Consider the following 72,089-nt stretch of genomic DNA (forward strand, 5'->3'; position numbering starts at 1 on the left):
GGGCAAGGACTTGGAGTGAGTGGTTCACTGGGGAGGTGGGAGCTCTCCCTTAGTGTTTTTTTTTTTGTGTGTGTGTGTGTGTGTCTGTGTGTGGCAGGTTGGGGAGGGAGTGGTGGAATGGAGGGCAAGGACTTGGAGTGAGTGGTTCACTGGGGAGGTGGGAGCTGTTCAGCCTATTGACTGTTGGGTGTGTGTGCCTCTAGGAATGAGGGCAGGGAAAGGCTAATTCATCACTACAGGCTTCCAGTTAGCAGAAAGACCTGTTCTATGGCTTTGAGAATTCAATTTTGCTTTGAACCCAAATCTTGTGAAACAGAGGCTGCTGAGGGAAAGCAACAAAAAACTGGGCTACTGGGAGCCTGGGCGTAAGACAGCTGTCCAGGAGCCCCAGACTTCCTTCGTGGAAGGATTCCCATCTGCTTGACTAAAAGCACAGCTTTTGGTTTCTGCTGTGCTGTGCTGTGCTTAGTTGCTCAATTGTGTTTGACTCTTTGCGACCCCATGGACTGTAGCCCACCAGGCTTCTCTGTCCATGGGCTTTCCCAGGCAAGAATATTGGGGTGTGTTGCCATGCCCTCCTCCAGGGGATCTTCCTGACCCAGGGATCAAACCCAGGTCTCCTGCATCCAGAAGGAGCTCTCCCTTAGTGTTTTTGTGTGTGTGTGTGTGTGTGTGTGTCCAGGCATCCAGAAGGAGCTCTCCCTTAGTGTTTTGTGTGTGTGTGTGTGTCCAGGCATCCAGAAGGATGCAGGCAGATTCTTTATTGTCTGAGTCACCAGGGAAGCCCCCATCTGCAGAATTTTGAATTTTAAGAGGGCCTTAAGTGCTTTAAAAATAGGATGTGTATGACATGTACTATGCTTCTGAGCAACTAGAGAGGGCCACAGTAGCACTGGGGTAAGAGGTCAAACACTGGAGGGCTAACCCCTCAGAGGAGTATGATAGTCCCCAAGGAATGTTATGCCTCATAGGAAGGTGCTCACAGCTGCCAGACTTGTGACAGGTTGACATGTGGCATGTGCAAAGAGAGCTCTGTGTAAGTTGCAGGGTTTGGGGGCCCTCAGGGATACAAAGAAGGTGTTTCAAAGGGCATTGGACAGACTGGGGAGCTGGCTGTGCAAATTTTTTTCTTGGAAACCCAGAATTTTCACTTCTATCAGTACCACCTGTTCTCAGGAGGCTTTACAAAGTTCAGAGCAGCAACGAAAGAACTAAAGTATTTAATTAGGCTCATAAAATATATAAGCCAATCCTTGGACCAGATCATCTGGATATTTCCATTAGAATGAATTTATTTGATCAAGGGAAATGCCCACCTCTTAGTTGCTCCAACAAAATGTTTTAGCTTTTTCCCTTCTACAGTCCATGGTCCAAAGTTAAAGATTTCTCAATTCAACAGCAGTGCAAACATTTTACATAGTTTTTATAAAGGAAATGCTGGGTTTTCAGATGCTGGCAGTGACTGTACTGAAGGTTAGGCATTCATGGGATCTATTTCATTCAAATAATTATTAGCTTTAATGCCCATTTTAAGGCTCTTATGCTTAATAAAAATGGCTACCATAAATAATTCACTACATGGCATTAATATAGCTATTGGCAATTATAATTTGAAATGCTGATACTCCACCCAGGAGCAGTTTATCGCATCGTTCCTACTATAAGCCTCCATGCCTCAGCTTTCTTCTTGGCCAGGGAGAACCAGACCGGTTCAGCCGGCTCCACTGGCTGTGGTAGCATGGCTGGAAGTGTAGCAGACCTGGTTTCTCTTTCCATCGAAGGTACTTGAAGTATCTTCTCATCTTCAAATCCAGCTGGAACCAAACCATAGCAAATAACACATAAGCAGTAAGAAGCCCTGAGATACTGAAGTATGTTTATGGGATGCAATAAACATTTCCCTCCTTTTAGGTTTCCTCTGGTTTCTAAAAGTCAGTGCTATAGGGTGGTATGTGAAAGGAGTAATGTCAATATGGCTAGAACCACAGAGGCCTGGACATTGGAAGGCCTCAGAATAAATACCTGCAGCTGTAACTGCCAATCTTTGAGTTGTTATTATTGGACTGTCTTACACTTTTGAACTGAGATCAGAGCGGAAACATGTTATATGGTATCCGTTCAGTTTTTAAAATTTCAAATAAGGTAATATTGTTTTTGTTTTGCAAATCCCTGATGTTGTATGAAATCACTGTTGATGACTCAGTAGGTCCACCCAGGAAAAGTCTATGCTAAATAACATTATATCAAGACTACCTCGCTATGCCTCAGTTCTACAAGTACCTCCTTCCCTCATCCTGCTTTACGGTTGATTGACTTAGTGGCTTAGAGTCAGCCAGTGGTTCTCAACTCTGGTCACATATTAGAACCATCTAGGGTCTCTTTAAAAATACAAATGCAAATGCTATTTCATGAACTAACTGAATTAGAATCTCCAACAGTGGATCCAAAACCATCTATAATTTTTTAAAAATCACATCAGGTGATTCTAATACGTAGTGAGAGTTGAAAACCACTTGATAGGAGTACTGTGCCCATGAGAAGCTATTTACTTGACCTACTGTGCTGCTATATCATGGCCAGACAGTGGATTCCTAAATTTCTAGTCTAATTTCTTCATGAGATGGACTAAGGAAGAGAACAAAGATGACTCAATATAAACCTATCCTCCCCTCTCCCTGCTCCTTCTAGAAAAAAAAAAAATCCCTCTGACACATAACTCTACTGATGAGACCCCATTCGATTTTATCACAGCACAGTGTTTTTCTCAGCTTTCAACATGCCCCACGTCTCGTATCCCTGCTCAGAATATGGAGGGGTTGAAACAAGCCTTTTAAATAGTTTTTTAAAATTCAATACTATTGGGCATCTATACCGGATTATTTTTCACAGTTTCACTGGGAATGTAGAGGGTGAGAAAGTACCACTTTGCTGTGAACTAGAAAGTGGCTTGGTATTCTCTCTTTTTGAATACCAGCCACAGGAAAGTTCTAGTGCATGATCACAATTTTGTTCCTATACAGATTCCTTGATGGGGTAAAAGACTGAAAGGCCCTCTGAAAGTTACACACTGGACTGACTTATATTAGTCATAATAGTTGGATTTTCCTAAAACAAGCTAATATCTGTATCTAATGGAAGTACCATGAGAGAATCACAAGCTGATTTGGGGGAAGAGACACGTATTGCCTGAGTTTGAAATAGGAAGTTTCACATTCTGTGAGAGCTCTTTTGGGAGTCGAGGGATAGGGTGTTTTTTTGTTTTTGTTTTTTACCTGTTTTGGTAGACTTTGGAGGCTTTGTCGGTGCCATCTTCTCTTGTCTCTTGACATCAGAAGTGAGAACCATTCTTGGTTGGCTTTCACTTACGAGGCCAGTTTTCTTTAATACAAAAATGAAAACAGAGTGATCTTATAAGTCCTGATATGAAAATAGCAAATTACTTACTCAGATCATAGGTGCACGTCCCGTCCTGGGTATTATAAGTTTAACATTAACCAAAAAGAAAGAGAGAGAGATAAGGAAGGAAAGAGCACAGAAAGCACCTAGGTTCAGAATTTAGGATCACAAAATCTAAGCTGGTTCAACTTTATCACCTTTCTGAGCTGGGAGAAAAGGTTATCTAATCATATAAACAGTGTAGTAAACAGGTTAACATGAGAATTACTTAGCCCGACTACAACCTTTTCTCCAGCAGTTTACCAGCACATAACAGAAAGCTAACCGAAATGTGGTGGTTGCAAACAAATCTTATCAATTAATTGGGTTCCATAGATTTCTACACAGCAAAACTTGTTTACATCTTGTGTTCATGCCTAGCATTAGAAAATCATATAACTATAGGTCTTTTCAAAATGGTACAGTTTAAGCTTTTCAAATTAACCTCACCACAACTGATCTAAATTAATTAGTTTACGTATCTTAGTATATTTCCCTCTGACAAAACTTTAACCAAGGTAGACTTTTCTACCTGTATGATCCTGCTCCCATAAAAATAATAATGATGAAATGAAAAGATCTTTAAAGCAAAAAGTGAAAACAGATTTTCACATGATCCTTCAACAAATTCTTTAAGCACTTAAAAGTATAGGAACTTAGACATCTCTTGTTATGTAAACTTCATTGAGTTTTCTTGAGGCAGTTTTATGCAGTGTTGACAAGAGGGGTCCTCATTCTAAAACTTCCAAAGACATTGCAAATGGGACATTAAAAGCAAGATGTCATCCTATCATGTTCTGATCCATTAGCCTAGTTTATCACATAATTTCACTTTTAATCTATAGGGAGGTGCCACACCAAACCAAATCAATATGTGGAAGCCTGAACACCAAACATTACCTTTATTTACATAAAGGTAAATCCTTATGTACTGATAATGGAAAGGTGCCCAGAAATAAAATGTTAAGTGAAAAAAAAATAGTTTAATTTCACTCATAGTTTCTTAAATGCATATACATATTTAGAGGCTAAAATATTTGTAAGAATATATTCAACTCACCCCAGTGGTGACCTTTGGGGTTTTCTTATATCTACTTATGCCTCAACCAATTTGGAGGAATCCTATTCTAGAATATTTAGAACAAGAGTTGATTTATAGAACCTTCTCTATGTATCGCTTTTCACAGATCCTTTAGGAACATAAAGTGGGGGCACCTTTCTATGAGTACAAACCAAGTCTTTCCCCTCAAAAGTCCCTTTGCCTTGATTAATGCACCCAAGGAGGTGGGGAACTGCATGTCTGGCAAAGTTCCTAATACAAGCTTAATCAATTGGCTCCAATCACCTTTTGGAGTGTTTTGGAGGCTGCTCGAGGTCCTACTCCATGTCTGGATTCTTTCATCTCAGCCTTGGCTGCAGCTCTACTCTTGGGTCTTGGTTCTTTGGGAGGAACGTTGGCCCGGAAGCTCCCCTGCTCCTGCTTTATTGCGGTTATCCAAGCTGGCTCTGAGGTGGCATACTCTGACCATCGACCAGGAGCTTTTCCTGAGAAAGGAGTGAAAGAAAGTAGAACTAAAGTGAAGCAGGCTGGGTCTTGAGACTGACTGGGACCTACCCGCAATAATGTCTCAAATGGGATCCTTGTTAACTGCCAAATGAAAATAAACAACAAATAGAGAAGGGCCCCATTCTTTAGTGCCTTCCCCACAACTTTGCAAGGCAGGAATACCTTGAGTAGTTAAGCTGCACTTCAAAGTTTGTCAACTGTCCTCTTACTGGTCCCTTTCCCTCCCTTGTCCATCTCTCTTTCTATCCCCAATTCAGGTAGGCCAATGGTTGCCAAATGGGCCAGAGAAGTTCCTAGGAGGCCAGATGATTAGGCCACTGATGTCATTTCTTTAATCCAAGGAAAATCTTATTGCATCTGTTACTTCATAGTCTCTAATGAAAGTGTGTGGTTATGGATATGGTTATAGGCATGTACAAGACTATGTGATGATAACTCTGAAGGTACAAAGGCTTCGAGAGAGATAAATGCTCAAAAAGTCACCTAGCTCTTGATTCTTAGACATTTCAGGTGAGTTAAGAAGCTGTGGAAGTACAAACATTTACAATAAATTAAGACTTCAAAAAAAAAAAAAAAGACTTCAAGCTGAGAGTCTGAATATAGTGCTCCAGTGAGTTGGCTTCAAAAATAAACATGGAGGACTTCCCTGGAGGTCCAGTGCTTAAGATTCTGTATTTCCACTACAGCAGGTTTGATCTCTGGTGAGGAAACTAAAATCCCACATGGTGAGTAGCAAAAAAAAAATTAAATAAAAAATAAAAAGCTATATGGTGTTGAAGGGAGCATAATACATGTAAAGATATTTTGAGAAAGGCATAAAATCCCATCTGCATGTATATGGGGTAAGGGGAGTGGGGAGATGGTTTCGAGTCCATTACAGAATGTGGACAAATGTCCAAAGGAGACCCCATTGGGAGAGAGAAGACTCCAAGTTAACCATCTCCAAATCTATTCATCTAGAATAGAGCATTATTCTGCCCCTAAATCCCCAAGCCAGCCCTATCAAAGCCACAAGGCAATGGGCAAGGCTAGAACACACTTCTTCCCATTAAAGATTTTGCTTTCTGGTTCTTCTTGCCTCTTGGTACCTGCTGCCCATCTGGGAAGATAAAGACTCACCTGGAATCCTGTAAGCAGGTTGCTTCTTGGCCATCCTTTCAGATTTGGGCCTCCTCTGTTGCTTCTCTGCAAAGTCAGATACTGTGAGGTTTTGCATGGTGTCCCAGGCCCCCTCGGAAGCCCTTCTGATTGGCTGGGCTGTACCTACAGAGGATGAAATTGAGCTTAAGGAGAGTGAAAAAAGCTTGGTAAAATCTTGTTTCTCATCCTTATACTTCTGTGAGGAAGAGGTTCTTCTCGGTCGGACTCCAAAAAGCTTTTCAACATCAGCCCCATTGTTGGATGAATCTGAATGGCTGTTATTTTGATCATCACTCTCAGGAACTTCCTCCTGAGAGGAACTGCTTCCAGAAGTGGGCGCTTGCAAGAAAGGAGCATTGGCCAGCATGAGCTTGGTAGGGCCAGTTGTGATGTTCTTAGTGATGTTCTTAGCTCTCTGAAGAGAGCTTTGGCTGAGTTTCTTGATTTTGCTCAGAGAAGCCAGGTCTCTGGGTAGAGACCAGCAGCTAGGTTCACTCTCCAAAGTGGTTCCTTCAGCAGCAGCCCTCATGGGACTTGGATAAACCTGTTGCTGATGTGCAGGAGCCTGAAAAACTTGTTTGGGAGGCAGATGCTGCTTAGAACTGCTCTGCTTCACAGGTACACTCACTGGGCCTGTTGAGAGCATCAGTGGCTGAAACTTAGCTCCATCTTTGACTTGGCTGGGGAGTTTGCCAGGCAGCCACTCTTCAGAAGTCTTCCATTCTTCAGGAGAGCTCTCAGAAGCTGAGGAGGTTTCTTGCTGGTACTTAGGCTTCCCCAGTGTCTGGGCAAGATGTCTGGGAGGCAGCTGCTCTTTAAAACTGCTCAGCTTCACAGGAGCACTCTCTGAATGGGAGAGGACTTCTTGCAGGCCGTTGGGCTTCCCCAAGCTTGGTAAAAGGCTTTTCATGGGCGCTTGCTTCAAAGAAACGGCTGCCTCAACATCGGTACTCTCCCAGCCTGAGGAAACTTGCTGCTTGACTTTCGGCTTCAATGATTTGGAAGGTAGATTTGAAGATGAAGGATCCATGTGAGTTCCCTCCTCTGTACCAGGCCTCTCTGAAAAGACATGCTGTACCATATACTTCACAAATGACTGAGAAGGACACTTGACAATCACTGATTTCTTAGGTATGACTTCTTTATCAGCCATGCTCTCTAGATGTGAGGACATCTCCAGAACTTTAGACTTTTTAAGCACTTGGGTGAGATTTATGGGAGGCAGCGGCCTTCCAGAAATGCCCACTCTGGCAGCAGCACTCTCAAAACCCAATGATATTTGCTGGACTTTCTGTCTCACAATGGAGTAGGGATGTTTGTCAGGCAGCAGCTCAATAGATGCATCCCCTTCAGTGTTGACACTGTCTGGACCTTCAGAGATTGCTTGTTTGACTTCTGCTCTCATCGAGGCCTGAGTAGTCCTTCTGGGAGGCAGCGGCTCCATGGTAATGCCCCACTTGAAGGCAGCGCTCTCTGGACCTTCAGAGGCTGGTTGCTCAAACATGGGGATCTCCCAGGACTGCTGGATGGTGGATCTGGGAGGCACAGGCACCCCCAGACCGCTCCACTCTGTGGGAGCACTCACAGACTCCAGTGGAATGATCTGTGGCTGGAATTTAGACTTCACCAAGGGCTGGGGAGGTGGCACCTCCACAAAGCTGCCTTCCCCAATAGCAGTGCTCTCCAAGGTTTTCTGGGTTCGAGGATTTGTCAAGGGCTGGGGAAAATATTTGGGGAGCAATTTCTCCATCAGACTGATCTTCTGAGCAACAGAACCCTCCAAACCTGCAAATACACTCTGTTCAGCTTCAGAATAAGTCACAGAGACTTGTTGCTGGGCTAGAGCTCTCATCAGGGGCTGAGAATGATGCTTGGCAAGCAGTGGCTTCATAGAAGTGCTCTTCTCAACCACAGTGCTTTTTGCACACATGGAGTCTTGGTACTCAATTGCTGGCCTCACCGTGGCCTGGTAAGGACATGGGAAAGTCAGCAAGTGTACAGGTGTGGTCTTCTCAACATCGGGGCTCCCTGGATGTGCAGAGCTTTCTTGCTGAGATGCTGGTTTCACTGAAGGGTGAGAAGGATGTCTCGGAGGCAGCACACCCGCAGAAGTCATCGTTTTAAGTGTCATCACTCCTGGATCCAAGGAGACTGGTGGCTCAACTTTTGGCCTCATCAGGCGCTTAGAAGTCACTCTGGGAGGCAGTGGCTCCATGGAAATGCCCCACTCCATGGCTGCACTCTCTGGGCCTGTGGAGGCGGGTTGCTCGAATTTAGGGCTCACCCAGGACTGGAAAGTGTCCCTGGGAGGCACCTGCCACTCAGAAGCACCCTGCACTTCAGGTATGGTCTTTGAAGCCAGGGAGACTTCTTTGGGGTCTTTAGGCTTTGCCACAGCCTGGGCAGAGGATCCCATGGCCTGGGCAGGGGGTCCGGGAGACCCCCTTTCCTTGGTGTCATTGGCACTGTTGTACTTCTCCACATAACTATTTGATCCCGTGGAGACTTTGTCTTCATGCTCCCCCACAGCCTGAGAAGCACATGTGGGAGTCGGCGGCTCATTAGAACCACTCATCTGTCCCAAGGAACCCAATTTTGTGAAGATTTCTTGGCCATCTTTGGACTTGCTCAGGAGCTGGAGAGAGGGTGTGGGAGCCTGGTGCTGCTCGAAATCACTGCCCTCTTTGGAAGTGCTCTTGGAATCAGAGAAGATATCTGTGGCTTTGGACTTCCCCGAGGACTGTGAAGAATGCCTAGGGGCCTGCTGCTGGTCGGGACTGCTCAGCTCCACAGCTGAACCTTTTGATTCTGGGAAGACTTCTTCATTCCTGTGTATCTTGGAAGGTTGGGAAGAATGTCCAGGAGCCAGCTCTTGCTCAGAATCACCGCCCTCCTCTGACATGCTCTTGGAATCTGAGATGATGACTGTAGCTTTTGACTTCCCGAAGGCCCATGAAAGGCTTCTAGGACGTGGTGTCCTAGCACAAAAAGCTCCCTCCACCAAGGCACTCAAGCTCCTGGAGATCCCTACTGTTAAGGCCTGCAGAACCCTTCTGGAAGGCTTTTCTTTGAGGGTCTCTTGAGCAGACATTTTAAACTGGGCACTTTTCACATCAAAGCCAGAAGCTTCTTCCTTTTCAGGCTGGCTCTGAGAAGGCTCCATAAACATCTGATCATCCACTGCCACCGAGAGAGGATCTTGGGGTGTAGATGGCCTTCCTGCCACATGTGATAGAGCAGCCCTGGCTTCTGGCTTGGCTCCAGAAGTCCCATTTTCATGGGATGTTGACAGAGCACCCACCACGGTCTCTTCCATGTCTTCAGGCTTGAGTTGTGATACTGACGCTTTTCTGGTTTCAGAATCTACATCAGCAATTCCCCTTCCTGGGTCATCTTTACCTGACAGCAGCTCCTGAGGAGTAGTGCTTTCTGTCTGTGGTGTTGTGAGCTGCTCCATGACTTGCTTCTCTAAGGACAGTTGCCAGAAATGGTAATCCCTTGTGTCCTTATCAGCAGGTGGGGACCCAGCTCCATCACTTAGGCCAAGCACTCCAGTGGATTGTTTAAAGCTTCTTCCTTTGGATCCACACTCGCTCATTCCTGAAGTACTTGAGCTTTTTTCTCCACGGCGTTTCATGTATGCTGCTGGAAACGGGTAACTCTGAGTCTCAGTAGCATCTGTGTTTATAGCCGGATCCATTGTCTTCTGTTTAGCAGTCTCAATCTTGTTGCTCTGTTCCTGGCTTGAGGCACCTGTACCAAACAGAAGGAATGGAAAAATGTGTTCTTTTGATTTTCTAAAATAAGAATACTCTGCCTTGTCCCAATGGGTACCTATTTGCTATTGAATTCCCTAGTGTGGAGAAGTAGCTACTCAGAAGATAGAGAACGACTAGGTCACTGTTAGCCTTCTGCATTTGGAAATTTTAAAATATAAGTGAAATTCAGTTTCATGAACTGATTCCAAGGTTGGCACATCACCATCATATCAATAGTCTGTTCCACCATTAGAAGTGAGAAACATCAAAAAGCAATTTTTGAACTTGTAACAATTACCTTTTAGGAAACTGACTGGGGCAGGGTGAAAGGAAATTTTACTTCCTCCTTAGTATTTATATTTTCTACTTAATTCTACTTAATTTTAACATGATATACAGGTATTTTTATTTTTTTAAGGTGTCAACAGGGGTTATCTGCAAGGTAGGATTATGCCTTCCCCACTTCTTCTGCTTTCAACTCTATTAAAATGATCTAACATAATATACATGCAAAGAAATTCTTGAAAAGCCTTAACATTTGCACTGATCCACAGACCTCAGGTCAAACACAAGGTTGATCTTCTCTTCCCTAGTAATATTACTATGTGTGTTCAGTCATGTCCTACTCTTTGCAACCCCATGGACTGTAGCCCTCCAGGCCCCTCTGTCCATGGGATTTCCCAGGCAAGAATATTGGAGTGGGTTGCTATACCCTCCTCCAGAGAATCCACGTCTCCTGCACTGGCAGGTGGGTTTTTTCAGTTCAGTTCAGTTCAGTCGCTCAGTCGTGTCTGGCTCTTTGCGACCCCATGGACTGCAGCATGCCAGGCCTCCCTGTCCATCACCAACTCCCGGAGTCCACTCAAACTCATGTCCATTGAGTCGGTGATGCCATCCAGCCATCTCATCCTCTGTCGTCCCCTTCACCTCCCGCCTTCAATCTTTCCCAGCATCAAGGTCTTTTCAAAAGAGTCAGCTCTTTGCATCAGGTGGCCAAAGTATTGTTTTTTTGCCACTCACTTTAATCCCTGGGTAAGAAGGCCTTGGCCACCTCCCCTCCCTCATCATCCACTGGTCTCTAGCTCCATCTAGTGGTTGCACATTTAGAATCTAGAACTGGGCACGGTTGGGGTTGGGGGGTGGAGGGTGCAGGGAGCTGCACTCCAAACCACTCCCATGACATGGAAAATCAATGTATCTGCCCTCCTGGACACCAAGTAAGTTTTATCCTCTGTGTAAAAGGGAGAGCTATTAAAAATAAATATGAAAAGAGGATAAAAAGAAAGTTAAAAGTCACTCACTTAATTTCTTTGTTGTTATATACAAAAGTGTTGTGGTTTTGTTACTCTTCGTGGGAAAATGTTTTTAGAGGTATCCTGACTTTGAACCCACATGTGAAACCCTTTATGGCAAAAATATGAAATAACTATTTGACTTAATTTGTGGAACAGGAATTTTGGTTTTCCAAGTGTTGCTGGAAATTAGATTGTCATCAGCTGGAGCCAATACACGTACACAAACACACAGAGTGATTTTTCACTCCAGTGGTATTTTTTGTTTGGGGGTTTGATAGGTGTTGGTTGCCAAGGGCATCTGCGGCTGTCTAAGCCCTCTTTGTCCATGGATAAGGGAACTGGTCTCACTGTTAACACGAGACCTTTTCTCTCTATTAGAAGAGAAAAGCAACTTTTTAAAAACAGGCTTTTTTTCCACCAATTCTGTTATTGTTGTCTGGTTCTGTTGCTGTGGGGGAAAGCTGAAGGGGAAATCACTGGCTGCCCTCAGATATCTGGGCTCACTGAAGAACTTGGCATGGACATTAGATGTGGAGAGGATTAAACAAACTGACAAACGAATATGCACAAAATGCCTCTCTGGTTGGAAATTCATTTAGGTAAAATAGGAATCCAGGTATGGCCTTTTACCTAACACAAGGGGCAACTATATTAAATGGGCAGTTCAAACGGAGAAACTTGGACCATATTAATATGCATCTTAAATTTTTAGCCCTCAGAAGATCAAGGATAGAGGCCTGGGCAATTCTCCATTACATAGTTCTTGTCACATAGCACTGTGCCATTAAGCTTGAGTATGTGTTTATGGGTGACGGCGAAGATATGCCAACCTGCGCTGTCTTTTTTCGGCTTCTTTTGGTCAGCTTCTTTTGGTTTGGTTGTGCTTTTCTCTTCAGAAGCCACTGGGAGGCTTGGCTCCTCCTGTTTTGGTTTCACCTAGAAGAGGGAAAGACTTTGAATCAGGCTGAAATGCTTTCCACCCACCCCTGCATGGTTGCCAAAGAAAAAAAGCATCAGGAAAAAAAAGTCCTTGCTATCCAAATGGCTGTGTTGGGAACATAACAATACCATTCACAATGGAAATTATTTCAGTAGTATCCATAACCTGGTGATCATTTTACCTACTGGCAGTACTTCATTTAGACTTGAAGTTTCTGGTCTCTGAGTGATATGCTGCAGGGAACTCTTGAAAACACCTCAGAAACCACTGACCCACACTGCAAGGCCATCAATCTGATGATGGGGCTGTGGGGCCTGATAACAATCATGATATACATCTAAAGGCAAACATACAGCTCTATGTTACCACTCAAAGTGCCTTGGTAAACAGACTCAGCTCACAATTATTTACTTTTGAATGGATCAAGTCAGATAGACCTGGGTTCAGATCTCTGCTCCATCATGTGCTCTCCATATGATCTTGGGCAAGTTACTTTCTATATCTCTGTCCACATCTATAAATTAAGAATAAGGGGAACCCTCCTGTGGGACTTGCAGACCTAAGAAATTCCAAAGCAGGGAGCCAGTAGCAGCAGCCTTTCTGTCATAAAGGATCCTGAACACTTTTATTTTCATTTATCCATGTGTCAGGGAGAGAGGCAAAAGGAAGAAGTAGATGCCCTGACCTTGTTAGAGAGTGCTACCCAGGCCTTACCTCAATTAGGCTATGCAGAAAGAAGGGTCTTGCTAAATCTTCCTTCATCAACATTCCCTATATGTCCCGGTTTGTGGTGAAGTGTCCAGGTGATCATGCATATACAGGACTTTATGTATATGGCCTAGTGATTGATCACCCTCTGCTTGACATTGAACCAAGGAGATTCTCTCAGTGCTACTAGAAGGCCTTCCTCCTAGGCCCACCATCCTGCCAGCTGTTCTTTGATCTTATACTTTATTTTCTTACTAAAGCAAAACTGCAATGTTTAAGCTAGGGGCAACATGATGGGGGTGAAAATAGAACTGAACCGGCCCCTCTGGGGCTGCATGAAAAAAAAAAAAGAACTGAACCGGAAGTCAGAAGATGGGGTTCCAGTCCTACTTCTGCCATTACCAGAGTGTATGACCTTGGACATCTATTTGTGCTTTAATGTCCTTCCTGGTAAAATGCCTGTAACTATTAAATCTTTTCATCTCCTCCATCTCTGATTTATAGCCCTTTACTTACCCCAGAGTTACTGAGGCTAAAGACTCAGCCAAGTGAATCTTCCAGCTAACTGACACATTCATTACCAAATTTTAAAAATTCTTTGTTGTTGTCATTCAGTAACTAAGTCATGTCCGACTCTTTGTGACCCCATGGACTGTAGCATGCCAGACCCCTCTGTCATTCACTATCTCCTAGAGTTTGCTCAAACTCATGTTTATTGAGTTGGTGATGCCATCCAACGATCTCATCCTCTGTCACCCCCTTCTCTTGCCCTCAGTCTTTCCCACCATCAGGGTCTTTTCCAATGAGTTGGCTCTTCACATCAGGTGGCCAAAGTATTGGAACTTCAGCTTCAGCATCAGCCTTTCCAATGAATAGTCAGAGTTGATTTCCTTTAGGATTGACTGGTTTGATCTCCTTGCTGTCCAAGAGACTCTCTAGAGTCTTCTCCAGCACATTTCAAAAGCATCAATTCTTTGGTGTTCAGCATTTTTTACGGTTCAACTCTCACATCCATACGTAACTACTGGAAAAAACCTTAGCTTTGACTATATGGACTTTTGTCAGCAAAGTGATGTCTCTGCTTTTTAATACATTGTCTAGGTTTGTCATAGCTTTTCTTCCAAGGAGCTTTCAATTTTAATTTCATGGCTGCAGTCACTCTCCACAGTGATTTTGGAGTCCAGGAAAATAAAATCTGCCACTGTTTCCATTTTTTCCCTATTATTTGCCATGAAGGGAAATGCTGATGGGACTGAATGACATGATCTTAGTTTTTTGAATGTTGAATTTTAAGCCAGCTTTTTCACTCCCCTCTTTCACCTTTGTCAAAGAGGCTGTTTAGTTCCTCTTTGCTTTCTGCCCTTAGCGGGTATCATCTACATATCTGAGGTTGTTGGTATTTCTCCCAGCAACCTTTTTTTTTTAATTTTATTTATCTTTTAATTGAAGGATAATTGCTTTACAGAATTGTGTTGGTTTCTGCCAAACATCAACATGAATCAGCCATAGATATGTATATCTCCCAGCAATCTTGATTCCAGCTTGTGACTCATCTAGCCCAGCATTTCACATGATGTACTCTGCATATAAGTTAAATAAGCAGGGTGACAATATACAGCCTTGACGTACTTCTTTCCCAATTTTGAACCAGTCCGTTGCTCCATGTCTGGTTCTAACTGTTGCTTCTTGACCTGCATACAGATTTCTCATGAGGCAGGTAAGGTGGTCTGGTATTCCCATCTCTTTAAGAATTTTCCACAGTTTGTTGTGATTTGCACAGTCAAAGGCTTTTGCAGTCAACAAAGCAGAAGTAGATGTTTTTCTGGAATTCCCTTGCTTTTTCAATGATCCAATGGATGTTAACAATTTGATCTCTAGTTACTCTGCCTTTTCTAAATCTAGTTTGTACATCTGGAAGTTCTTGATTTAATTCTTAGCTTTTAGTAAAAAAATGTTTTTCAAAGGAATTACTTCCCTATCTTCCTAAACACAGATCAGGGAATATAGTCCAACTTTTCTTGATGATTTGGATGAGTAGTGAACATGACCTATTACACTGGATGCTGATACAGTGTGGCCCTGATAGAGGTGGGAGAGGTTCTTGATCCCTATACTAAAGGACCCCAGATAGTTTGTGTCATTTCTTTCTGCTATCAACTGTCACTTCTCTTTGGTATCAGATCTGATTTTGGTCTGTGGCCATGTTTTAAACATAATTAGCTTGCCTAAGTGTGCTAGAAAGGATAAGAACTTGGCGACCTGTATGTGACACGGAGAGGTCTTTGGAGGGGTTAATAGCTGAGTTCTGAATGCTTGGCATTGCTGGAAGCCTGACCTCCAAAGAAGTGGAACAGTGCTGCCAATTGTAACTCATGGGTCTTATCTGATTCATAATTAAAAAGAATCCTGATCTGGGCTATGATTGAATATCTTCTACAAAGAGCACTGAGTAAATTCCCAGATACTAAGCCAGTAAGCAATTTCTTAGGAGTTAGGTCACTCTTTCTGCTTTCTTCCGTTCCTTTTATGTAAGTTCCATCTACATAGAACATCCCAGGCACTAGACACAAGTATGCTCACCTCTTTCTGGGGCTGTCAAACCTGGGACAGTGTCCTTGGCTTCACCATCCCTACTTAGGGTATGGAGCCCCCAAACCATACCACTTCCCTAGGAGCAGTTTGCAAAGGTTGGAACTCATCTTTTTGGGGGGTGGGGCATGAGTGCAGCTTGCAGGTTCTGCTTCCCTGACTTTAGATTGAACCCAGGCCACAGCAGTGAAAGCCTAGAATCCTAACCACCAGGGAACTCCTGGAACTCATATTTTCTTATATGGGAGTGTATTCCCAGGCCTCCTGAAGGACTTGCAGTCACCTGGATGCTCTTCTCTTGTTTCCAGGGATTTAAAGCCATCTCATATTGAGCAGCTGAGAAATCCAAGCAGCTCTGGGTGGTGGCTGGGGTGTTGAAGCCAACAGGCACCTGGGTGCTGCTGGACAAGGAGGACATGGCAAACGTGATCAAGGACTGTGAGCGAACCAATCCAGACGAGGGCTCAAAGTCACTCTGGAGAGAGTAGGAAAAGAGAAATGAGTTAGCTCTGTACGCTGGCCTTGGTCTCAAAGTTAGAAATTGCTCTGGCTGAAGAAACATTCCTAGAGAACTCCTTCATGATCTGCTGTCCCTTGTTCCTACAGCTAGAGTCAAGCTTCCGGTCAATGGGCCCATTGGAGGCAAGGTGCACAGTTTCAACTGGTTCCCTTGCAGGTGAAAACAAGAAACAAGATGTTCAGGTTGCTCCCCTGCTTACAATGCATTCAGGAGCTCCCCTTTGCCCTCAGGATAGGAACCCCACCATTATACGGAGTTCACAAGGTCAGAGGTTTTGCATGTTCTCTTGTCCTGTACCCCTCTTATATTACAGAAGGGGTTGACTGGGGTGAGAGGCACAATCTATGTCAGTAAAACCCGTCAGAGCTCAGCGATTTCTCCATAGGAGTGCTTGGAGGAAGGAAGAAATCTGGTTGGAAGAGGGTTTGTCTGAAAGCTGCATTTGCACAGACAGCACACTACCTTATATTTACGGTTTCTGGATGCAAGGCTGATGGCAGTGCCCAGAGGGATGGAGTGTGCCACCACCAATGGGGTGGGGATGGAGCCTGTTGCCTTGTCCTTGCATGGCTGGCCTCTATTCCTCCAAACTGTCTGGCCCGGGGGCTCCTAGTTGGCTTCCTCTGTAGGACTTTCAAAGTAGTCTCCTCCAGGCTTCTTTTTTTTAATTAATTTTTTAATTGAAGGATAATTGCTTTACAGCTCCAGGCTTCTTGACATGGCTTTTTCTACACCTTGAAGAGACACCCCAGAGCACCTCTTCTTTCTAAGAAGTTCCAGGTATTTGTGCTAGCAGAAGCCCCTTTGAAGTCAAGGTGATGACCCCCCTCTCTCCTGGATGTCAGTGGCAAATGATGCACTTTAGCAGGTAGACAGAAGTCCATGTGTGTTTATTCACTAGTTCTTCCCAAACTAGCTTTATGCAGTGCCAGGGTATTTGCAGCTTTCACATCCCTTCACATTTCCCCCTGACCGTCATGTGTTGATCCAGTGATAACCTTAGTTACTATCTTAGCTCCCAATATGGTTCTTTTATGGCCTGTGATTCCAACGCCTGGGGACTTAACATAGCTAGCGGGTCAGACTGATGATACATTCAGCGCCCATCCTCTTGTTGATTCTAGGAAAGGAAGCGGAATGATACAGTTATCTTTGTGGGGCCCATCACACAAAATATAGAGTGGTCCCAAGCCTTTTCTAACTTCTTTAGGTAACTTCCGTCCATGAATGTATATAACAACACCTCATCCTGACACTATTAATTTATCTTTGCTGCTGCTACTGCTGCTAAGTCGCTTCAGTCATGTCCGGCTCTGTGCGACCCCATAGATGGCAGCCCACCAGGCTCCCCCGCCCCTGGGATTCTCTAGGCAAGAATACTGGAGTGGGTTGCCATTTCCTTCTCCAATGCAGGAAAGTGAAAAGTGAAAGTCAAGTCGCTCAGTCATGTCTGACTCTTAGCGACCCCATGGACTGCAGCCTACCAGGCTCCTCCATCTATGGGATTTTTCAGGCAAGAGTACTGGAGTGGGGTGCCATTGCCTTCTCCGTAATTTATCTTTAGCTTGTATTACCTCTTGGAATTATGAACTTAATAGTATACAGACTAGTGGCTCTTGTTTTATTGTTCTGAATATTTTTTTTCATGCTTCAGAGTGGTCTTAGGGTTCTGGTCTTTGGGGACTGGATGGCAACATCTATGCCCCCACTAACTTCACATGATCTGTCTCTCCACTGCCTCTCTGACCGTGGCTTTTACCACTTTCTGTTCCAGACCCAATGTTGGTTTGCTGTTCTTCAAACATTCCTTGCATACTCTTCCCTCAATGCATTTTCACTTGCTGTTTCTGCGCTTCCTCCATGTCAGTGTTAGCTCACCCACTCCCTTCAGGTCTGGATACAAAAGCCACCTTCTCAGTGACACTTCCCCGGCCAAATTATTTGAAATGTTAGCCTTCTACACTGACACTTCACAATCTCCCTCCCTGGGTTACTTTTTTCCTCCTTGGCACTTTTTGTCACTGTCTAACATATCGAGAAGGCGATGGCACCCCACTCCAGTACTCTTGCCTGGAAAATCCCATGGGCAGAGGAGCCTGGTAGGCTGCAGTCCATGGGGTCACAAAGAGCCAGACATGACTGAGTGACTTCCTTTTCACTTTTCACTTTCCTGCATTGGAGAAGGAAATGGCAACCCACTCCAGTGTTCTTGCCTGGAGAATCCCAAGGGCAGGGGAGCCTGGTGGGCTGCCGTCTATGGGGTCACACAGAGTCGGCACGACTGAAGCGACTTAGCAGCAGCAGCAGGAGCAACATACTGTATATTTTGCCTATTTTCTTGTTTATTGTCGATATCATGCCCCCCACTGCAATATAAACTCCATAAAGAAGAGTTTTCATCGGTTTTATTTACTGCTGTATTCCTAACACCTACAACTGTGCTTAGTACACAGTAGTTGCTCAATAAATGTTTGTTGACCGGGTGAATTAATTATGTTAAAAGCTCCAAAGAGACATTGACCTTCTGAGAGGTCGTCAGAGAAAGCTGCTCTGTTCCCTGTATCATTTTAGTTATTCTTTCTGAGACCCACTAGCTCCAGCCAAAGATAGATGGAAAAAGTCTCAGCAGTCTGTGGATCTAGAAATAAATTTGCTAGAGGATATCATGGTATTCTAGAGGATACCATGTAACCTACTTCGCATGAAAACTAACATATGATGCCTATTCAGCAAGTAAATACACACTTAATAAAGAAACATGTTCAATTCAGTTGTCATCCCAAATTTTGTAGCATAACACTATTGATAAAAGCACTGTTTCATGAAACACATTCTATAGCATAACAAACAAATCGGGCTCAGCAAAATTCTAGCAATTACTAGATTGAATGTATGCAGGAGATAGCTTATCTGTTCCCAATCACAGCCTAAGCCAAGAGTCCATCGAACTTAATAATGGCTACTAGTCTCCTTATGCCTGATGGACTGTCATTAAGGAATATTTGAGCCTTCAGTCTATACACAGGCCCACAGCTACCCTCAAACCTGGACTAAAAATGAGAGTGAAGCCATCAAGCATCATCTCCACCTGATTATGGCACTCAAGCTCAGGCATGTGATTCAAAACAGCCCTAAGAGCATCTCTGTGGTTGGGTTTAGAGTATGTAAGTTGTATATATTTTACAACTTCCCTTAAACTCACCAGTGAATTAAATAAACTATTCAAATAAACTCTTTGGAATGCTGGGCAATATTTCTCAAAATATGGTCTGGGAATCCCCCCAGTATCAGAATCACCTGGAGTGAGTGCTAAAAAAGCACTTTTACAGACACATTAAGATCTGATGAATAATTCTATCAGGGGAGGGGGCCTTAGAATAGGCTTAACAGGTTCTCCAAGTGAGTCTTCTGGGGGCTAGAGTTGTGAACCACTGTCTAGTCCTCTGCCATGAAGAGAAAGGCTCCTATTTTCAAACAGAAGCACAGCAAGCTCCTGAATAATCACATCAGGTGCCTTAGAACAGGAGGCAGCCATATCTGTTCCCTCTAGGAAGCGGGGTTCCTTCTTAGGCCCTGCTTTTCCTCCAGCCACATGAGTCAGGAGAAACCTAGAAAAGTTACCACAAGAATCAAGCACAGGATTTTCCAGGCTACCCTGGAAAAACAAACTGAATCCTTTCCTGAAAGAAAAGCAAGTGCAGGAAATGGGACTCCTTCCTCTATTTTTCCTTTGCCATCCCTCCTGCAACCTCACTCCTCCTTCTCTGCACTCTGAGAGCCAACACACCCAAGGTGTATATTACTCAGGAAGGCCAAGACGTTTTCATTCCTTCTCCTGTGATTCAGAGGGGAGTTAGCACAGACAGCTTCTGATTAACAGCTGGAGTGAAATGAGCTCATTTCACCTCAACATCTGGGAGATGTGCCAGGCCTGGCAGCTACTAACCCAGAACCTTCCTGGGGAAGGAACCTGGGTCAGGACTTAGGGCAGGGGAGGGGATCCTTCAGCACTGATTGGGAGGGGTGCTGGACAGTGATATACTGTTAGTGGGGGTAAGGAGTGTTCTTTGAACAATTAAAACACATTTTAGCTCCTTTCCCCTTTCTGTCAAGTTTCTGGACCCTGTATAAAATTGTTCAATCAAACATGCACCCTTTTGATCATCCTTCTGATAGTTTCTTTGTCTGTTGTATGGTACCAGGGTTTTCCCATTTTCGTTTAACTATTGATAAGAAATACTTGAGTGGGGATAGAGAGCAGTTTGGCTGCTTCTTGGAATATCAAACAAATCAAGCTCAGCAAAATTCCAGCAATTTCTAGATTCAGTGTGTGCAGGAGATAGCTTATCTGTTCCCAATTGTTATGTCTTAAATAATGGCATTGCTGCTGCTGCTGCTGCTATGTCGCTTCAGTCATGTCTGACTCTGTGCGACCCCATAGATGGCAGCCCACCAGGCTCCTCCATCCATGGGATTTTCTAGGCAAGAGTACTGGAGTGGGGTGCCATCACCTTCTCCGAAATAATGGCATTACCTGGTGGCTATTTAGGCCAGATTTTGTCAAGCCTTTGGCCTGAAAAGCTGTCACTTTAGGAAAAAAGCTCACTCTGAAACTATCTGGGAGGTTTTGACATTGGGATGCTAGGGAGCTAGATTCTGTATGAGCCATTCAGCTGAAAGCTCCCAAGGCAAGTAGTCTTTGGAACATCTCCAGAAGAAGCAGCAGCTCTTGGTGGGAAAAGTGGTTCTCAGTAGGAGACTTCTCTGCCATGGTATGCTGGTACAGGATATGACTGGCTGTTAGGACTTTAATTTCCCAAGTGTGTCAAAGTACATTATGTGCTCATTCCTGGGAATTCCTGTGCAGCTGCAGCCTCACTCAATTTCTGTTTCATAAAAGGTGTTGTGCCATTTTGCCATCCTGAAAGTTGTAGGAGGTAGAATTTTACATATCCCCTGGAGCTCCCTGCTATCTAAAGCTCCCCAGTTCCTTAAGTAGTATAGAGAATAAGAACATGAACTTTGGAGTCAAAAAGGCCTGAATTTGAGGTCCTAGCCAAGCAATTTTTTAAACTATTTGAGCTCAGACAAGTTACTTAACCTCTTTGAGCCTCAGTTTCTATGTCTTTAATATATGGATAATAATAATATATACTTTAGTGTGCTGTTTTTAAAATTAGATGAAATGATACATGTGAAGTGCCTTTCACACAGGAAAGTCTGAACAAGTATTAGCTGATATTGTTATTGGTGGGCATTGGTTGTCCAAATTTAGAGAACTGCTAGAGTGCACATGGCTGAGTAAAAACTGGTATGAATTTGGGGAGGAATCCTCAGTTTGAGTCCCAGCTGTATCTCTGATTGGCGCTGTGGCCTTGGTCAAGTCATTTCACCTCTCTGAACCTCAGTTTTTTCCACCCAAAATGGGAATAATAGTATCTTCCCTATCTACATTTCAGAGTTTTTGAGAGAATGAAATGCACCTATATCTATGCAAAATAACTTTGTAAGCTACAAATTTCTATGCAGCAATGGGGAAGTGGGCATTATGCTCTCTTCTGATATATCAGAGGATTTTTAAGAATATTGTTCTGGGCTTCAGAGACTTATTTGTAGATAATAATGATGAATTATGAAGTAAGCCATCATGGGCAAAGCAAGAGACATGATAAGGGGAGAACCTTGCAGCAATCTAAATGAACTCTTCATTAGCCAATACAGTGGAATAACTGGAAGCTACTTAACCCCCACCATGTTAAATATTAGCAACACTTATCCTGCAATGGGACTAAAGTCTAGGCATTTAATCAGCTCAAGCTTTAAGCACCAAAATAACTGATACAGCTCTTTCTCAAGAGTGAAAATGCATGACTTCTTTTCCATACAATTGTTTTTCTCCATAAAAAGCCATATTGAGGAAAAATATTCTATGGACTCATTGGGGAATATGAAGTTGACTCACTGATGAAGATGAACTGGGTTGGAAGGGTAGCAGGGGTCAGGGAAGCTCTAAGTAGAAGGATCCTCTGGTCCGAGGATGGGGAAGAAAGAGGGGGCTTTGCTAAACTGGAACTGAAAGGGACAAGGCACACAACTCTTTACCCAATGAAATGTGGAAGAAATAGTCTTAGACAACAAGGCCTTAAGGCAGTCCTTCCCATTCTGCCCCAGGGGTTTTGGAGGAAAAAGTAAGCTTTGGGTCCTTGAGAGATAACATGTATTTTTCCCTGTGTCACCAGTAGGAGGCAGCAGCTCAGAAAAGAAAGAAGAAAACAGCAAACTTGGAAAGACTCTGAGAGGGTAGTGTGTGTTAGTCACTCAGTCGTGTCTGACTCTTTGTGACCCCATGGACTGTAGCACACCAGGTTCCTCTGTCCATGGAATTATCCAGGCAAGAATACTGGAATGGGTTACCATTTCCTTCTCCAGGGGATCTTCCCAACCCAGGGATTGAACCCAGCTCTCCTATATTGTAGGCAGACTCTTTGAGAGGATAGAGATTTGGTCATCTTTAGTCTGACTTCATGGTAGAGAGGTCTGACAGAATGTGGTCCATTGGAGAAGGGAATGGCAAGCCACTTCAGTATTCTTGCCTTGAGAACCCCATGAACAGTAGGAAAAGGCAAAATGATAGGATACCAAAAGAGGAACTCCCCAGGTCATTAGGTGCCCAATATGCTACTGGAGATCAGTGGAGAAATAACTCCAGAAAGAATGAAGGGATGGAGCCAAAGCAAAAACAATACCCAGCTGTGGATGTGACTGGTGATAGAAGCAAGATCCAATGCTGTAAAGACCAATATTGCATAGGAACCTGGAATGTCAGGTCCATGAATCAAGGCAAATTGGAAGTGGTCAAACAAGAGATGGCAAGAGTGAACGTCGACATTCTAGGAATCAGTGAACTAAAATGGACTGGAATGGGTGAATTTAACTCAGATGACCATTATATCTACTACCGCGGGCAAGAATCCCTCAGAAGAAATGGAGTAGCCATCATGGTCAACAGAAGAGTCTGAAATGCAGTACTTGGATGCAATCTCAAAAACGACAGAATGATCTCTGTGTGTCTCCAAGGCAAACCATTCAATATCACAGTTATCCAAGTCTATGTCCCAACCAGTAATGCTGAAGAAACTGAAGTTGAACGGTTTTATGAAGGCCTACAAGACCTTTTAGAACTAACACCCAAAGAAGATGTCCTTTTCATTATAGGGGACTGGAATGCAAAAGTAGGAAGTCAAGAAACACCTGGAGTAGCAGGCAAATTTGGACTTGGAATGTGGAATGAAGCAGGGCAAAAACTAATAGAGTTTTGCCAAGAAAATGCACTGGTCATAGCAAACACCCTCTTCCAACAACACAAGAGAAGACTCTACACATGGACATCACCAGATGGTCAACACCAACATCAGATTGATTATATTCTTTGCAGCCAAAGATGGAGAAGCTCTATACAGTCAACAAAAACAAGACCAGGAGCTGACTGTGGCTCAGATCATGAACTCCTTATTACCAAATTCAGACTCAAATTGAAGAAAGTAGGGAAAACCGCTAGACCATTCAGGTATGACCTAAATCAAATCCCTTATGATTATACAGTGGAAGTGGGAAATAGATTTAAGGGCCTAGGTCTGATAGATAGAGTGCCTGATGAACTATGGAATGAGGTTCGTGACATTGTACAGGAGACAGGGATCAAGACCATCCCCATGGAAAAGAAATGCAGAAAAGCAAAATGGCTGTCTGGGGAGGCCTTACAAATAGCTGTGAAAAGAAGAGAGGCGAAAAGCCAAGGAGAAAAGGAAAGATATAAGCATCTGAATGCAGAGTTCCGGAGAATAGCAAGAAGAGATAAGAAAGCCTTCTTCAGTGATCAATGCAAAGAAATAGAGGGAAAGAACAGAATGGGAAAGACTAGAGATCTCTTCAAGAGAAATAGATGGGGAAACAGTAGAAACAGGGTCAGACTTTATTTTGGGGGGGCTCCAAAATCACTGCAGATGGTGACTGCAGCCATGAAATTAAAAGACACTCCTTGGAAGAAAAGTTATGACCAACCTAGGTAGTATATTCAAAAGCAGAGACATTACTTTGCTGACTAAGGTCCGTCTAGTCAAGGCTATGGTTTTTCCCGTGGTCATGTATGGATGTGAGAGTTGGACTGTGAAGAAGGCTGAGCGCCGAAGAATTGATGCTTTTGAACTGTGGTGTTGGAGAAGACTCTTGAGAGTCCCTTGGACTGCAAGGAGATCCAACCAGTCCATTCTGAAGGAGATCAACCCTGGGATTTCTTTGGAAGGAATGATGCTAAAGCTGAAGCTCCAGTATTTTGGCCACCTCATGTGAAGAGTTGACTCATTGGAAAAGACTCTGATGCTGGGAGGGATTGGGGGCAGGAGGAGAAGGGGACGACCGAGGATGAGATGGCTGGATGGCATCACAGACTCGATGGACGTGAGTCTGAGTGAACTCCGGGAGTTGGTGATGGACAGGGAGGCCTGGCGTGCTGTGATTCATGGGGTCGCAAAGAGTCGGACACGACTGAGCGACTGAACTGAACTGAACTGAGTCTGATTTTTCCGTTTGATTTGGTTTTCTGCCTAGCTTCCTACTTGATGCTTAGTGAGAAGGCAGTCAGAGCTGGGTTTGTGGGAGGCCTTTGGGGATATAAGAGATGGGGTGTCATAATTTATGAGAAGCTCAGAGAAGCATCCAGGCCAGCACATCTGCTTGGGATGGTGATTAAAGCTCCTTAATGGGATGCTACTGCTGCTGCTATTGCTACTGTTGCTGCCACTTGCCCCCTCCTTGTATTCACCCTCCTGAACTAATAAACCAGAGCAATAACTTAGCAGAAATAGCTAAGAAACTCTCATGCTTGGGAGAGCATCAAAGATTAGAATTTCTGCCTGTAAGCCCAACATTTAACCTATAACAACTTTACTCAATTCTTGAATTTACTAACAGAGTTTACTACGTTAAGCAAGAGAAATGTTTAGACTGATGTTAGGAAATGTTGACTATAAATAGTTTAGCTCTATTCATTAATCTATAAAATATATAGTTAGCCTACTAGAGAAAACTACATGTTTTAAAATGTTAATTTTCTTAAGTGTAATCCCCAAGGTAACCACTAAGAAAATAACTTAAAAATATATAAAGAAGGAAATGAGAAGGGAATGAAAACAGTACACTAAAAATTCTAATTAAATCCAAAATAAGGGAGGGCAGTCCTAAGATGGCAGAGGAATAGGACAGGGAGACCACTTTCTCCCCCACAAATTCATTGAAAGAAGATTTGAACGCTGAGCAAATTCCACAAAACAACTTCTGAACGCTAGCAGAGGACATCAGGCACCCAGAAAGGCAGCCCATTGTCTTTGAAAGGAGGTAGGACAAAATAGAAAAGATAAAAAGAGAGACAAAAGAGTTAGGGATGGAGACCTATCCCAGGAAGGGAGTCTTAAAAGAGGAGAATTTTCCAAACACCAGGAAACCCTCTCACCAGCGGGTCTGTGGGGAGTTTTGGAATCTCAGAGGGCAACATACCTGGGAAGAAAAATAAATAAATAAATAAAATGCCTCACGGCAACTCCCAGCAGAGAAGTAGCCCAGACACTGGCATCCACCACCAGCAAGCAGGGGAGCTGAACAGGGAGGTGTGGGCTGCATTGCTTAGGGTAAGGACTGGGCCTGAATGCCCTGAGGGCAATCTGAGGGAGCTAACGTGAAACAGCAACCCAAACTGTGGGATAGCCAGAAAAAGAGAGAGAGAGAGAGAACTATCTTGCAAAAAGCCCTAACCTAAGGCACTGCTGGGCCCACTCACAGAACAAAGGACTGAGCAAATACCAGAGGAGAGCTAGCTGGCTGCAGACCGGCCCATCCACCGCCGGAGGCAGGGAGGCAGGCAGGGGGCAGCCAGAGCCAGAAGGCGAGAGGCAAACTCAGCCCCAGAGGTGGCATCCTCTACCAAACTGTGAGAAGGCTCCCAGTTGCTAACTAAGACTTCTGGGGATTCTGGACGATTGACATCCACCTGGAGAGTTGCAGCCAGAGACCAGCTCCCCAGAAGAGACACACGGCACACCTGAGATGGTACACCTGGGAAACTGAGCAGCTGGGATGGGGGAGGCGATAAGACTCACCTCCCCACTTGGGGAGAGTGTGCTCACCAAGCACCTGGTCGACTGAGCTGCTTGGACCTGGGAAGGGCACAAAACACAGGCCCAACCGAGTCTGTGCCTTTGTGGAGTACCCAAGAACCTGAACCTGATCGGCTTAGACCTGGGCAGTGCACACAACCCAGGGCCCGCTTTAGACAGTTCCCCTGCAGAGCAACCTGGAGCCTGAGCAATGTAGACTGGGAAAGCACACACGCCGTGAGCGAGGGCAAACCCAGTGTGGCCCAGACATTGCAAGCACTCCCCACACACACCAGTGATATTTGTTTGCAGCATTCCTCCCTACCCACAGCACGACTGAACAAGTGAGCCTAAATAAGTGACCACCTTCGCCCCCTTGTGTCAGGGTGGAAATTAGACACTGAAGAGACCTGCAAACAGAAGAAGCCAAAATAAACAGAGGGAACCACTTTGGAAGTGACAGGTGCAACAGATTAAAACCCTGTAGTTAGCACTGATTACATTGGAAGGGGCCTATAGATCTTGAGAAGTATAAGCTGGAACAAGGAACTATCTGAAACTGAACTGACCCCACACTGCCACAACAGGTGCAGAGAAATTCCTAGACATATTTTTACTATTATCATTTTTTAATTAAAATTTTTTTTATTTTTAAGTCCTCTATTACTCCTTTAATTTTCATTTTTATAACCTACTATTACCTTGCAAAAAAGACCCTATTTTTAAAGCAAGCTTCATATATATTTTTTATAGTTTTTTATGATTTTGTTTTTTAATATTGTATTTTTGACAGTCTAACTCTACTGTAGATTTTTAATCTTTGCTTTTTGGTATTTGTTATCAATTTTGTACCTTTAAGAATCCAATCTTCATACCCATTTTTACTTAGGAGTGTGAGTACTGGCTCGATTACTCTCTCCCCCTTTTGACTCTCCTTTTTCTTTCCCAGGTCACCTCTATCTCCCCTCTCCCCCTTCTCTTCTCCCCCAACTCTGTGAATCTCTGTTTATGTTCTGGGCTGTGGAGAACACTTAAGGAACTGATTACTGCCTAGATCTGTCTTTCTCCTTTTGATTCCCTCTTTTGTCCTCCTGGTCACCTCTATCTCCTTCCTCCCTCTTCTCTTCTCTTCTCTTCTCTATGTAACTCCATGAACCTCTCTGAGGGTTCCAGACTGTGGAGAGCACATAGGGAATTGATTACTGGCTAGACTTCTCCCTCCCCTTTTGATTCTGCCTCTTCTCCTCCTGGTCACCTCTATTTCCCTCCTCCCTCTTCTCTTCTCCATGTAACTCTGTGAACCTCTCTGGGTGTCCCTCACTGTGGAGAATCTTTTCACCATTAACCTAGATGTTTTATCATCAATGCTGTATGGATGGAGAAATCTTGAGGCTACTGTAAGAATAAGACTGAAAACCAGAGGCAAGAGGCTTAAGCCCAAAACCTTTGAACACCAGAGAACTCCTGACTCAAGGGAACATTAATAGATAAGAGATCATCCAAAAGCCTCCACACCTACACTGAAACCAAGCATCACCCAAGAGCCAACAAGTTCCAGAGCAAGACATACCATGCAAATTCTTCAGCAATGCAGGAACATAGCCCTGAGCTTCAATATACAGGCTGCCCAAAGTTACACCAAACCCACAGGCATCTCAAAACTCACTACTGGACACTTCATTGCACTCCAGAGAGAAGAAATCCAGCTCCACCCACCAGAACACCAACGCAAGCTTCCCTAACCAGGAAACCTTAACAAGCCACTTGTCCAACCCCACCCACAGGAGGGAACCTCTACAATAAAGAGGAACCACAAACTGCTAGAATACAGAAAGGCCACCCCAAACACAGCAATATAAACAAGATGAAAAGGCAGAGAAATACCCAGCAGGTAAAGGAACAGGATAAATGCCCACCAAACCAAACAAAAGAGGAAGAGATAGGGAGTATACCTGAAAAAGAATTCAGAATAATGATAGCAAAAATGATCTAAAATCTTGAAAACAAAATCGAGTTACAGATAAATCTGGAGACAAGGATTGAGAAGATGTAAGAAATGTTTAACAAGGACCTACAAGAAACAAAAAAGAGTCAATCAATAATGAATAATGCAATAAATTAGATCAAAACACTCTGGAGGGAACCAACAGTAGAGTAACAGGGACAGAAGATAGGATAAGTGAGGTAGAAGATTGAATGGTAGAAATAAATTAAGCAGAGAGGAAAAAAGAAAAAAGAATTAAAAGAAATGAGGACAACCTCGGGGACCTCTTGGACAATGTTAAATGCCCCAACATTCTAATCATAGGTGTCCTAGAAGAAGAAGATAAAAAGAAAGACCATGAGAAAATACTTGAGGAGATAATAGTTAAAAATTTCCCTAAAATGGGGAAGGAAATAGTCACCCAAGTCCAAGAAACCCAGAGAGTCCCAAACAGGATAAACCCAAGGCAAAATACCCCAAGACACATATTAATCAAATTAACAAAGATCAAACACAAAGAACAAATATTAAAAGCAGCAAGGGAAAAGCAACAAATAACACACAAGGGGATTCCCATAAGGATAATAGCTGATCCTTCAATAGAAATTCTTCAGGCCAGAAGGGAATGGCAGGACATACTTAAAGTGATGAAAGAAAATAACCTACAGCCCAGATTACTGTACCCAGCAAGGATCTCATTCAAATATGAAGGAGAAATCAAAAGCTTTACAAACAAGCAAAAGCTGAGAGAATTCAGCACCACCAAACCAGCTCCCCCCAAAATGCTAAAGGATCTTCTCTAGACAGGAAACACAGAAAAAGTGTATAAATTTGAACCCAAAACAACAAAGTAAATGGCAACAGGATCATACTTATCAATAATTACCTTAAATGTAAATAGGTTGAATGCCCCAACCAAAAGACAAAGACTGGCTGAGTGGATACAAAAACAAGACCCCTGTATATGCTGTCTACAAGAGACCCACCTCAAAACAAGGGACACATACAGACTGAAAGTGAAGGGCTGGAAAAAGGTATTTCATGCAAATGGAGACCAAAAGAAAGCAGAAGTAGCAATACTCATATCAGAAAAAATAGACTTTAAAATAAAGGCTGTGAAAAGAGACAAAGAAGGACACTACATCATGATCAAAGGATCAATCCAAGAAAAAGATATAACAATTATAAATATATATGCACCCAACATAGGAGCACTGCAATATGTAAGGCAAATGCTAACAAGTATGAAAGGGGAAATTAACAATAACACAATAATAGTGGGAGACTTTAATACCCCACTCACACCTATGGATAGATCAACTAAACAGAAAATTAACAATGAAACACAAACTTTAAATGATACAATGGACCAGTTAGACCTAATTGATATCTATAGGACATTTCACCCCAAAACAATGAATTTCACCTTTTTCTCAAGTGCACACGGAACCTTCTCCAGGATAGATCACATCCTGGGCCATAAATCTAGGCTTGGTAAATTCAAAAAAATTGAAATTATTCCAAGCATCTTTTCTGACCACAATGCAGTAAGATTAGATGTCAATCACAGGGAAAAAACCTATTAAAAATTCCAACATATGGAGGCTGAATAACACGCTTCTGAATAACCAACAAATCACAGAAGAAATTTAAAAAGTCAAAATATGCATAGAAATGAATGAAAATGAAAACACAACAACCCCAAACCTATGAGACACTGTAAAAGCAGTGCAAAGGGGAAGCTTCATAGCAATACAGGCTCACCTCAAGAAACAAGAAAAAGCCAAACAAATAACCTAACTCTTCATCTAAAGCAACTAGAAAAGGAAGAAATGAAGAACCCACCCCAGGGTTAGTAGAAGGAAAGAAATCTTAAAAATTAAGGTAGAAATAAATGCAAAAGAAATGAAAGACCATAGCAAAAATCAACAAAGCTAAAAGCTGGTTCTTTGAGAAGATAAATAAAATTGACAAACCATTAGCCAGACTCATCAAGAAACAAAGGGAGAAGATACAAATCAACAAAATTAGAAATGAAAATGGAGAGATCACAACAGGCAACACAGAAATACAAAGGATCATGAGACTATCAGCAATTATATGCCAATAAAATGGACAACTTGGAAGAAATGGACAAATTGTTAGAAAAGTATAACTTTCCAAAACTGAACCAGGAAGAAATAGAAAATCTTAACAGACTCATCACAAACACAGAAATCAAAACTGTAATCAGAAATCTTCCAGCAAACAAAAGCCCAGGACTAGATGGCTTCACAGCTGAATTCTACCAAAAATTTAGAGAAGAGCTAACACCTGTCTTACTCAAACTCTTCCAGAAAGTTGCAGAGGAAGGTAACCTTCCAAACTCATTCTATGAGGCCACCATCACCCTAATACCAAAACCAGACAAAGATGCCACAAAAAAAAGACAACTACAGGCCAATATCACTGATGAACATAGATGCAAAAATCCTTAACAAAATTCTAGTAAACAGAATCCAACAACACATTAAAAAGATCATACATCATGTCCAAGTGGTCTTTATCCCAGGGATGCAAGGATTCTTTAATATCTGCAAATCAATGTAATACACCACATTAACAAATTGAAAAATAAAAACCATATGATTATCTCAATAGATGCAGAGAAAGCCTTTGAAAAAATTCAACATCCAGTTATGATAAAAACCCTCCAGAAAGCAAGAATAGAAGGAACATACCTCAACATAATAAAAGCTATATATGATAAACCCATAGCAAACATTATCTTCAATGGTCAAAACTTGAAAGCATTTCCCCTAAAGTCAGGAACAAGACAAGGGTGCCCACTTTCACCACTACTATTCAACATGGTTTTGGAATTTTTGGCCACAGCAATCAGAGCAGAAAAAGAAAGAAAATGAATCCAAATTGGAAGAGAAGAAGTAAAACATTTACTGTTTGCAGATGACATGATCCTCTACATAGAAAACCCTAAAGACTCCACCAGAAAATTACTTGAGCTAATCAATGAAGATAGTAAAGTTGCAGGATATAAAATTAACACACAGAAATCCCTTGCATTCCTATATACTAACAATGAGTAAAAGGAAAGAGAAATTAAGGAAACAATTCCATTCACCATTGCAATGAAAAGAATAAAATACTTAGGAATATATCTACCTAAAGAAACAAAAGACCTATATATAGAAAACCATAAAACACTGATGAAAGAAATCAAAGAGGACACAAATAGATGGAGAAATATACCATGTTCATGGATCAGAAGAATCAATATAGTGAAAATGAGTATACTACCCCAAAGCAATCTATAGATTCGATGCAGTCCCTATCAAGCTACCAATGGTATTTTTCACAGAGCTAGAACAAATAATTTCACAATTTGTATGGAAATACAAAAAACCTCGAATAGCCAAAGCAATCTTGAGAAAGAAGAATGGAACTGGAGGAATCAACCTGCCTGACTTCAGGCTCTACTACAAAGCCACAGTCATCAAGACAGCATGGTACTGGCACAAAGACAGAAATACAGATCAATGGAACAAAATAGAAAGCCCAGAGATAAATCCACGCACCTATGGACACCTTTTCTTTGACAAAGGAGGCAAGAATATACAATGGAGAAAAGACAATCTCTTTAACAAGTGGTGCTGGGGAAACTGGTCAACCACTTGTAAAAGAATGAAACTAGAACACTTTCTAATACCATACACAAAAATAAACTCAAAATGGGTTAAAGATCTAAATGTAAGACCAGAAACTATAAAACTCCTAGAGGAGAACATAGGCAAAACACTCTCTGACATAAATCACAGCAGGATCCTCTATGACCCACCTCCCAGAATATTGGAAATAAAAGCAAAAATAAACAAATGGGACCTAATTAAAATTAAAAGCTTCTGCACAACAAAGGAAACTATAAACAAGGTGAAAAGACAGTGTTCAGAATGGGAGAAAATAATAGCAAATGAAGCAATGGACAAATCATTAATCTCAAAAATATACAAGCCATTCCTGTAGCTCAATTCCAGAAAAATAAACGACCCAATCAAAAAAATGGGCCAAAGAACTAAACAGACATTTCCCCAAAGAAGACATACAGATGGCTAACAAACACATGAAAAGATGCTCAACATCACTCATTATCAGAGAAATGCAAATCAAAACCACAATGAGGTACCATCTCACACCGGTCAGAATGGCTGCTATCCAAAAATCTACAAGCAATAAATGCTGAAGAGGGTGTGGAGAAAAGGGAACCTTCTTATACTGTTGGTGGGAATGCAAGCTGGTATAGCCACTATGGAGAACATTGTGGAGATTCTTTAAAAAACTGGAAATAGAACTGCCATACGACCCAGCAATCCCACTTCTGGGCTACACACCGAGGAAACCAGAATTGAAAGAGACACGTGCACCCCAATGTTCATTGCAGCACTGTTTATAACAGCCAGGACATGGAAGTAACCTAGATGTCCATCAGCTGGCGAATGGATAAGAAAGCTGTGGTACATATACACAATGGAATATTACTCGGCCATTAAAAAGAATACATTTGAATCAGTTCTAATGAGGTGGATGAAACTGGAGCTTATTATACAGAGTGAAGTAAGCCAGAAAGAAAAACACCAATACGGTATGCTGCTGCTGCTGCTGCTAAGTCGCTTCAGCCATATATGGAATTTAGAAAGATGGTAATGATAACCTTATATGCAAGACAGCAAAAGAGACACAGATGCATAAAACAGTCTTTTGGACTCTGTGAGAGAAGGCGAGGGTGGGATGATCTGAGAGAATAGCATTTAAACATGTATATTATCATATGTGAAACAGATCGCCAGTCCAGGTTCAATGCATGAGAGAGGGTTCTCAGGGCTGGTGCACTGGGATGACCCAGAGGGATGGGATGGGGAGGGAGGTGGGAAGGGGGTTCAGGATGGGGAACACATGTAAACTCATGGGTGATTCATATCAATGTATGGCAAAAACTGCTACAATATTGTAAAGTAATTAGCCTCCAATTAAAATAAATACATTTTTTTTAAATCCAAAATAAGATAGTAATGGAAGAACCGAGGTACAAAAAAGAGCTAAATGGCAGAAGTCCTTCATTATTAGTAATCACTATGAATGTAAATTAATTAAACTCTCCAATCAAAAGGCAGAAATTAGCAAGATGAATTTTTAAAACATGATCTATTTGTATGCTGTCTACAAGAAGCTCACTTTAGATCCAAAAACAAACAAGTTGAAAGTGAAAGGATGATTAAAGGGATTCCAAGAAAATGATAACAAAAAGAGAGCTGGGGTGGCTATACTAAAATTAAACAAAACAGATTTCAAGTCAAAATTGTTATAGGAGACAAAGATGGACATTATACATTGACAAACGGGTCAATCCATCAGGAAGATAGAACAGTCATAAACAAAACAACAGACCCACTCCTGAATACATGAAGCAAAAATTGACAGAATTGAAGAAGGAAATGGACAGTTATACAATAATAGAGATGTCAGTATCCCACTTTCACTAATGAATAAACAGCTAGACAGAAGATCAATAAGGAAATGGAGAACTTGAAACAATAATACAAACCTAACATATATATAAGTATGTATAATATTCCATTCAACAAGAGCATAATATGTATTCTTCTGAAATGCACATGGAACATTCTCCTGTATAAACCATATGCTAGGCTACAAAATAAGTCTTAATAAAATTTAAAAGATTGAAACCATGCAAAGTATCTTCTCTGATCACAACAGAACAAAACTACACAATCAATAACAAAAGGAAGACTGGAAAATTCACAAATAGGTGGAAAGTAAACAACATACCCTTAAGCAATGAATGGGTCAAAGAAGAAATCAAAAGGAAAGTTAGAAAATACTTTGACATGAATTAATACTAAAACACAACATAAACTTATGTGGTACAGCAAAAACAGTCTTTAGAAATGCATAGCTGTATATGCTTGTTAAAAAAAGAAGCTCTCAAATCACTACCCTAATGTTCCACCTTAAGGAACCCAGAAAGATGAAACTAAACCCAAAGCTAGCAAGAGGAAGGAAATAATAGAGATTAAAGCAGAGATAATGAAATAGGGAATAGAAAAACAATATGGAAAATCAATGAAACCAAAAGTTGATCCTTTGAAAAGTAAAACAAAATGGACAAATGTTTAGCTAGATTGATTAAGAAAAAATAAGACACAAATTATTAAAATCAGAATTGAAAGGGAACAATTACTACCGACCTTACAGAAATAAAAAGGATTATAAAACAGTACTATGAATACTTGTATAGATAGCCTAAATGAAATGGATAAATTCCCAGACACATCCAAATTACTAAAATTGAATAAAAAAGAAATGGAAAACCTGAATACACCTATAGCAACAGATTGAATCAGTAATCAAAACCTCAAAACAATGAAAAAAGCAGGACCAGATGGCTTCACTGGTGAATTCTACCAAACCTTTAAATAATAATACCAATCCTTCACAAACATTTCAAAACACATATAAGAGGGAACACTTTCTGATTCTACGAGGCAAGCATTACCATGACTCCAAAGCCAGATAAAGGCATCACAAGAAATGAATGCTATAACCTAAATCCCTCATGAATACACATGCAAAATACTAGCAAACCAAATCCAACAGCATTTTAAGGGCAATTATACTTGATGAGCAACTGGGATTTACCCCAGAATTAGGAGGTTTAGCATATGAAAATCACTATATAATATATGAAAATCAAATGTAATATACCATATTAAAAGAATGAAGGAAAAAATAATATGATCATCATGATTGATGTGGAAAAAGCCAATCCAATTAACCACACAATAGTTTGTGAATGGAAGTGTTAATGAGGACAGTCTACTTATTTTCCAATTGTTGATGGGTATTGTTGGCTGGCCAAAGCTAGATGCATGAAATACACATACATGCCCTCTCATGTCAAATGATTTTTCATATGGATATGTGTTTGTCAAACCATACTATATGCCCTAAGCTTTGGTATTTTTGGCATTTGAAATTGTAGAAGCTTTACTTCCATAAAAATCTCTATTAGTTTTCTTCATGAAAGAACTGAAAACATCCACAAACTTTTTTTTTTCAGAAATACGGTCTCCCATACCTTATAAATTACAGTGCTGATTATTCGGTTTTTAGAATTGGACAGAAAATGTTAACCAACAGGCAAATCAAAAGCCAAAAATGGCAGCTCCTTCCTCAAACATCCCCTTAGTATTGAGCTACAGCAGGAAAAAAGAAAGGTAAGAAGAAATTATGCCTCTGACTTGTGCACCTGCCACCGCTAACCTGCAACTTCGGCTGGAACCAACACTCACCTCCTTGCTTGTCAAGGTGTTGTATGATGAACTCTTCTTAGGTGACTCATAATCAACAGACATTTCTTCAAGATCCTTAGAGATGGAGTCAGATAGAATGAGATGTGAGCTGATGCTGGGTTGGCATGGATGCAGTAGTGGGATCTGTCAAGGAAGAGTATAGAAAGAAAAAGTTAAAAACTTGTGTGCCTTCCCCCAAATTACCTGTCGCTCAAAGGTTGAAGGGTTAAGAACCCAAAATGGGGGAAAAAAAAAAAAACAAGCCAAGGAAAGAATCTCCTACTTCCTTGTCTTCACTTCTTGTACCTACACAAACCAAAGACTAATAAATAGCCTGGGTTCACACTCTGGGTTGCTGCACACTTTTGCCAGTCCCAAAGACAGAAACTTCAAATTGCTTCCTTGCTCAAAACCAGAATCCTGGTGTTATCTCTTACTGATGTCAACTAGAAATCTTATTTGAGTCCGATCTTTGTTTTGATTTTGGTCTTATCTTTGGAAGTCCAGATCTTGGGGAGGTGAGTCTTTGGGTTATGTTCTGGGCTTGGCATCCAGGCTACAATCTTTATTTCTATCATTCTCTCTGTCCAGGAATTGTCTGGATGGAATCTTGACTGTGTTGGTTGCTCATCTTAAGCCTGTTGAGACTGATTTTCTGGTAATTTTAGAAAATCTACACAACTATTCCTGGTTAGAACTGGATGACTAGTTTTCTGAAGGGGATAAAAGTTGTTCATTTGGTTTTACCTTGAGCTTCAGCAGACTGATTTAGTTGATTCCAGTTAGTAGTTCATGTTATATACTTGAATTTGAGGCACTGGCCCCTGCCATGATCCTCTTGATGTGTATCAGAATCCCTGATTTTATCTTTAACAAATACTGGCTAAGCATGTACAATGTGCCACACCCATTCTAGGCACTGGGTCTATAGCAATAAACAAAACAAAATCCTTGTTGACATGAAGCTGACATGCTGGATTCTGTCATAGGCTCTGCTCCTGCTCAGGACAGATGGATGTCAAACTCTCAAAGCCAAAGAAAAGGAGCCACATTGAGTTTCTGCCTGTGGAGTACTCCTGGCCAACCTCTAAGGTGCCCTCTTATGACTACTACACCCCACTGGGGGTTCTTAAGAACAGACCTTGGGGATTAAAAATCCCAAAGCACAATTGTAATAATAATCATTGTAGTAATGGCAGTTAACTTTTACAGGCTTTACTTGGCTTTTGTTGTTCACTCACTAAGTTGTGTCTGACTCTTTGCAACCTCATGGAATGCAGCACACCAACCTTCCCTGTCCTTCACTATCACCTGGAGTTTGCTCAAACTCATGTCTATTGAGTCCATGATGCCATCCAACCATCTCATTCTCTGTTGCCCTCTTCTCCTCCTGCCCTCAATCTTTACCAGCATCAGGGTCTTTTCCAATGAGTTGGCTCTTCACATCAGGTAGCCAAAGTATTGGAGCTTCAGCTTCAGCATCAGTCCTTCCAATGAATATTCAGGGTTGATTTCCTTTAGGATTCACTGGTTTGATCTCCTTGCAGTCCAAGAGACTTTCAAGAGTCTTCTCTGGCATGACAGTTCAAAAGTGTCAATTCTTCGGCTCTCAGCCTTCTTTATGGTCCAGCTTTCACAATCCATACATGACTACTGGAAAAACCATAGCTTTGACTAGACAGACTTTTGTCGGCAAAGTGATGTCTCTGCTTTTTAATATGCTGTCTAGGTCTGTCGTAGTTCTCCTTCCAAGGAGCAAGTGTCTTTTAATTTCATGGCTGTAGTTACTGTCCACAGTGATTTTGGAGCCCAGGGAAATAAAGACTGTCACTGTTTCCATTTTTTCCCTCAGCAGTATGAGAATTTCCAGATGTTCAAGCTGGATTTAGCAAAGACAGAGGAACCAGAGATCAAATTGCCAACATCCATTGGATCATAGAAAAAAGCAAGAGAATTCCAGAAAGACATCTACTTCTGCTTCACTGAATACTCAAAAGCCTTTGACTGTGTGGATCACAACAAACTGTGGAAAATCCTTAAAGAAATGGAAATACCAGACCACTTTACCTGTCTCCTGAGAAACCTGTATGAAGGTCAAGAAGCAACAGGTAGAACTGGACATGGAACAACAGGCTGGTTCCAAATTGGGAACAATACGTCAAGGCTGCATATTGTCACCCTGCTTATTTAACTTATATGCAGTGTACATAGTGTGAAATTCCGGATTTAACTTATATGCAGAGTACATAGTGTGAAATGAGTACAATTGTGTGGTAGTTTGAACCTTCTTTGGCATTGCCCTTCTTTGGAATTGGAATGAAAACTGATCTTTTCCAGTCCTATGGCCACTGCTGAGTTTTCCAAATCTGCTGGCATAATGAGTGCAACATTTTCACAGTATCATCTTTTAGGATCTGAAATAGCTCAATTGGAATTTCTGTCACCTCCACTAGCTTTGTTCATAGTAATGCTTCCTAAGGCCCACTTTAGTTCACACTCCAGGATATCTATCTTTAGGCGACAGATGGTAACGCCAATGTGGTTACCATCGTGGTTACCTAAGCCCTTGTTTGTAAAGTTCTTCTGTGTATTCTTGCCACCTCTTCTTAATATCTTCTGCTTCTGTTAGGTCCATACCATTTCTGTCCTTTATTGTGCCCATCTTTGTATGAAATATTCCCTTGGTATCTCTAATTTTCTTGAAGAGATCTCTAGTCTTTCCCATTCTATTGTTTTCCTCTATTTCTTTGCATTGATCACGAGGAAGGCTTTCTTATCTCTCCTTGCTATTCTCTGGAACTCTGCATTCAGATGGATATATCTTTCCCTTTCTCCCTTACCTTTCCCTTCTCTTCTTTCCTCAGCTATTTGTGAGGTTTCCTCACACACTGGAGACTAAAGATGTGCCCTCCTTCCTGTTGAGGCAGGGCCAGATAATTTCAACACCTTAGAGACTGGGCTAATGGAAAGACTATAGGTTGGAGGTTGACACATCTGAGTCAGAGTTCCAGGGCTACCACTAACTATATGGTCAGCTGGAACAATTTCTTTAATCTCTCTGAGTCTTTCTTCAATCCTCACAGACAACCCCTTGAACTAGATATTTATATTATACCCATTATAGATGAAGAAAGGAAGGCTCAGAGAGATTAAGTAATCAGCCCAAAGTCACAAGGCCTATAAATAGTAGAGCAGAGATTCAAGCATAGGTCTGCCTGTTTGACTTTGAGCAATTCTACTTTATTACCTCGGTGGTGTTGCAGCCTGCAACATGGAATTCACTTCTGGCTGCACCTCTTGGCACAGTTCCAAACATAGCTTCATGCATGCTACCAGTCCTAGCTCTAGGCAGAGTAGTAGAAACATGAGATCTCTGTGGAAGAAAGAAAAAACATGGGGGTTGGAATGCCTGCACATTAATGTCACCGTTATAATACTCAGAGCATTTTGGGGGTGCATAAAGAGAAGTGAATATGGTGATCCTGGCCAATACTGTGTGTCAGGCACTAGGGAAGCACATCATATACTTAGATATTCTCTTATTCAGTGTTTACAACAGTGGGGGTGGAATCAGGAGTAGTCCAAGTATGCGCTGATGCTCGAGTTCACCATTACCTGCAAAGGTCTGCCTCTTGGGATCTCTGGAGAGGGGTATAGCTTCCTTTCTGATATTTCAGGGTCAGGCTCCAACACAAAGATGCTGTCATGAGACATGGCTCTGATCTTGATTCTGCTCTTGGCCCTGGCCAGGAAGGAAAAAGTCTTATGAAAGCAGCCAAGGGAACCAAAGATACATGTGTGTCTATACTATGGCTTACCACAGACACCTCAGAAGCATATGCGTTGACACACACAGTCTTCCATGAGATATTGAGTGAAAAAATAAAGAATAGTATGGTCCCATTTAATACATATACATATATGACATGGGCTTCCCAGGTGGTGCTAGTGGTAAAGAGCTTGCCTGCCAGTTCAGGAGACATAAGAGACTCTGGTTCAATCCTTGGGTTGGCAAGATCCCCTGAAGGAGGGCATAGCAACCCACTCCAGTATTCTTGTCTGGAGAATCCTATGTACAGAGGACCCTGGCAGGCTACAGTCCATGGGGTCACAAAAAGTCAGACATGAATGAAGTGACTGAGCACACATATATTACATACATATATAGTTTGTGATCATAGAGAAAAGTCCGGAAGGATATCCACCAAATTGTTAGTGGTGTTTCCCTCTGAGGAATGGCACTAGGAACAGCAGGGATACTTTCATTTTATACTCTATGTACTTCTGCATAATTTTAATGTTTTCAAATGATCCACACATATTTTTTTATATAATAGCTTTACTGAGATATAGCTTACATACCATATAATTCACCACTGAAAGTATACAGTTCAGCAGTGACAACACTGTGGAAGGGGAAGGAAGACTCTGAGTCTTGCTATTATTAAGGTGAAAGTTATAAAAGATCTTCCCTCTTCCACCCCACCCTCTGGATTTTAGTAGAGCTAATCTTAGTCTTCCTTATACCTATATGACTGAGTGACTGAACTGACTGAGACCTATAAGGCAATGGTCTATAATGTATGGCTTGTGAGATATGAAGCAAGCCCCTTGGTGCAAAACCATCTCCCTCCCTAGTAAAGCTATCTGAAATTCCTCACATTCAATGCACTCATTAAGGTCCATTTTAATGAGACCTCTGTGCTGTTAGTAAGCAGTATAACACATTTGCTAACTGTCTTATTAGTTCAGTTTGGTTCAGTTGCTGAGTTGTGTCCTACTCTATGCAACCCCATGGAATGCAGCATTCCAGGCTTCCTTGTCCATCACCAACTCCTGGAGCTTGCTCAAATTCACATCCATTGAGTCTGTAATATCACCCAAACATCTCATCCTCTGTCTTCCCCTTCTCCTGCTCTCAATCTTTCCCAGCATCAGGGTCTTTTCCAGAGTCGGCTCTTTTGAAAAGACCCTGATGCTGGGAAATATTGAAGGTGGGAGGAGAAGGGGATGACAGAGGATGAGATGGTTGGATGGCATCACCGACTCAATGGACATGAGTTTGAGTAAACTCCGGGAGTTGGTGATGGACAGGGAGGCCTAGCGTGCTGCGATTCATGGGGTCGCAAAGAGTCGGACACGACTGAGCGACTGAACTGAACTTGTATACAACAGGCCATCAGTCAGTAATTTCGGCCAAAGGCCAGTGATGATTCAGCTGTCAAAGGAGGATCTGGATGTAGCTCCCTGCCTTTTGCCTTGCCCTCAGCCCCCACCCCTCCTGAGCTTACCGTGGCATGGTTTGTTGACCTTGAACTGACTTCAGAGAAGAGATCTCAATACTGCTACTGGACAAGCTTGGTTTGAGCCGTCTCCCTCCCTGGACTTCTTTGGGCTCTTTCTTCTTCTTGCCAAAGAAGCTCTTGAAGGCTTTAAATCTGGATTTCTTTTTTCCTGGAAGTTGTAAATGCAAGTGAGGCAGAGTGTGATGATGGAAGGGAAGACAGGAGAGGAAATGGCTTTTGTGATGGGAATGAGGAGTAGGATCCTAAAGGCCCTGTGGGTCCTAGCTTTCCCACCAGTGCCCCTGGCATTGTTCATCTGCTTTGTTCTCTTCTTAGGAACTCATCAACAAAGTATCTGAGTTTCTGGTGAAAGCAGAAGCTCAGGCCCCAGGCTGTGGCCTCTGGGCAGCCTCTATTCAGGCTCAACTCACCCTGCATTCACTTGCCTCTCAATTTCAACTATTAACACACACCTCTTCCCTGGCCCTAAGAAGTTCATTCATACACAGCAACTTTTGAGCCAACATAAGCACTTGGTACCCTGATCACTGGAGTCTTCATGATTCAGCTGGGAAGCCAAGCTTCCACATGTGACAGATACTTCAGGACCTTTGGAAATCCATGTGGGAGCTGGTATTGCCCAACCTGTGTGCTGCAAGGATGCAGACCCAAGGAATGAGTGCAGGGGGTTGGTGTGGTCATGGAAGATGTCTTCTAAGAAGGGCTTTATGAGGAAGGGAGAGGGCCAGGAATTGGGCAGAAAGGGATGCTGGGCAAAGAAGTTCCCTGTGCAAAAGGTGTGACAATGTCACCAAAGAATTTTGCAAGGGAGTGTGTGTGTGTGTGCATGTATGTGTGGGTGTATTAGGTGCACTGTTCCTCAATTATTGCTGATTGGTTCAGATTACCTACAGGGCTGCTGCCCTCTGCACATGCAAATAATTGAAAGTTTGTTCTACTATCATTAAAAAAAAAAAAAACAGCCAGCAGTGAGGAATGTGACTTTCAATGCTCTTCAGGCTCTCTCTGGGTTTTCTTGAGTTTCCTAATAAGCACATGCATCTTTCTCCCAGCTCAGAAGAGGGGGAGGGAAGGGAAGTTTGTGCTGCATTCATCCGTGAGAAGGAACCTGCTTTTATTGCTTCACATGCAGTAATTTACCAACTCAGGTGTCTCATTCCAATTCCCAACAGCCTGGTCTCTGGAAGCCAACAAGACTGTTATAAGATAGGCTTAGTGGTATGATGTAAAACACCACCAGAGAGTAAGAAAACTCTGGAATACTGAGCTTGGTTTGGCTCTGCTATTGATTAGCTCTGTAACCACAGGCAAGTCACTCAACCTCTCTGGGGCTCAGCTGGAAAATGAGGGGATCATGCTAATCAATGTCTCCCAAAGCGTGTTCAGAGGGATGCTCATAGGTCTGTTGCATGAAAAGGGGGGTCTGCAGTCTAGTCAATCTGGAAAACATTGATTAAACACAGTTTAGGGGTCTGTGTTCCAACAAAACTTTTCTGAAACTTCAGCATGCCTATGTGGATGGTGAAGTGCCAAGAAACTGGGTAACAATGCTGTCTCCCCAGTGCATGTATGCAGAACATTTAGCAAAACACACTTAGGCAAATGCTGAAGTAGGCCTCCTTCTAGTGCTGAAATACTATGGCCTGTCTGTGTACTGATTACTCCTGGGCCTGCCTAGTCTAGAACCTTTAGAAAGGTTTCTAAACCTCAAGGCCTGCCTTAAGTCCAATTTTCCACCATCACTACAATTCATGTTCCTTTTTGCACACTTAAAACTTGACTGTTGGCACCACACATTTTGCATCTGAATGTTCTCTAGTCTGTGCCTTCATTCATTCATTCAACTATTCAGTGAACATTTATTAAGGTCAAGCACTTACTATGTTTTGTGTATCAATGAGAAAGGAATAAGATACGGTTCTATGTTTTAGCTACTGTCCCCCAACTCAGGGTTGTAGGCAGGCCCTCTTTAGCATCCTTTTTAGCAACTAGCACAGTGCAAACACATTGTGACACTCCAGAGACAACTGAATCCACTGAGGGGTGCAGAAAACCAACATAGCTTGTCACATCCCTTCCTTAAATTGAGATCACTGTGCAGAGCCATTCTTAAGCAGCCATCATTTAAATACTGGCCCTTATCAGGATTGATATAAATTGTAAATAATGTAGTAGAGTTTGGCATAGGATCTGGCATATAGTAAATGCTAATACATGAGCTAGAATTAAGGAATCAATTATTGTATATTAAGACCAGATTCAATTCTATCTGTAAAACTGATCTATCAATTCTAACCATCTAACCATCTATAGATAAAGAGAAGCACCACTGGGGCAATGAAGGAAGATGGTAGTATGTATGCTTGATAATCCTTGCTTAAGTAACTTCAGTTCTGAAAGGTCTGAGGAATCTCTCATTTAGTAGGATATACAGAGGGAAATGGCAACCCACTGCAGTCTTCTTGCCTGGAGAATCCCATGGACAGAGGAGTCTGGGTGGCTACAGTCCATGGGGTCGCAGAGTTGGACACGACTGAGCAACTTCACACACACACACACACACACACACACACCTACATAGGGTCACGGTTAGGATACATTTGGCAAGTGTACCTTGAGACAGTCAGAATAAAGCATGAAGATGCATTAGGAAATATATATTTTCCCAAGTTCCCTTCTTTAATTTTTTAAGGAAAAAAATTAAATGAATTTCTAGGATAATGAATTATTTAAAATGATGTTTGACCTCATAGAACTACTGTGAGGATTCAATGTGAAAGTGCTGAAAAGTATACAGGACAGAGTAGGCTGGCTCTAAAATAATCTGCATTTTGCTCCCCAGCTTTCTTAATCTTCCCACCCCCTAAGGATTTCTAAAATCCATGAAATAGGGAGATTTTTATGTAAAATCCTGATTACTATACTCTGTTAATGACTATACTCAGTTTTTTACTGGGATATACTTACCAATTAGATCTCAGGGTAAATGCCCTTATCTGTAGTATTTGCCTACTTCTGTGGTGTAAATACTCCCATTGTGGTCAATTTCAAGCTAGTAATATGACATTTAGGAAGAGACATGCACAGCCTCTGAAGTCATCATGTGCCAGCTCCAACAGACCACTAAATAATTCCTGCCTAGTGATAAAGAATTGGGCAGTGCCACCTCACAAACAGGAAGGAGCCTTTGTAGGCACTGCCATTTTTCAAACAGAAGGAATGGGATTTATTGATTCTTGACAGGTAGATCTCCTTCTGGCCTTCTGAAATGAGAACAACTTTCTGCTCAGTGTTGGGAAGCATAATGGTTATTGTCCTTCTTGCTTAGAAATCCCAGAAGGGAAGGGAGGTGGGCAAAGCTAGAGGATTTCAAGTTGCAAACGTGCTTCTTACATACCAGCAAAGAGAGACAGGAGAGAATCAGCAGGTGGTAGCTAGATCCGTGACACAATCTATAAACACTTAATAACTGAATAAAAACACTTCCAATAAACTTTTCAGGCTGTAAAACTGAGTGTACCAAACATAATTGTACAAAACTTCATAATTTGTACAAACCAAATTATGCTTTAACACATTTTTATGTTCCTAAATTAACCAAACGACTAATGACTTAAGAACTATGCTGCTGCTGCTGCTGCTAAGTCGCTTCAGTTGTGTCCGACTCTGTGTGACCCCATAGACAGCAGCCCACCAGGCTCCCCCATCCCTGGGATTCTCCAGGCAAGAACACTGGAGTGAGCTGCCATTTCCTTCTTCAATGCATGAAAGTGAAAAGTGAAAGTGAAGTCGCTCAGTTGTGTCCAACTCATAGCGACCCCATGGACTGTAGCCTACCAGGCTCCTCCATCCATGGGAGTTTCCAGGCAAGAGTACTGGAGTGGGGTGCCATTGCCTTCTCCGTAAGAACTATAACAGGTGTTAAAAATTAAGTATGCACACATTCCAATTTCCCTCCAATCTTCCATTTATTCCATTTACAGCTTATTTTCCCATGAGGATGTAAAATATTGGTTGGCCAAAAAGCTCATTTGGGTTTATGAACTTTCCCAATTCCCTGGGTGGGGAAGATCCCCTGTAGAAAGAAATGGCAACCTACTCCAGTATTCTTTCCTGGGAAATACCATAGACAGAGGAGCGTAGTGTGCTACAGTCCATTGCGTCACAAAGAGTTGGACATGACTTAGTGACTAAACAACAACAACGCTTATGTAAGTCACCTATACACTGGGTAACTTATTTCCCTACAAGGCACAGCAGTGATGGTCAGTGAACTGACAGCTGTCTGGATTTCTCCTGTAACAAAGCCATTGACCTCCCTGTCCAAGTCCAAGGACTACATATTCCCAAACAGGCAGTAGCTTTCAACATCCCCATCCACTGAGGGCCGGCAGTATGTCATATGCCAGGAAACAGCCCATGGAAGCCATCCCCTGACCTTCCCCCAGAGGAAAAAAACACAACTCCAATGAAGAAATTATTGCCTCGGATTGTGTATTTGCTTATCTACCATGCACACAGGCAGCCCTTCTGGGTTGAACTTAATGAGCTTTCAAAATGCAAGGCACATAATGGTGACCTTGCTCTCTTGCATTGCTTCTTGGAAAGAAAACTCTTCTAATTAGCCTTTCTTCCCTTCAACTTCCCAACAGCCACTGTATTCTCTGTCTGGCAATGACTCATACTACAAATGTACCCAAATGTTTGGTCTCTTAAAAAGGATTGTTAATAGAGAAAGGGTATTTCCTTACCTCCACTCTTCATCAAGATGCACTGCATTGCCATCTTTTTTGGTAGACATCTGTCTAGCTCGTATCCAAAAAGATAGGTCAGTTCATTTGGTTGTTGGGGCTGCCTTGGTGAGGAGGCCTATCATTCATTTATTTATTCATTCATTTCTTAAAAACTTTTGAGTGTCTAATCACGTTCTCTGAGGCCCAATACTGAACAATGGTGACACAGAGATGAAGACCCAAGCCCTGCCCTGGAGGGATCCGTGCACCATGTTCAGCATCCCCCTACTCACTTCATTAGTGCAGTCAGGCCTCTGGGAAGCCACAAGAAGCTTCCCTGCTCTCTGTCTTTCCAGACCAAGTCTTCTACCCCACACACTACTAAGAAAACTCAGCAATCATTGAAGAACAACCCAGTGAACTGTTCAATTCAGTTCTGTCTTTAAATTCAATGTCTCACCTTATATCTTTGGGTTCTTCCCCTTCCCCCCACATTTTTTTTTCAGTGTCAGTAAAACTAATCATTGTTTAGTGACCTTTGCCTATTACCCCATTCATGGTCTCCTATCACTCACGGGGGATTCATAGTTTATAATTATAATTTAAATGAATACACATCTAAGTAGATTTTGCAAAAGAAATTTTTGTAAATTGTTCCCATTTAATAGAAGCCTATGGTGATGGCTTTTGTTACTATACCCCCTTTATACCTCAAAATTACAAATTTATCTGTTAGTTAAATCTGGATTACTATCTATGGCAAAACCTCAATTGAACCTCTCAGATCATGGCCTGTTCTGGTTTCTTTTTCTGATTAAGCAGAAATACTTCTTTTGCCTTAGTAAACAGAACCTGGTAACCATCTTCAAGGAAGACTGCAAGGTCTAGACAAAACTTTTTAGACTATCAGAGATTGAGATGAAAGAGAAGAGCTTAGAAGATGGAAAAGCAAATACTGACTGAGTCTATTGTCATTAGAAGTTTGATATGAACTTGTCTTCTTGTGACTTGATTCTTTCTTCTAGGGGTTAAACACACTAAACAAGTCTAGTTCTAGTTATCAAGATTCTATTGGGTTACTTACCCTTATCACCGGTCTCCAGAATTTCCACACTGCCAGAAACTTCAAATAGTGATTCAGATAATAGTGGTTCACTAAAATAAAATACAGAGCAAGAAACCAAAAAAAATCATTTGATATCCAGTATATCACACATTTTACCCAACTCCTTATCCTCCAGTTAGATTCTTAAACTATGCCAGAAAAGATACATAAAGGGAATTGCCATTAGAGAGAACTATTCTTCCTTTAAAAAAGACAATGATTCCATTTACATGAAATGTACAAGATAGGTAAACACAGAAAGTGTTTTGCTTAGGGTTAGAGGTATTTTTTGAGTGACAGAGTACAGAATTTCTTTTTGAGGTGATAACAATATTCTAAAGTTAATTGTGATAGTCACACAAATCTTTGTTGTTTTTTTCTAAATTTTATTTATTTGGCTCCATAGGGTCTTAGTTGTGGCACCCAGGATCCTTGTTGTGGTGTGAGGGTTGTGGCTCGCAGGTTAGTTGCTCTGTGGCATGTGGAATCTTAGTTCCCCAACCTGAATCCTCTGCATTGGAAGGCAGATTCTTAACCACCAGGTAAGTCTCCAAATCTTTGAATATACTAAAAAGCACTGAACTGTGTACTTTAAAAGAGTGAATTGTATCATATATGAATTATAGCTCAATAAGGCTATTACTGGGACTTCCCTGGCAGTTCAGTGGTTAAGACTCCATGCTTCCAATGCAGGGGGTGCAAGTTTGATCCCTGGTGAGGAAACTAAGATCCCACATGCCATGCAGCTCAGCCAAGAATAAATAAATAAATAAAGCTGTTACCAAAAAATAAAAGACAAATATACAAAACCTGATCTATTGTTTGTGTGGGGCCCATTAGATTTGGAGGCCTTTTACTATTCATGGGTGTACCCAGGCAGACAGAATTGTATTGATAAGCTATAAAGAAAAAATTGAGATACCCGACTACATAAAAATTTTAAACTTTTGGCCAAAAAAAGTAAAGTCAGCAAAAGAATAACAAACTAAGAAGTAATACTTACAGAAAATATAGACTTCAGGGTCGATTTTCTTAACTATCAAGCGTGCATATAAATCAATAAAAGACAACCAACTGGATATAAAATGGGGCAAATGATACAACAGGAAGTTTATAAAAGAAGAAATACATAAAGAAATGCTCAGTCCTACTCATAATTAAAGAAATGTAAATCAAAATATCAAGTCAACATTTCCACCTATCAGATTGTCAAGAAGTTTTAATTTTGATGTTCCATGCTCACAAAGATGGGAAAAATAGACATGTTCATACATTATGGAGTGTAAATTGCTCTCTGAATAAGCAATTTCACAGTATCAAAATAAAATAATATACCTACCTTTTGATACAGTAACATCACAACTGGAACTTTACCCTGTAGCTATACTCACACTTGCACACAAAAATATACATGCAAGAATGTTTCTTACAGCATTGTTTTAAGTAGCCCCAAATGAGAAATGGCCAAAGTGACCATCAAAAGGATAATTCTCCCTTGACTCTGATTCTATGTCATAGGAGAATTATCTGTCCCTGGCCTCCTTTCCATTAGTGCAGATAATCAACTGAGAGTCTACTGTACATTTTCTTTTTTTTAGGCAAGTCTCAGATTTTTTATTGAAAGAAATGGTGCATAATACATAGCAATAATTTCAACAAGCTTTTTGTTTAAATTTTAGCCTCTATAGACTCAAAAGCACAAGAAATTACTTATATATCTAAAAATAATACTCTGAAATTTTTTATTATTTTTCATCATCTGTACTGTTTTTGCTATCAAGATATAGGTATTCCTATATAATGCTTTGGCCTTCCCGAGTGACTCAGTGGTAAAGAACCTGTATGAGGCCCAGTTTCGAACCCTGGTTAGGCACAATCCCCTGGTGAAGGAAATGGCAACTCACCCAGTATTCTTGCCTGGAGAATGCCACGGACAGAGCACCCTGGAGGGCTATAGCCCATGGGGTCAAAAAGAGTTAGACATGACTTAACAACTAAAACAACAACAATATAATGCTTTAGATTTTTTTCCTGTATATTAACCTTAATCATAATACATTTTCCATTCATTCTAGCCAAAGCTAGAGATGATACATCTAGGGAAGCATGTCAGTTGATAATCCCACTTTTTAAATTATGCTGACCTTTTTAATGGGAGTTGCTGTGTGGAGGGGAAGGGTTCTGATCAGTACCATAACCCAGAGAAAGGATGCTATATTCATATACAGCAGGAGCACTGTGGAGAGGCAGGCAGGGACTTATCATAGCTCCTTATCATAGCTCCCCTTGGGATCTTGATTCAAGTACCATCAAGGTATATTAAGTAGGTTCTGGATTCCCTCTCCCTACCCTGGATCTCTTCAGTTCAGTTCAGTCGCTCAGTCGTGTCCGACTCTTTGTGACCCCATGAATCACAGCACACCAGGCCTCCCTGTTCATCACCATCTCCCGGAGTTCACTCAGACTCATGTCCATCGAGTCCGTGATGCCATCCAGCCATCTCATCCTCGGCCGTCCCCTTCTCCTCCTGCCCCAAATCCCTCCCAGCATCAGAGTCTTTTCCAATGAGTCAACTCTTCGCATGAGGTGGCCAAAGTACTGGAGTTTCAGCTTTAGCATCATTCCTTCCAAAGAAATCCCAGGGTTGATCTCTTTCAGAATGGACTGGTTGGATCTCCTTGCAGTCCAAGGGACTCTCAAGAGTCTTCTCCAGCACCACAGTTCAAAAGCATCAGTTCTTCGGCACTCAGCCTTCTTCACAGTCCAACTCTCACATCCATACATGACCACAGGAAAAACCATAGCCTTGACTAGACGGACCTTAGTCGGCAAAGTAATGTCTCTGCTTTTGAATATGCTATCTAGGTTGGTCATAACTTTTCTTCCAAGGAGTAAGTGTCTTTTAATTTCATGGCTGCAGTCACCATCTGCAGTGATTTTGGAGCCCAAAAAAACAAAGTCTGACACTGTTTCCACTGTTTCCCCATCTATTTCCCATGAAGTAATGGGACCGGATGCCATGATCTTCGTTTTCTGAATGTTGAGCTTTAAGACAACTTTTTCGCTCTCCTCTTTCACTTTCATCAAGAGGCTTTTTAGGTCCTCTTCACTTTCTGCCATAAGGATCGTGTCATCTGCATATCTGAGGTTATTGATATTTCTCCCGGCAATCTTGACTCCAGCTTGTGTTTCTTCCAGTCCAGCGTTTCTCATGATGTACTCTGCATAGAAGTTAAATAAGCAGAGTGACAATATACAGCCTTGACGTACTCCTTTTCCTATTTGCAACCAGTCTGTTGTTCCATGTCCAGTTCTAACTGTTGCTTCCTGACCTGCATACAGATTTCTCAAGATGCAGGTCAGGTGGTCTGGTATTCCCATCTCTTTCAGAATTTTCCACAGTTTATTGTGATCCACACAGTCAAAGGCTTTGGCATAGTCACTAAAGCAGAAATAGATGTTTTTCTGGAACTCTCTTGCTTTTTCCATGACCCAGCGGATGTTGGCAATTTGATCTCTGGTTCCTCTGCCTTTTCTAAAACCAGCTTCAACATCAGGGAGCTCACGGTTCACGAATTGCTGAAGCCTGGCTTGGAGAATTTTGAGCATTACTTTACTAGCATGTGAGATGAGTGCAATTGTGCGGTAGTTTGAGCATTCTTTGGCATTGCCTTTCTTTGGGATTGGAATGAAAACTGACCTTTTCCAGTCCTGTGGCCACTGCTGAGTTTTCCAAATTTGCTGGCATATTGAGTGCAGCACTGTCACAGCATCATCTTTCAGGATTTGAAACAGCTCCACTGGAATTCCATCACCTCCACTAGCTTTGTTCATAGTGATGCTTTCTAAGGCCCACTTGACTTCACATTCCAAGATGTCTGGCTCTCGATTAGTGATCACATCATCATGATTATCTGGGTCATGAAGATCTTTTTTTGTACAGTTCTTCCTTGTATTCTTGCCATCTCTTCTTAATATCTTCTGCTTCTGTTAGGTCCATACCATTTCTGTCCTTTATCGAGCCCATCTTTGCATGAAATGTTTATGCTTCCAGAAATAGTCAACCCACCATTGCTGTTTCATGGGTGGGCTCCAGACCCAGCCTGCACTGCCCTCTAGCCGTAAGCTCTGATGTTTCTCTGGAGCTAGAGAGGGGTGACCACAGGCTCTGAGGTGAAGGCAAACTTGAGCAGTCACCCACTGAGAGTGACTGAGGCCTTGGCAAGCAAAAGTTTCCAAACCACATGGAAAGCTGACAGGGTCCTGGTATCAAAATGACTTGAGACTCTCTCACTGAGAAGTCCCATGGTTCCCAGTGTGTTCTTTCTCACTGCAATGAATAATAAAACCAGCTTGTTCAATGGCACATGTGTTCCAGGTGGGCTTTGATTGAAAGGTATTGACACTTTATTCAAGTCACACAAACTCTATGATCCAATATTCACAATTCTGCCTGAAGATGACAACCCCAGATCCACACAGTACTCACTAATTATGACACAAACTATGTGTGTGTGTATATATATATATATATACACACACACACACACACACACACATATATATATACACACACACACACACACACACACAGACACACACACACACATATATATATACACACACATACACACACACAAGTTCCATCTGGAGATCTGGAAGGAGCAAAAGGATAGAGAAATTCAGAAGCCCCTCAGAAATTCAATAGGAGAACAGGAGAATTCCTTAGGCCAGGAACAATTCATATCACTGGTGAGTCCCTGTGACATCTTAATAAACATGGCAATATCCTTTCCCCTGCCACTAAGAAAGGCTTCTTAGACACTTGGGAAATAAACTATCTCTGAGCTTTAAAGAATCCCATGGAAAAAGAGCCCATTTTCCAAAATACCAGGCCACAGCAGGCTAACATTGCTTTTGACCCACCACTGTCAGGGGTAGAAGAAGGAAGGCGGAGGACAACCAAAAAGAAAAAGATGAAAGACAAAGGGAAAACAAAGAAAGAAGGCATCCTGCCAGCATCTGTGTTCCTAGAGCTCTAAGAAAATCATTTGATCTAAATAACCTTTGAGTTTCAACTGTCTCAAATTCTTTCTGGCATACTTGCCGTATTTCCCCAACTGAGGGCCCTGAGGACAGTACCACCATCAGCAGAGCTATCTCCCCTTCCAAACCAACAAACCAACAACCACAACCAAACACATGAACCTCCTCTAGATTTGAAATCCTCTTCCTGTTACCACCCATTTCTCTGCATTTCTTTAAAGCCAAACTTTAAAGAGCTCTCTTAACTTAGCACTCTTATGTCTTCACTTCTGTGCTTTCTCCAACCAGCTTTCCAAATCCAACTACTTCCAAACCACTGCAGTAAAACTGCTCATGTTCAGTCCAACCATCTGCTACTTGACCTGCCTTCCCAGCAGCATCTGACACTCCCTCTTTGTTAAAAATTTTATCACTTGCCTTTCTGAACAGCACATCATACTCCTTTCATTTTCCTCCTACCTCAGTGGCTATTCCTTCTCACATCCTTGGCTGTATCTTCCTCCTTTCCCTGGATGTGAAATGTTGTAGCATTTGAGGGCTCTACCCTTGGCCCTTTTCTTTATCTACAGTGATTTCCTAGATCAGCACCATCACATGGAAATGTTAACAGAAGCCACAATTGCAAGCCACAGAGATAATTTAAAATTTTCTAGTAGCCACATTTTAAAAAGCAAGAAGAAACAGGTGAAGTTAATCTTAATAATGTATTTTATTTAACTCAGTAGAAGCAAAGTCTGGTCATTTCAACATGTAATCATTATAAAAATAATATCAATGAGGTATTTTATGTTCTTTTTTAATATATATACTGTCTTTGAAATATAGTTTGTATTTTACATGTCTAGCACTTTTCAATTTGGGCTGGCCACGTTTCAAATGTTCAGTAGTCCCATGGGGCTACTGACTACCATAGTCTGTGTGCTAAGCCACTTCAGTTGTGTCTGACTTTTTGTGACTCCCTGTAGCCTGCCAGGCTCCTCTGTGCATGGGATTCCCCAGGAAAGAATCCTGGAGTGGGCTGCCATTTCCTTCACCATCCATAGTCTAGATGATTTCATTCATACTTTATCAATACTATCTAGACACTAGAATCCAAAACTTCTGTCTCTAGACTGAGCCTCATCCCTGAACTCCACATTCCTATAGCATCTGTGTAGCCAACATCTCTGGAGGCTTCCCAGTGGTGCTAGTGGTAAATAACCTGCCAGCCAATGCAGGAGACATAAGAGACATGGGTTCGATCCCTGGTGGGGAAGATGCCCTGGAGGAGGGCACGGCAACCCACTCCAGTGTTCTTGCCTGGAGAATCCTATGGACAAAAGAGCGTGGTGGGCTACGGTCCAGGGTGTCAGACAGAGTTGGAGATGACCAAAGTGACTAAGTGCGTGTGCATGCAGCCAACATTTCCACCTAACAGTGTGTATCAGATGATTGGGTCCCCTCACACTCACTCCTCCTGGGTTTTATGTGCTCTGGTCCCACAACTGTGCCCCCCTTGACCACCAAGCCTGCTACCCTCCCACCTTCTTCCTCCGCTCTAGCCTCACTGACCTTCATGCTAATCCCCAGCATGCCCAACCTCTTTCAATCACAGGGTCTTTGATTTGCTGCTCCCTCTGCCCAGAGGGCTCTTTCCCCAGATGGTTGCATGAATGCTTCCTTTATAGAAGTCAACTCAGCTCTGAGTTTACCTCTCAGACAGAACCTCTGTGATCATTCTAGTTAAAGCCTCTAGTCTCTCTCTGTCACTTTATCCTTTACTCACATCTTATAGTGGTCATCACTATCTGAAATTATATTCTATATTAATTTAGTTACAATGTCTTATCTGTCTCCTCTATTAGAATGTAAATTCCATTAGGGCTGGGGCCTTGTCGGTTTTGTTCATCACCGGATCTCCCAGCACCTGGAATGTACCTGGTACATATATAAAGTGAAAGTGTTAGTTGCTAAGTTGTATCCATGGACTGTAGCCTGCCAGGTTCCTCTGTCCATGGAATTCTCCAGGCAAGAATACTGGAGTGGGTTGCCATGCCCTCCTCCAGGGGATCTTCCCGACCCAGGTATTGAACCTGGGTCTCCTGCATCACAGGCAGATATATAAGGCACTCGATTAATGTTTGTGGAGTGAATGCCTAGATTCAATACAAGGAGAAGTAACGAAAGAACCATCTTTGTGGTCAGAAGTTTCTTAGAAGTCGAGGCATGCTACAGGAGGCAAAGGAAGACTTGTCCTGGGAGAGGAACCTTCTTATTCACTAGCCTAGTAAGTCCCAGCAAGGCAGGCCCCGCCACTAGGTTATCCACCTCCACAGAACCAAGCTCTCTTGTCCTTGTCACAGAGACTCTGCTTCCAGGTGTCCCAGGCACGAGACACTTGAGCCCCACTCAGCCAGGCGAGACCCAGGCCCTCCTAGATGAGATTTCAGGGAAACACATTCTGCTTCATCCTCCTTTCCAGCCACCACCATAGGCAGAACTTCTTTCCATTTCCCCCAGGCTGACCTTATTAACCAGAGCTTTGTTTCCCCAATATCTCTTCAGAGAGGAGGAAAGGCTGTATTTATTTTTTTAATTTATTTCTTCTGACTGCACTGCATGGCATGCAGGAGCTTAGTTCCCTGACCTGGGATCAAACCTATGTCCCCCACAGTGGAAGCATAGAGTCTTAACCGCTGGACCGCCAGGGGAGTGCCAGACTGCATTACTTTCATGTTTCTTATTGTGGCTAATAGAAGTTTAAAGTGAACTGGTTCCTTAATTATACCAGTGCTCTTTAACGGTGGCCTTGGCACTGCTTCTGGGCTGGTCTATAGTTTTATTTATGACGTTTAGCAAAAATTGCTGTCACCTCAGTGCTATCTCAATTTGACCGTGAGCTTAGATGAGTTCTCCCCCTACCTGTTGCCTGCAGGATCACAGCCAAGATCTTAACAGTCAAAGCTCTCAGTTAGCAGGTGCTCCCCGCCCCCTCTGTTCTCCAGCAGTCCACCCCCACTCGCACCCTCATGATCTGGTCTCCCTGAATCACTCGTCATTGCCTGAACACAGCGTGTTCTTTTGCATTGTCTGTGCTCCACACAAGCTGTCCACTTGGCCCAGAACACTGCCTCCCTTGGCCCTGCATCCTTGAAATCTTACACATCCTTCAAAATCCAGCTCAAAGATACTGCCCTCACCCTACGCCCTTGCCCCTCTGCCCCCGCCCCTTCCTTGCCCCTTGGACATGTCTATCGTAGTTGATATCCCCTTGAAGACAGGGACCCCATTTCACTTATCTGGAGATCCCCAGCACCTAGCAGCCTAGTGGCTCAGATGGTAAAGAGTCTGCCTGCAATGCAGGAGACCCGGGTTTGAGCTCTGGGTTGGGAAGATCCCCTGGAGAAGGAAACGGCAATCCACTCCAGTATTCTTGCCTGGAAAATCCCATGGATGGAGGAGCCTGGCGGGCTACAATCCATCGGGTTGCAAAGAGTTGGACACGACTGACCAACTAACACAGCACCTAGCATGATACCAGGCTCATGAAGGTGCCCACTGTGTGTCTTCATGGATGGATGAGCGCAGGAGTTAGGGGAGGGGGGATGTAGTGACAAATAGGAATCAGGGAGAAATTACTTTCTTGCTTAAACATATGGGAACAACTTGAGTTACACTCACAGCTAAAGATCCCTCTACATGAAGTCCCATGAAAAAGCTGGCAAACTGAGTAAGGAAAAAGGAGGTAACGTATGTTTTTATCCAGCAAAGGATGAGAGGCCTTCAGAACCACTTCCAGAGAGCATAAAGTCCTGTAATAATGGTCATCAGGAAGCCTGACCCAGCAGAAATAGAAAGTTTCATTGTGAGTCATTATTTAAACACGGCCTTGCTCTCTCTAGACCAGCCCCAGATGCTGAAGCCCCAGAACAGCCTTCTCCTTTTCAAACCATCTGACTTAAGAGCTGAACAAGGGCTCTGGAGAGGGGAGGGGAGGAGGGAAAAAACAAGTAAAAAGGCCTGTCTTCCAAGGTTGTTGAAATGTTTTAACCACAGCCTGGTCATGTTTAAGGATTCAGTAGACTTTGCTAGACAGCTTTGCTGCCTTCCCAGAGTAGGGAATGCTAATGAGAAGCAGCTGGCCTCATTTTAAAAAATTGATAGATTAAAATGTTTTTCATCTTAGAGTCTGTGGTAGGCAGAATTCTACAATGACCCCCAAGGTTGTTGCCTCCCTGGTTTGCATGCCTTATAAATCCCCGCCCCTTAAGTGTGGGTGGACCTGGCCTAATCAGGTGATCTCTTTTAAAAGTGCATCTATGCATAGAGAATGGACTTGTGGACACAGTGGAGGATGGAGAGGGTAGGCGAATTGAGAAAGTAGCACTGACATACATACACTATCATGTGTGCTGGAGAAGACTCTTAAGAGTCCCCTAGATGGCAAGGAGATCAAACCAGTCCATCCTAAAGGAAATCAACCCTGAATATCCATTGGAAGGACTGATGCTGAAGCTGAAACTCCAATACTTTGGCCACCTGATGAAAATAGCTGACTCATTGGAAAAGATCCTGATGCTGGGAAAGATTGAGGGAAGGAGGAGAAGGGGGTGACAGAGGATGAGATGGTTGGATGGCATCACCAACTCAATGGACATGAGTTAAGCAAACTCCAGGAGAAAGTGAAGGGCAAAGAATCCTGGCATGCTGCAGTCCATGGGGTCACAAAGAGCTGGACACAACTTAGAGACTGAAAAACAACAATGTGTAAAATAGATAGCTCCTGCTGTTGCTGCTGCTGCTAAGTCACTTCAGTCATGTCCAACTCTGTGTGACCCCAGACGGCAGCCCACCAGGCTCCTCTGTCCCTGGGATTCTCCAGGCAAGAACACTGGAGTGGGTTGCCAGTTTCCTTCTCCAATGCATGAAAGTGACAAGTGAAAGTGAAGTTGCTCAGTCGTGCCCGACTCTTAGTGACCGCATGGACTGCAGCCTACCAGGCTCCTCCATCCATGGGATTTTCCAGGCAAGAGTACTGGAGTGGGGTGCCATTGCCTTCTCCAAAAATAGATAGCTAGAGGGAAGTTACTCTGCATGAGCCCAGCCTCATGCTCTATGATGACCTTGAGGTGGGGGATGGGATAGGAGGGGGAAGGGAGGCTCAAGAAGGAGAGGATATATGTATAATTATGACTGATTTGCATTGTTATATGGCAGAAACCAACACAACATTGTAAAGCAATTTTCCTCCAAATAAAAAACAGTGGATCTATGGATGTGATCATAAAATTTGACTAGTGTTTCCGTATTTCATTTTCTAGATCTCAGTCCTTCACCCCAAAGGTACAACTAAAAAGGTTTTCATATTTCATACAAAACTCTTATATCATCAATAAGACATTGGCTTGTCCAATATTTTGATGCTGGTCTTTATTTCTAGGTAGTTTGGAAGAAACAGTACCAAAGTAATTGGTCATCAATGGACCCTCTAAACTGGGATTTAGCCAGAAACAAGCCTTACAAACAATGTTTGAATGGCTATTTTATCAATTCCCCTGAAGATCATAAGAAGTTAATTCTTTTTTTTAAAATTAATTTATTTATTTTAATTGGAGGCTAATTACTTTACAATATTGTGGTGGTTTTTGCCCTACATTCACATGAATCAGCCATGGGATTCTTTATATATAATGTGCCTTAGGACATTAGGGCATAATTTTCTAGCAGAACTTTTGTTAAAAAGGTTACACAATAATACTTTCAAAATGACATAGCTAATATAGTAGGGGCTTCCCAGGTGGCCCTAGTGGTAAAGAACCTGCCTGCCAACGCAGGAGGTGCCTGAGACTTGGGTTCAATCCCTGGGTCAGGAAGATCCCCTGGAGGAGGGCATGGCAACCCACTCCAGTATTCTTGCCTGGAGAGTCCCACAGACAGAGAAGCCTGGCAGGCTGTCCATGGGGTTGCAAAGAGTCAGACCCGACTGAGAGACTTAGCATGCACACATGCAATACAGTGGTAAGATTTACCTGTACACTGTAATATATGTAACAGTTATTTATTGTTAAACAGACATTTAACAATTATTAAATGTCTCAGATATATGACTGGAAATAATTTCATAAAAATCTGAAAGCATCTTTACCAATATATCTTAGTGAATAAATGCTCTTTGCTGTCTGAAGTAAAAAAAAAAAAAAAGTGGGTATAGAGATCACATATAGAAGTCAGAGAGATTCAAAGCTGCAGTGGATACTCTCCTGTGGTCCTGGAAGGAACAAACTGCCATGTTGTGGAGAGGACCAAGTGGCAGAGAATGGCAGTGGCCAAGGGCAACGCTTGATTGACGGCTATCAAGGAACTATGGACCTCAGCCCCACAGCCTCAGAGAAACTGCAATCTGCCAACAAGCAGTCAGTTTGGAAGATAACTTCAGATGGGCCCTCAACCCTGTCTGATCCATTGACTGTAGTCTTGTGAGGCCCTGAACAGAGGGCCTGATAAACCATGCCTAGTCTCTTGATTCATAGAAACTGAGAGATAATAAATTTGTGTGCTAAGACACTCAAATTTTTGGCATTTGTTACACAGCAATGAACATGAACATGAATAGAATACAAATACAAGTTCTATGGGCCCCAGCTCTAATTGAAAATGAAGTAAAAAGTGGGGCAGGTTTGGAGCCACGTAAGCCACAAGGCAGAATTTGGTAGGAGGTCCATGAGGGGACTGTTTATCCCCTTCCCCAACCCATTCCACCACAAGCACTTCTTTATGAAGAACATAGGTTACCACTCTCCCAAGTGGCCTGTCAGCTGAGCAGGTTAGATAGACCTTGCCAAATATTCAGTTCAGTTCAGTTCAGTCGCTCAGTCATGTCCGACTCTTTGCGACCCCACGAATCGCAGCACGCCAGGCCTCCCTGTCCATCACCAACTCCTGGAGTTCACTCAGACTCATGTCCATCGAGTCCAGGATGCCATCCAGCCATCTCATCCTCGGTCGTCCCCTTCTCCTCCTGCCCCAAATCCCTCCCAGCATCAGAGTCTTTTCCAACAAGTCAACTCTTCGCATGAGGTGGCCAAAGTACTAGAGTTTCAGCTTTAGCATCATTCCTTCCAAAGAAATCCCAGGGTTGATCTCCTTCAGAATGGACTGGTTGGATCTCCTTGCAGTCCAAGGGACTCTCAAGAGTCTTCTCCAATACCACAGTTCAAAAGGCGCTCAGCCTTCTTCACAGTCCAACTCTCACATCCATACATGACCACAGGAAAAACCATAGCCTTGACTAGACGGACCTTAGTCGGCAAAGTAATGTCTCTGCTTTTGAATATGCTATCTAGGTTGGTCATAACTTTTCTTCCAAGGAGTAAGCGTCTTTTAATTTCATGGCTGCAGTCACCATCTGCAGTGATTTTGGAGCCCCAAAATATAAAGTCTGATGGTGAAAACCCTGAAGGCTCACCTTGTTAAGAGAATGTCACCAACTTCTTTCAAATATGTCTATACTCTGTCCCCTCAGCCAGGTGTGTGTGCTGTGTAACCATCAACTAGTGGATGTAGAGTCTTGGGCCGATCATTCTGAGGCATGACCCAGGAAGGAGGAGGGGAAGCACCCAGCTACTTCTAGAGGAAGTGTCTTTTGCCAGGATGCCAACTCATTGAGGAACCAGGGCTCCCCCTGAAATGAAAGTATGAGAAAGGGCCCCATTTCCCCTTACTAGTTGTAAAATAAGCTAACCTCTAATTGGAGTGTGATCATTCCCCTTTCCTCTTTTCCTTGCATGAGATTGGCGGGAGGAAACCAAAGATTTGGCCAATTCTTGAAATGTGGCCCTTGGACTCCATGATGGAGACAGCTGCCCCTTGAATCACATAACGAGCTCTAGAAGTCCCACCTAACAAGCCCACCAGTTATCAGAATGTCTCTGACATGGCCAGTCACCCCACTGACTGGCAGCATTCACTCGGAGTGGTGCAGCTATGATGCTGAGTTCCACCCAGGCTCTGACTACTTCCATGCACAAATCAGGGCTTTCTGAGGTCATCAGCATGACTGGCATTTTCACAGCTGGGGCCAGGGTAGCAGCATGTCTCAGCAGGCTCAAGGCCAACCAGTTAGCTCTGGAACCTCTGTTTGCTCACGCTCCTGGGTGCAGAGGATCCCATCCCATCCCTCATGGATGCTGGACTTGGGAGAAATCATTTCTTTTTTTAATTTTTATTGGAGTATAATTGCTTTACAATGTTGTGTTAGTTTCTACTGTACAGCCAAGTGAGTCAGCTGTACATATACATGTATCTCCTCTTTTTAAATTTTTCTTACCATTTAGGTCAACACAGAGCACTGAGTAGAGTTCCATGCTATACAGTAGATTCTCATTAGTTATCTAGTTTATACATAGTACAGTGTATATATGTCAATTCCAATCTCCCAATTCATCCCACCCACCCTCTTTCCCTCCTTGGTGCCCATACACTTGAGGAGAACAATCTTGACAGTCATCTATCCTGGCTCTGAGGGCCCTGGGTGGCTCTCTGCCCAAAGTAGAAACTGATACATGGCTTTGAAAAGGAAAGTGTCAGTCACTCAGTCATGTCTGACTCTTTGAAACCCCATGGACTTTAGCCCACCAGGCTCCTCTGTCCATGGGATTCTCCAGGCAAGAATACTGGAGTGGGTTGCCATTTCCTTCTCCAGGGGATCTTCCTGACCCAGGAATCAAACCTGGGTATTCCACATTGCAGGCAAATTCTTTACCATCTGAGCCACCAGGGAAGCTTTGGTGGCTCATTGTTTGAAAAGACCTCTTCAGCAGCCTCTGCGAAGCCAACCCGCAAATGCCCATGGATGTCAACAGGAAGCTGTCCAAGGGCTAGAGGGCTGCTCCTCCACACTCCACGCCCTCACCCGTGGGCACGTGGCCACCAGAACCATCAAACCGACACCCAGACATACCCTCTAGGGGACTCTGGCCTCGGACATCTTCTCCAGAGTAACTGGCCCCCAGGCCTTTCTTCCACACCTGGAGGCCAGAGGAAAATGACAGCCCACCACCCTCCACTGCCCCATCACATGGAAGCCCATTTCAGGAATACCTGTCAACACCCTGATCGTCATCATCCAGAGCACATGTCTTTATCTTGGCAACCTCAAAAGAAGAAGTTGTCTTGGTTGGAAACCTGCTCAAAATGTCTGCAGAGCATCATCTCTCCAGTGGGAGAAGGGAGGAACTGGAAAGATCCACTCCTTCTCTCCAAGAAGCGGCTGCCACAGCCACGCTGGCTGCAGGTTCTCCATCCCCCACCGTCCTCTGTTTTGTTTCCTTCTCTGTGCCTTTTCCTCCTCTAGCACTTCCATTTGAAAAGGCTCTGGTTCTGCCTTCCTTTCCCCCTCATTGCACCTCACCCCTCTAGTAAACCAGGAGAAGCACAGAAAGACCCAACTCATGTGGCTCCTAACATCTTAGATCTGCTGGGGATGTGGTGGCGCAAGTGGTAAAGAGCTCACCTGCCAATGCCAGGAGATGTAAGAGACGCAGGTTCGATCCCTGGGTCAGGAAGATCCCCTGAGGAGAGCATGGCAACCCACTCCAGTATTCTTGCCTGGAGAATCCCATGGACAGAGGAGCCTGGCCAGCTGTGGGCCATGGGGTCACAAAGTCAGACACGACTGAAGTGACTTAACACACTGGGGGTGTGGGTTAAAAATGCAGAGATCGAGCTTCCCTGGTGAGCCAGTGGTGAAGAATCCACCTACCAACACAGGGAACACCGGTCCGATCCCTGATCAGGAAAGATATCACATGCTGTGGAGTAACTAAACCTGTGAGCCACAACTATCGAGCCTGTGCTCTAGAGCCCAGGAGCTGCAACTGAGGAGCCCACACGCTGCAGCTATTGAAGCCCGCGTGCCGTAGAGCCCACGCTCCGCAACGAGAGAAGCCCCCACAGTGAGAAGCCTGCGCTCTGAAACTAGAGAAGAGCCCCCAGGGAGCAACAAAGACCCGGTGCAGTCAGAAATAAGCACAGAAAAATGCAGAGAACTTGGCTTCAAAGGTTCATTCTGTCATCTCCCTGGTGGCCTCAGAGCCTAGCTGATGGGGAGCTGTATTCTGTCTTGTCAGTCTACATAGACTATGATTAAAAGCTCTGCTCTTGCACAGTCAGGGGGCAATCCATATGACACAATTAATACAATCAAACTGCTGAGTCCTTACTCTGTGCCAGGTTGGCTCTGTGAAAATGGTTTTACAAGCATTATTTCATTGAACCTCACAAGAGCCCTATGAAGTAGGCTGTGTTAGTTTGTGTTCTTAAATTCAGCCCCATTTCCCAGATGAGAAAACCAAGTCTCGCTGAAATCAGGTAATCTGGGCAAGGCCATACAAACGGTAAGTAATAGAGCTAGGACTCAAACCGAGTTCTGGTGGATTTCAGAGCCCAAGATTTGACCACTACATGCTGCTCCCTCCTTAATTAGCAAAATCTGGTATTAAATGCCCCAAAGAATCTCACATCTTAGGATAACTCGCTAAGTCATTATCAGTCCCTAATATCTTTGCAAAGATTTGCTGGTCATTTTAACAATAGAGTCCTGCCAAAAATGGCTCACTGAACACATATTGTGATGCGAGATCACACGATATTAAAGGGGATAGGTCTGTAGCATGGATGGCCAGGCTGAAGTGGGTTACCAGCAAGGGGAGCAGGAAACATGGGGACACTGTGAGATTCAAGGAAGAGCCAGAATGGAGTCAAGGGGCCCTGAGGATAGATTTCACAGCTTTAAGCGTGTGTTGGGTGCCAAGAGATCTAGACCCCAACTTCCCTCTAGCTCTCAAGCACATCCCAAGCAGAGTGTGTCTGAGGCTTTTTATTTTATCCTGTATTTGTTGCAGTTGCTATTGCTTCTAGCAATCCAATAATCCATCAGGCAGGTGGGGGGGGAATCAAAAAATCTTCAAGGAGGGAAAAAAGGGAAAAGAAGAAGAAAGGAGGTTAGTGATGCTGGGGCAGGCTGTGAATTCTCTGTTGCTGGCTGGCTCCTGCATTGGCAGTGGTTCCCTGGTGGGGGAGGCAGGGGAGATAAAAGGAGAAGAACCCAGCCACAAAAATAGGCCCTCGGCCCAAGCTGAACTATCTGTGACTTTCGTGAAGCCCACTTGTAACTTCTGGGTTTTATCTTAAGTTCCCTTAGCCCACAGGATGGGGCTAGAGAGGCAATCACTTCATGGCTATGACGAATAGCCTTTGGCCTCCCAATTCCTGGGTGAAATAAAGCAAAGTCCCATGTCTCCACAGGGAGGGAATGGAAAGAAGGAATGGTGATGCTGCCGTCACCAAGGGGTCCAGGACCATTGAAATAAATATGCCTCCAAGAATCTGAGAGCCCTGGCCAATCTCAGTTAAGGTCATATTTGGGGGTATCTTTAAAACCCCAGATTTCCTTACCCTTTAATCCCACAGACAGCCCTGAAACAGAGCAAAGAAGCAGCTGCCTACCTAGAGCTGCAGGAAGAGTTATCCAAGCACTCTCTGGTCCCCAGATCTTTCCATTCTCCTTGGCCTAAAACACCCACCATTAGAATTAGCACCATTAGCATTAGATCCACCATTAGAATTAGCACCGTTAGCATTAGACCCACCATTAGGATCAGACAACAAAGTCAGACTATTATTTCTTGAGGCCTCTCTGTACCACAAAGTCTTCATGTAGTCCTGCTATGTACTCAGTCCTGTTTTGGGGCTATGGAGACAATAATAAAACAGCGAACATTTACTGGACATTCAGTATGTGCAGACACTGTCTGAAGTGTTTTGCAGACACCATCCCTTTTAATACTCAGAGCAATTCTGTGAGGTAGGTGCTATTTATTCTCATGCCTCTCCCATTTGGCAGATGAGGAAACTGACAGGCTAAGTAACTGCCCGGGCGTCACATGCAGGTACATGATGAGGGCAGGATGTGAACTGAGGTCATTTGACTCCAGAGCCCATAAGCGCTAGGCTAAAACGACCCATTCCCTGATGACAAAGAAAAAGATACACGTGAAAAATGGAGAGCAGGACTTGATTGGGAATCAGAAGGCCTGGGTCCTGATTCTGCCCTTCTACAGCTCATCTTTGTGGCCTTGCTTCAGTCATAGCTGGGCCTCTGTTCCTGCATTTGTAAAACGAGGAGGTGAGACAAACTGGTCTTGTGTTCTTTCATGATATTTTAGGACAAGAATTCATAAGAAAATGAGGACTCAAAGGCTAAATAAACTCTTGGGTATTGACTCCATATAGGAGTCTTCTGTAGGGCCCAAGAGTCATGGCACAGGAAGCCAGAGTGTGTGTCGCCTGCACATGTGTGTGGTACAGGGGACGGGGGGGCACAGGGAGGCCACGAGCCAAGGTTAAGCTGGAGAAGTGTGTCCAGAACACATCACAAAGCCAAACAGGACAGGGAGCAGCAAGGCAGTACTAGACAGAGATCTAGCTGCAAATGAGGTCAAGGAAGAGGAAGGGTGAGAGCGGTGAAGGAGAACCTCAGAGGGGAGGATTCCCAGGTGGGAGGCAGTGCAGCATAGGAGGTTCCAGAGGGCACTTCTATGGGTGGCTCCATGTTAAAGTAGTGAAAGAGACTGAAAGGGACCTCTCGGTGTAGGGTGGAGCTGTCATGAAAAGCCTAGGAGGGGAAGCCCACACTCGGAAAGCCCATTTGCTAGGCAGAAAAGTTTGACAGCTTGAGGCCTGAGACACTGAGTGTCAGCATAGGTGAGCTGGGGTGGGGGCAGAGAGGGCAGTCACCAGCCCCAGGTGGCCAGGAAGAGCCTGAGGACTCTGGCTTGAAGTGATGTGCTTGGGGCACTGAGGCTTGGGTGGTACCTGGCTCACCTACATCCATTTTGCTTAAGGTCAGGTCTGCTCTCACACCTCTCAAACTTCTTTGGTCCAGTGCCTGCAAAAGAACCCAGAAGTTTCCAGAGAAATGCTGACAGGGCCACAGGAGGGAGATGCCAGGACAAGGGACATCAGATAGCAATGGATTGGAAAATGGAGTGTCCCAGAGCCTGAGGCTAAACAGAACATCAAGAGGGCAGAGAAAGAGGGACCCCCTAGAAGACAGCCTGGAGCTGCGCCAGGCTAGATGGTGGCTAGTAGAGGAGGAAAGGCCAAGATGGCCAAGGGCAGAAAGGAGATTTCTGGTTCACTGTGTTCACTGCAGGCCTCAGACGCAGAGAGGATCCCTGGGCACAGTGCTCAGGGCATTCTCACGCTCATTCCCTCATTTGGCTGCTGTCACCCCCACGCAGGGAAGAGAAAATTATTGTTACTTTGAAGAAGTACAATACGTAAAATAGATAGCTAGAGGGAACCTGCTGTATAGCACACGGAGCTCATCTCAGGGCTCTGTGATGACCTAGAGGGGTGGGGAGTAGCGGGAGGTCCAAGAGGGAGGGGTTGTATGTATCCGGGAACATTTCATGCAAAGATGGGCTCGATAAAGGACAGAAATGGTCTGGACCTAACAGAAGCAGAAGATATTAAGAAGAGGTGGCAAGAATACATGGAAGAACTGTACAGAAAAGATCTTCATGACCCAGATAATCATAATGATGTGATCACTAATCGAGAGCCAGATATCTTGGAATGTGAAGTCAAGTGGGCCTTAGAAAGCATCACTACGAACAAAGCTAGTGGACGTGATGGAATTCCAGTTGAGCTGTTTCAAATCCTGAAAGATGATGCTGTGAAAGGGCTGCACTCAATATGCCAGCAAATTTGGAAAACTCAGCAGTGGCCACAGGACTGGAAAAGGTCAGTGTTCATTCCAATCCCTAAGAAAGGCAATGCCAAAGAATGCTCAAACTACTGCACAATTGCACTCATCTCACATGCTAGTAAAGTAATGCTCAAAATTCTCCAAGCCAGGCTTCAGCAATTCGTGAACCGTGAACTCCCTGATGTTGAAGCTGGTTTTAGAAAAAGCAGAGGAACCAGAGATCAAATTGCCAACATCCGCTGGGTCATGGAAAAAGCAAGAGAGTTCCAGAAAAACATCTATTTCTGCTTTATTGACTATGCCAAAGCCTTTGACTGTGTGGATCACAATAAACTGTGGAAAATTCTGAAAGAGATGGGAATACCAGACCACCCGACCTGCATCTTGAGAAATCTGTATGCAGGTCAGGAAGCAACAGTTAGAACTGGACATGGAACAACAGACTGGTTGCAAATAGGAAAAGGAGTATGTCAAGGCTGTATATTGTCACTCTGCTTATTTAACTTATATGCAGAGTACATCATGAGAAACGCTGGACTGGAAGAAACACAAGCTGGAGTCAAGATTGCTGGGAGAAATGTCAATAACCTCAGATATGCAGATGACACGATCCTTATGGCAGAAAGTGAAGAGGAGCTAAAAAGCCTCTTGAAAGTGAAAGAGGAGAGCGAAAAAGTTGTCTTAAAGCTCAACATTCAGAAAACGAAGATCATGGCATCTGGTCCCATCACTTCATGGGAAATAGATGGGGAAACAGTGGAAACACTGTCAGACTTTATTTTGGTGGGCTCCAGAATCACTGCAGATGGTGACTGCAGCCATGAAATTAAAAGATGCTTACTCCTTGGAAGAAAAGTTATGACCAACCTAGATAGCATATTCAAAAGCAGAGACATTACTTTGCCGACTAAGGTCCGTCTAGTCAAGGCTATGGTTTTTCCTGTGGTCATGTATGGATGTGAGAGTTGGACTGTGAAGAAGGCTGAGCGCCAAAGAATTGATGCTTTTGAACTGTGGTGTTGGAGAAGACTCTTGAGAGTCTCTTGGACTGCAAGGAGATCCCACCAGTCCATTCTGAAGGAGATCAGCCCTGGGATTTCTTTGGAAGGAATGATGCTGAAGCTGAAACTCCAGTACTTTGGCCACCTCATGAGAAGAGTTGACTCGTTGAAAAAGACTGATGCTGAGAGGGATTGGGGGCAGGAGGAGAAGGGGACGACAGAGGATGAGATGGCTGGATGGCATCAAGGACTCAACAGACGTGAGTCTGAGTGAACTCCGGGAATTGGTGATGGACAGGGAGGCCTGGTGTGCTGCGATTCATGGGGTCGCAAAGAGTCGGACACGACTGAGCGACTGAACTGAACTGAACTGATAGCTGATTCACTTCATTGTACAGCAGAAAATAAACACATTGTAAAGCAATTTTATGCCAATAAAATATTTTTTAAAATAGGTTATTTAGAAAAGAAGAGGTAAATGTTGTGTGCAACAAAGCTCTTCCCATCAGGGTAACCACTTCATGGGAAAAGAAAAGTAGCAGTGAGACCTAGGAGAACAGAAATCTACCAGGCTTTCTTCAACTTTAAGGTACAAGAATCTGTGGTCAGAATGGCCTGGTGGGGGAAAAGCCACCGTGGGTGCAGTGCCCAGCACGGGCACTCACATGGCCCCTCCCAGGTGGTCCACTTCACAGCACCTGGTACAAAGAGAGCACTCAAGAAATAGTAGGGGGTAGAGGAGGAATAAATTGGGTGCTTGGGATTAAATAAATATAAACAACAAGGACCTATTGTATAGCACAGGGAACTATCGTCAATATCTTATAATAACCAATAATTGAAAAGAATCTGATAAAGAATATATATATATGAGTCACTTTGTTGGACACCTGAAACTAACACAACTTCATAAAGCAATTGGATTAAAAAAAAAAAAAGAAATAATACACTTTTTAAAACTACTAGTACAGACATGGACCATGGTGCAAAAAATGGATTCAAGGAGGGAGCTGTAAGTTACTAACCTACATGAAAAATCACTGATTCTGGGGTCTTTGCCCCCAGGGATTCTGATTCTTCCATGGGGGTGGGGATCATAGATCTGCAGGTTCCATAAGTTCCTGGGTACAGAGGTACAGAGACCAAACACCCCACTTTAAGGAAACCCCAATGTAAATCAGGGGTGACCACCAGGCCTGGCTGGAACAGAAAAGCTGAAATGGGGAGCCATAAGAAATGGATGTGGTGGTGAAGAAAAAGCAACTTGAATGATACGGAGAACTGAGGCCACAAGGGAAGACGTTTTGCTTTTCTAATGAATGTCTTTAAGAATTGAACCTCCAAGGAGTCCTAGAGTAACTTAGGGAAAGTTGACACCCCAGTCCTGCTATTAATTAACTGTGAGGCCTTGGGCACTCCCAGTCCTGTCTCTGGGCTGCACCTAAGAAGTAAGAGATTAGGCTGGACTTGGATCAGGGGTCTTTTCAGCCCAGGCATTCCAGGATTCTATGATTCACAGAGATAACCATTCAAGATTCACAGTTCATACCTAGAGAGGCTAGATTTTGCAGAGGTCCCCTATAAGCCTTGCTTGAGTTTGCCAACTGGGGACCAGCCTTCAGAAGTTTCCTCAAAAAATTAAAATAAAACTACCATATGATCCAAGCTTCCCTGGTAGCTCAAATGGTAAAGAATCTGCCTGCAATGCAGCTTATTTTTATTTTTTTCAGAAAACTCTCCTACTTTTAACTTGTAGAGAAGCCTAAACTACTTCCCTAGTTTTAAAAATACACAAGGTTGCAGGAGACTTGATTTAAAATTCCCCATTCATTTTTTCTTTCTCTTCAAGTGAAACATTAAAAAATTTTTTTTTCAAATCAGAAGTTAATCCCTATCAGAGAATTAACTATCCCATCTCAGAGAGTTTCCTCCAACTCTGAATAAGCAAACATAGGCCATTTCTACATGAAATAAAGTCTTTAGATCATTGACATTTGGCTACAGAAGCCACAGGCACAGAAGAAACAAACATTCTTCACAAGTGAAAGTAATATTATGTCTTTCAAAAATAGAAGATGGAGGTTTAGTGGGATTTTTTTTTTATCTCAGTATCTTAAAGGGCTTCTAGAAACCTCCTCCAAGTACCGCAAATGAACACTGAACTAATACAGAAACCTGTTCATATGTTTTATGCACACCCAGAAGAGTAGACTTTTCCTGCCTTATCTACTAGGCTCTGCTCAAAATGTGAACAGGCAGGTCTGCCTTGATTCCAAGGACCCTTTCTATTCCCCAATCCCCATAGGGCTCAGAAGAGTTTCCCCTTGACATACTTTCCATTTTTCCAGAACATCCAGGCTAATGGAAAGGGGAGAGCTGGATGCAATAAAGAAGGAAAGTAACCATGACCCACAGCTTATAGGATGGGGATAATGACCTTATTGATGTAAAAATGTAACATAACTTTATCAATCTTTAGTAGAATCTTTTCTGAACTATAGTGTCTACTATTTGTTCTTTTTTTCCATATCCATATCTAGACTTTCCCATGTCTTATCTCTTCTCTTTCTCTTCTCTTGTTTCCATTCCTCATTTTGAACATCTACTGTATTTACTATAGTAGATATCTGAATTATACTGTTACAATATGTTGTGTTTGTAACAAGAAAAATAGTTCCAATGTTCAAATGGGAGGTGTACAGTTTTATGTTTCTACTTTTCAAAACAAATTCAAGCAAGTTGCTCTGACAATATAGGGCCCTTTGTTTATTTTTCCCCCATTTAGCCTTGGCCCAAACAGATGAAACTCTTCCCCTCTCCATCAGGTTCTGAGTTTTTTTTGAGGGCTAGAACATCAAACTAATAAGACCCCAACAAGCTGTGTGACTTGGACAACTCATATAATTTCTTCATGCCTCCATTTCCTTATCCACAAAATGAACCTGTATGGAGACAGAACTAGGGTGATGGAGGAAGTAACTGGGATAAAGGAGATATGGCCGTCACAGTATCATGTCTTTATACAGTGGCCTTGAGTCTCTGCTCCAGTAGTGTCTTTTGTTTTTGACTTTTGAGTTATTTTTATATTCTGAAACAAATGATTTTTCAGAAATGTGTTTTGCAAACATTTTCTCATATTCTGGATTTGTTTTTTCGTTCTCTGGAAATTTAGCAGATGTTCCTTTGTCACAGAGAGAGAAATCTGGCACCTTGACCTTCTGAGAAGGAAGCATGACATAGCGGCAAAAGGATTAGGCCACAAAGTAGGACAAATCTAGGTGTGAATCCTGGCTCTTATCAATGACTAGCCTGTGATCTTGGGCCAGTCATTGAACTGTTCAGAAATGAAATTTCCTTATATGTTCAGTGGGGCTAAGAGCACCTTCAGCACAGGTTAAGTGAGGACTCCTTCACTCAATAACTGTTTGCTGAGCACCTACTATGTGCTAAGAAGAAATCAGAATAGTGCTAAAAAAAGAGAAGGGCTTGCTCTTACAGACAGTTTGATGAACTAATTCATATAAATCTCTTGGCATGAGGGGTAGCACATACTAAGCTCTCAATACATGGTAGCTAAGGTAGAATCAAGATTGCCGGGAGAAATATCCACAACCTCAGATATGCAGATGGAACTCTGATGGCAGCAAGTAAAGAGGAACTAAAGAGCCTCTTGATGAAGGTAAAAGAGGAGAGTCAAAAAGCTGGTTAAAACTCAACATTCAAAAAACTAAGATCATGGCATCTGGACCTATCACTTCATAGCAAATAAATGGGGAAAGAATGGAAACAGTGAGAGACTTTATTTTGGGGGCTCCAAAATCACTGTGGACAGTGACTGTAGCCATGAAATTAAAAGACACTTGCTCCCTGGAAGAAAAGCTATGACAAACCTAGACAGTGTATTAACAAGCAGAGACATCACTTTGGAGACAAAGGTCCGTCTAGCCAAAATGGTTTTTTCAGTAGTCACATTCAGATCGAGAGTTGGACCATTAAGAAGGCTGAGTGCCAAAGAATTGATGCTTTCAAACTGTGGTGCTGGAGAAGACTCTTGAGAGTCCCTTGGACAGCAAGGAGATCAAACCAGTCAATCTTAAAGGAAATCAACCCTGAATATTCATTGGAAGGATTGATGCTGAAGCTAAAGTTTCAATACTTTGGCAATCTGATGCAAAGAATCAACTCTTTGGAAAAGACCTTGATTCTGGGAAAGACTGAAGGCAAAAGCAGCAGGGGGCTGCAGAGGATGAGATGGTTAGATAGTATCACTGACTCAATGAAGATGAGTTTGAGCAATCTCCAGGAGATAGTGGTAGACAGAGGAGCCTGGCATGCTGCAGTCTATGGGGTCACAAAGAGTTGTACATGACTGAGCAACTAAACAACAACAACTATCATTACTACCCTCCTTTCTCCATGGGAAGACTGTCCTTGCCATGGCATTAATGACCTATGTCCCCCCTATGTCTTCATCGGTTTCCCAGAAGTAGGTGATGAGGCTCCCTGTATTATCTGCATACTCTCCAGCAGCCAGCCCCTTGGTGACCAGCAGCATTGTCAAATGGCTCTGTGCCCTGGGACCTGGGGCCTGGGGCTGTGGCCACGGCCATGTGATGACATTCCACATGCCGCAGGGCAACTAAACCCATGCACCACAACTACTGAAGCCAGCACTCTAAAGCCTGCATTCTGCAACTATGGAAGCCCACCCACCCTAGAACCCATCCTCCACAACAAGAGAAGTGACCACAATGAGACTCGAGCACCACAACTAGAGAAAGCCCATGCAGCGGTGAAGACCGAGCACAGCCAAAAATAAATAAGAAGATAAATAGAAATAATTTAAAGAGGGAAGTAGCATTATTATTTTCACTATTCCCATTTTACAGATGAGAAAACCAAGGCCCCAAAAAGGCATGGGGACACATCTGTGGTAATGCTATGAGGGCTGAGAGTCAGGGCTCTGCCTCAGAAGTGGCCTTTAAGTAATATCCCATGGGAGGACTCATGTGTAAGCCCACAGAAGCCCCATTTACTTGATGCCAATTACTATATTAATCACGAATCTCTGGCAATAACTGTTAACATCTCTAAAATGCTTGCTGTGCTGGGCACTGCACTACATGCTTCGTCTCTCATGCATTATTTCAGTGGCTATCCTAATCCTCCAAGGACTAGGTCCCATTATTACCCCATTTTACAGATGAGGAAACTGGAGCTCAGCAGCTTAGATGACATACATGAGGCCACAAAGCTAGAAAGCGATAGACCAGGGACCCAACCCTAGGGCCGTCTGATCCCAGAACCAGAACTGGACTATAGTGCCTCTAAAGTTGAGTGCAGGGACTTCCCTGGTGGTCCGGTGGTTAAGAATCCAACTTCCAATGCAGGGGACGTGGGTTCAAACCCTGGTCAGGGAACTGGGATCCCGCATGCCACAAGGCCACTAAGCCGACACGTCACAACTAGAGAAGGGGGCCACTAAGCCCGCGGACTGCAACTAGAGAAGCCCAAAAGCTGCAATAAGAACGCTGAGTGCTACAACTAAGACCCAACACAGCCAAATAAATAAATAAATATTAAAAAAAATAAAGTTGAGTCCAATATAGAAGCCACCAGCCACATGGGGCTATTTAACTTTAAATTCATTAAAGTGAAATAAAATTAAAAACTCAGTTTCTTGGTCACATTGGTTGCATT

General features: G+C 43.0%; 1 protein-coding gene across 1 annotated transcript; it reads right to left on the bottom strand.

Annotated features, from left to right (window-relative positions):
* Positions 1–773: 773 nt before the first annotated feature.
* On the bottom strand, positions 774–46,776 carry KIAA1210 (KIAA1210 ortholog). Its single transcript, XM_040266616.1, is given in 12 exon segments — positions 774–1,814; positions 3,273–3,378; positions 4,781–4,980; positions 6,122–9,895; positions 12,026–12,131; positions 12,321–12,428; positions 15,710–15,907; positions 38,696–38,821; positions 39,064–39,190; positions 40,740–40,902; positions 46,572–46,642; positions 46,760–46,776. Coding segments are annotated over 12 exon segments (5,169 nt in total). The 3' UTR covers positions 774–1,641.
* Between the last annotated feature and the right edge of the window lie 25,313 nt (positions 46,777–72,089).

This window comes from Oryx dammah, unplaced genomic scaffold (genome assembly GCF_014754425.2).
Source record: "Oryx dammah isolate SB20612 unplaced genomic scaffold, SCBI_Odam_1.1 HiC_scaffold_23, whole genome shotgun sequence".
Taxonomy (NCBI): Eukaryota; Metazoa; Chordata; class Mammalia; order Artiodactyla; family Bovidae; genus Oryx; species Oryx dammah.